This window comes from Ammospiza caudacuta, chromosome 9 (genome assembly GCF_027887145.1).
Source record: "Ammospiza caudacuta isolate bAmmCau1 chromosome 9, bAmmCau1.pri, whole genome shotgun sequence".
Classification (NCBI taxonomy): Eukaryota; Metazoa; Chordata; class Aves; order Passeriformes; family Passerellidae; genus Ammospiza; species Ammospiza caudacuta.
In genome coordinates this window covers 32,170,989-32,233,684 of record NC_080601.1, presented here as the reverse complement: position 1 = coordinate 32,233,684, position 62,696 = coordinate 32,170,989, and the positions used below count along the sequence as shown (strand labels likewise).

General features: G+C 41.2%; 1 protein-coding gene across 1 annotated transcript; it reads left to right on the top strand.

Moving 5' to 3' along the window:
• The first annotated feature begins 9,968 nt into the window (after nucleotides 1-9,968).
• HSPA12A (heat shock protein family A (Hsp70) member 12A) lies at nucleotides 9,969-59,789 on the top strand. The gene is made up of 13 exons (XM_058810259.1): nucleotides 9,969-10,019; nucleotides 21,919-22,072; nucleotides 23,843-23,928; nucleotides 25,797-25,924; nucleotides 32,153-32,339; nucleotides 33,164-33,268; nucleotides 35,108-35,224; nucleotides 50,177-50,348; nucleotides 53,363-53,449; nucleotides 54,001-54,105; nucleotides 54,599-54,857; nucleotides 56,482-56,585; nucleotides 57,826-59,789. The coding sequence occupies exons 2-13, from the start codon at nucleotides 22,057-22,059 to the stop codon at nucleotides 58,458-58,460; spliced, it is 2,001 nt and encodes a 666-aa protein (XP_058666242.1). The 5' UTR covers nucleotides 9,969-10,019; nucleotides 21,919-22,056; the 3' UTR covers nucleotides 58,461-59,789.
• Nucleotides 59,790-62,696: the final 2,907 nt, after the last annotated feature.

The following is a 62,696-nucleotide window of genomic DNA, read 5'->3' as shown; positions in this document are numbered from 1 at the left end:
ATTGAAAGGAATAATGATTGGAATGACTCATCTGAAATTGTATTTTTTCCTATAAACTTTACCACATTGATGGGAAATTATGGTATGTATCCACATAAAACCTGTTCATGCATAACACACAAGATTTCATCTGTAAGTACAACTGCTTCCCTTCTTTGTCTGTGATAGCTGTTTGTATCCAGCCATTCAAGGTCCTTAAAATTGCAAATGTCTGCAGGAAGTCACAGATTTAAGAGTTCTACCTCAAGGCAAACTTAATTTTCTTTCCAGCAAAAATCCTTGTAATTGCTAACAGACTTTAAAATCTTGCAAATGCATGAGTACACAGAAATATCTATTACAGGGAAAGACACTGGTGCCAGTAAAGTTGTCAAAGGACCTGGAAATGGAGATGACTTTACAGGTGGCTTGGAAAGCAATTTTACAATTATCTCCTGTGATTTTCACAAAGGATTAGGTGCCTCTGTGGGTTTGAAAACCAAGACAGGAACCTAGCTGTATCCAAGGACTCCAAATGCCCTTTCTGATGTTCAGCAGCTGCAGCTCAGAGGAAGCAGCAGTAAGTTTGGCTCTTTGAAAACCCAAAAGTAACCATTCAGAATTAGTGAGCACTTCTGAACTATTGTTGCCCCAGCCTTAAGTATTGAGGGATACAGAACCCTCACAGCTCCCATGCAGTGCTATTGAAAATGAGTTATAGATTCCTGGGAAAAACTGACTTTATAAGCCCTTGTTTAAGTCACCTCAAGTGCAAAATTGAGATGATGAGAGTTAAATGTATTGCTCTTGTATGGATTAGATATCCAGTATTGAATAGTTCCAAGAAGGAAGGGTAGCTATGAAGAGTTGTTTATGGCCACATTCAGATTGCTTACATGTCCACTGTCTGCATGATCTGTTTATAACTGGGAACACACTTTTAAATTAGCATCATTCCAGGCCCATTTATCTGCAGAAAGGGCCCCTCAGATCTTGCATCAGTGAACAGGAAAATGTATTTGATACAAGCACCCTATTTTTCCCTGTAGCCATATACATTATTTCATGTCTTATTAACATAATCTGTCTACAGTAGGTTGATAGGCCTTGACAGATAGCACCTCGGGTGAGAAAAAGGATGACAGAGAAAATTTACTTTTACAAAGTCAGTCCTTCTGAATCTGTTTTTAGGCAGCTTGACACCAAAGGCTATAAACATAGTCTGGAATCTGAAACCTTTTCTGCAATGACCTTGTTTTCAAAAATACTATTCTTATCTCCTCATGCTTATTCTTCTCCAGGCCATGACTCCTCGCTGTAAATTCCTCACCATGTGCTCCTCCTGTTTCTTCAGCAGTACTTTCATAGTTATTTTTTTGTTTACTACCCATTTTTGTTTAAGTCATGCAATCTGAAGGCCTACTTTTATGCTAGCCACAGAATTATGTCAGTGAACCACTTGATGTGATTTAAACTTGTCATCTCTGGCTGTTTCTTTTCCATTTCTTTGGAAAAGGCTATTCCAGGAGGAGGACTGCTTCTGCATTGAGCACTGCACTAAATTATAATTTAATGGCAGTAGTTTTGTACATTTCAATTTAAAATTGCCCATTCTTTATATCAATAAAAGAAGGTCACTACTTTCTAAATAACAGAGCAGTCATATGCAAGCTTAAGGCAAAAGATTGAAAATACAACTCAGCCAAAAATACAGTCCTTTGGAAGAGAGATGTCAAATAGATTTGAAGAGTATTTTTACACATATTTCACTATTTATAAACACTGTCAAGCATTTCTTTTTATAAGAAATATTATGCTGCCATTCTAAACAAACCAAATGCAGTTCCTGTGGTGATGGCTTTTTTGTTGTGCCTGCACCCTGCCCATATGACAGATGCTTTTTGCAGAACTGATTTAAAGAAGCTTTTATTTACATTTACCTTCATTGCCCTGCATTTCAGAGCCAGGAGAACTTGGATGGACAATGCAAGGTGTGAATGCATTGATCTCAGTGCATTTCCTCTGTCTGGGCTTCCAAACATCCTTCCTGAGATCTGCTGGTGCTGCAGGATTATGAAAGCAACCCAGTCTCCTTTCCAGCACGTGTCATTTGTCCCTGTGTTTTAAAATCCAAATTTCTAATATGTAATAGCCTTCTTAAAAAGCCTGAATCCAAATTCTGTGACAGCCATTGTGGGAGGTACACCCAGCTCCTGTGTAACAGCACCACCAAGGCAGCTATCATCTAACCTGATTTAAAATTATTGACATAAAAAAAACTAAAAAAAAAAAAAATCCCTGGGAGATTTTCCATTGATTTAAAAACACTTTGGATGCAGAGGAAGAAGCTGTAACCAAGGTTTGCCCTCACGTCTCAAGTACTGCAGTATTCCTGTGCTCAGCGAAAATCCTGGCTTTATAAGGCACACATGCATACACAGAGCAGTAAAATAATAATCTATGTCTTTTTCTAAATTATAATCTTCACCAAGAAATAAAAACCAGATCTTTTATTGCAGCTAATGGGGTTAATGTTATGGGATTCTTCTTTCATTAATGAAAAAGCAAATTAGTATGATTTCATTATGTTTCTTCAAGGAATTAAAGCATCATTTTTCTGGTAGTTAAGTTTAAGAAAGTGACAACATTTAAACGAGTATTAGTTTTTCTCCTGAACAAATTCTTGGTTTATTGAATTACCAGACCTGAGTAGTTTAGTAATAGTTTAGGCTAAACACTTAGAGGAATGTCAACAACATTATTTTCTGCTGGAAAAGAAGACTAAAATAGCAAATCATTATTGAAAATACCTCAAGGAAATCCAACAGGTTTAATAGGAGGAAGGATGTTTCTTGCATTGGGTGTGCCAATTTAAAGATTTTGGTGCAGTTTGTTGTAATTAAATGGGAATGAAAAAATAAATAACTTCTCCAACTCCCAGCTTTATGCTTCACCAAAGCAAGATTTGAATCATGGTTTCTGATTACAAGGCCATTTTAAGGCAGTAGACCTCTGCTATCTTTTTTCTTTTTTTTTTAATTACTGAATTCTGAAGTCAGAGACAAATTGTACTCTCATTTACATTTGTGTAAATACAGGAAATTGCTTATTTTTGCTTCCATTTTTTATATAGCTGTTGTAATTAATTCAGCATTCATTTATAGAAGCTAGATGTACTGGATATTTCAGTGATGCTAATCTTGTAAGATGAACTGCTTTTCCTAAAAATAATCATGTCTTTGTTAGATGACTGTTGGATTGTTACTTATTATATAATTTGACTTTTTACTTACTTGCTACTACTCATGGCATTCCCTCATCTTTGCAGGAATAACACAGCTTATTGATTCATAGCCTTTATTTTAGCACACTAGACTCCGTGCTTAGAAATTGTAAAAAAACTGGTACTGATGTCTTTCCCCAGGGAGATTTTAAAGGAAGTGATAGAATGGTATAATTTTATGGGATTTCCTTGCCTTTAGTGATTAGGGAGGAAAGAAATTATCATAGGTCTGTGCAACCTGTGGTGAGATAAATTAGACATTGAGTGGAAAACCTCCCTGGGTTCATTTGGGATATTTGGGATATATTCCATTTATATGTGAATGCCCTCATTACAGATTCCAGAAATAGAACTATGTGGCATGAAAAGAGATTGAGCAGAGAGGAGCAGCACATTAAGACTTTGAGAAAATGTTGGTGATGCTCAGGACACCATTCATTTTAATCAAGAGTAAATAAATGACTCACAGTGGTGACTGCCTGATGATTTAGCCTTTTAATTTTTACAAATGTGATAGTTACCAGAATTTTCTCAAATGTTTTCTAAGAACATACTTCAACCAGTAGATTCATGCTAAAATATCTACTATGTCTAGAAGCATTTCTATTTTTCTTTCCTGTGTGTGATTTACTGAGCTATTTCTGTCCAGGACTGAATAAATAGTACCATTTGATGTTCTAAATTTATTTTTCTGCCAAATATTTTTTTAAAATAAGTTATGCTCTGAAAATATTCAACATCACTTATATCTGCTGATTTATATTTCATGAGCATTCCTAAGACATAGTTTGTAAAACATCTATTACAAGAGCTTAGCCTTTTATTTTTGATAATATTCTTAGAAGTAAAATTCAAAATATAAAATAGTCATATAGATGATGTTCATATATATGATATGTTAAAGGTTGTAAAACCTATCAAAATATATTTTTAAGGATAAAAAACCTAAATATTTACCAGGCACTTCTTAAGAGTCATTTTTCATTTCCCTGGAAAATCTAAAATGTCCCTGCTGCATTTAGATGTCAGATGGAAGCAGGAGGTCAATGGAATTCCTTAGATTTACTCCAGCAAGTAATCAGTTTGTCCAGCCTTAGGTGGAGCCACAGATGCCTCTGTATACTGCAAGTAGCTTCTGCTGTTATTTCTCATTTACTCCATGACTTTGCTCACCTCCATTTCTGCAGTTGGCCTTTAAAGTCCTTTCATTCCTCTGTGTGTGTATCTCAGTGGGATCTCTTCCAACCTCTAGACAGAGGTGAGGTGGATTAAATATGATGTGCATCCCAGTTCCCACTTTTCCACTTTATTCTGTTCCAATCTGGAGGATCTGGGTGACATTTTTATCAGGTTTGGATATTCTCCACACAGTTTCTCAAACACCTGAGGGAAAAATCCCCAAAACCATGAAGCTGATATGTCCCTACATAAAACCTAAATGTCTGTTTATGAGCAATCAGTCTGTGGAGATTACATATAATTCTAGATTCAGATTTTCCCCTTGGATTCAATTTGTTTTGGGTATCATATCAATCATGTGTTGCTTGTCTTTCAGCAAGCTGCCTTTTCTTTCAGCAGCTTCAGGAAGCAGTTAGGAAGGAGCCTGGTAGCTCTCCTATGCTCTGTGTATTTCTGTGATGACATTTTTATCTGTCACAGGTGCACAGTGAGAGAATGGATTCCCATGTCCCTTGATGAGTCTGATGATTTTCTGAGCCCCTTCCCCTTTACATTGGCAAATTTTATATTCTTGAGCTGCTGCAGGATATTTTAAGGGACAGAACTCTTAACTCAGAAAGAGTTATTTCAGAATATATCTGTTAATTCAGAATATATCTGTTATTTCAGAAATAGCCCTGCAATTTTCTAATGCTGTAAAATTCAGTGAAACGGTCTGCACAGCAAAGGTGTGAACAATACCTAAACCTGTCTCCTGAGGGGTACAACTGTCTCTGGGACAGAGAAATAAGACATAAAGTAGGCAGATGATTTTGCAGAATTTTCTGTAGTTCCTTGGTTTTAGAGGTGGCTGAGCCATCTGCCACTTTTATTGACTTTAGTGGAAGCCAACATGCTCATCACTTACTTGAGCAGTGCACATGTTCAAAAGAGCCATGTCACAAAACTAAATTAATTGTTTGATGCATTTAGAGCTTTGCTTCTTTTAGAGTGATGAGAAATGAGTCGTGAAGCAAGCCAATATGGATGCACAATCTGGCTGATATTTTAAAAATGCCTTGACAGAACAGCAGTTTTTACTGTATATGGTTGGGTGCTTGTTTGGAGAGTAATGATGGGGTTGTTATATAATAAATCTGTTTCTGCTGGGATTTTGTTTGTTTGTTTGAGGTTTGTGTGGGTTTGGTGGTTGGTGTTTTTTGTTTTTTTTTGTTTTTTTTTTTTTTAATTTGGCTTTAATACATCCAAGATAGAGGAAGAGCAATGAATTTAAGGAAAAAATGGTGTTCAGGACATACAGCATGAGTGGAGATTTTTGGGACTGAACTTACCTTTTAGTTCTGTGCACACAGCACCTAGCACAGACCACACAGACCACTGGGTCCATGAGCAGACTATAGAACATTTATATTTTGGAGTGCTGCTCACACCCAGACAGTGTGAGAACTGTCACACTTGAAAGTACTCTTGAGATAATTAAGTGAGCCAGAGATCTGTGAGCACAACACACTTCAGTGTCTCCAGGCCAGCAGTTTTCCTGGAAAACCATCCTGCTGAGAAATGCAGGAGAACTCTTTGCAGGCAGTGATAGACTTCCAACAGATGTTGGGACATTGGAAATGAGAAATGTATAAAAGACAGGTGAAAATTATGCAACCTGCTCCTTTTGAAGAAACCCTTCATGTTCCTCAGTGCACAATAAGCTTCTTTATTGAAAGGCTGTGACAGTGATGAAGAGCTTTTCGTTCTTTTCATCTTTATAGAGATTTCTTGAGTATTAAAATAAAAGGCTGGTTTTAGGGAGGGGGAAGATAAAATTGCATCTAGGGAAACAGATTGCCAGTTGGCTCTGTAATAAAAATAATTTCTAAGTTTTTATTCCAGGAATAAGCAGAACTGGAGAGGTTAAAGTGCTGTAAAGGTGAAAAACTGAACAGCTGGAATGAAGGAGGAGACTGCAGTAACAGTTACACAGGTGACAAATAAAAACCAGGTATTGTATGTTTAGTGATGCTCCAGAAACTACATAAGAGGAAATTTTGAAGTCAGAAACCATTACTCTAGGAATTTTAATTGAGCAGATGAACACAGTGCTTGATGAGGTGTTCCTGATGTAGTTTATTTAAAAACTCAACTCTCCCTGGTGCCAGGACTGAGCTGGGTGTTGGGCTTCAGTGGCTCACTGGTTTCTGTGCCTGTGATAATGTCTGGACATCTTGTTGCCAGGTGCATTGAAAACTATGTTCAAATAACTCTATTTCTTTCAGATCTCTGTGCCTGGTGTTTCCAGCTCACTGATTCTCAGTGCTACCCCACCAGTGCCTCTCTGGTACTCAGGAGTGAGAAGCACATAGCTCTTTTCACTCACCAGACACAGTTTTGTGGAGCTCTTACCCCGTGTGGGAATGGCTCTGAGAGGACACTGTGCTGACCTCCAATTCCCTCATGAAATTTTTACTGATGCTAATGGACAACATGCATGTGGTAGCTCTGCTAAAATCAGGGCTAGGTTAAGAAGCTGTTTGTCTTGTCCTGTCAGTTTATGCCAGTGTATCTGAGCCCTTTGTGTGGTGAATGGAATGGATTGAGGCTGCAGCTTTCTGGGGATCACCCAGGCTGCAGACAAAGAGTGCAGTGTATTAAATCACTGCTTGATTGCTCCTCAGAGGTGTTCATTCCCAAGCAGATACAAGGGGGAATTACCAGCAGGCACTGCCCCAAGCTCCTGCGGAAATCTTGCTTTTCTCCATGGTCAGAGTGGCACCATAACAACTGAGCTGGTGCTTGAGTTGAACACTGATGGTGCCTTGGCTGTCTGACACAAAACCACTTTGATGTTTCAGGGTCAAAAAAAGGTTCTTCCTTTCTGCTGCTCCTCCTCTGCAGTGCACTAAGCCAGCTGATGTCAGCTTCCTGAGAAGGAAAGGAACTCTTTCCAGACCCACACAAAACCTGACTCTTGTGCAAGGGACAGGCTAAGGTGTCTGTAAGAGCAGGTGTTCAGAGCATGTACATGACTACTCGTGGCTCCTTTTCAAAGTTTGACCATCCATTTTACATTTTGATCACTATATTTTGACTCATTTTCTGTGGTGCTTATAAGATAACCTTTAAAACCACAGATTCCGAACAACCTTGCAAAAGAACCATAAGAATGACAAACTTCCTATGGAGTAAATAATAAAAATGAAGCCCCAGGGCAGACTCACTTGAGACAGTGACCTTTTCAAAAAGTGTTTTTCTTTCACATGAAATGTACTTTTTCTTTCATTTCCAGGAGAGAGAGATGACAAGAGAAAAAACTCCAGTATTTTATTGTTCTATAATTTATTTTTCTATGATTTTTTGCCTTTATAAAACAAAATTAAAGAGGCTTTAGTTCTTAATTTAATATTTCAGATTGAGAATCTAATTTTACTTCAAATGCCTTTTTTTTTTTAACGTGGTTCCTCTCATTAGGTCTTAAAAGGACATACTAAGCTCTCTGGAAAAGGGTCTAATTTCTGAAACTAGCAGTCAGTCACATGCCTTCAAATATTCTCCTTCTGCATTATTCAGAACACCTACAGCTGAGTGTGTAACTTAGGCAACCTGGCTTGATATTGAATAATGTAGTCACTGCCGTGGCACTCAGATGTCTGTACCCAGTAAATGCTATTTTTGTGTGTTGTCTTGTTGCTTGAGGGATCACAAAAAACTAGCCTGAGTACTACATTTTATTTCCCAGAAAGTATATGATTTGGGTGTGTATTTACAAGCTTCTTGGTTGCTTCTTTTCTTTTCCTCTGCCTTTGTTAATTACCTCAATACATGTTTAAAGCCTCCCATTAATTGCTATTGAAGTGCATTTAATCTGAAGCAAAAGTTTCTGCTATTTAAGTCTCTTGTCAGGAAACCAAGTATTAGAGTTGTTTGGTTTCTTATTTCCGAGGCTGTTTAATGACAGCATAAATATTCAGCCTGACTCTGAATAGGTAATTAAAGCTGACTCTTGGCCAGATGTTCCCCTTTGTTGCCTGGCTTTGTGGAGCTGAGGGAAGAGCAGGAAGCTGCAATTCCAGCGCCCCTGTCCCACTGCACGCTGTCCTTGCCTTTGGAAATTGTGGGAGTTACTGAGTGTCCCCAAGGACAGAAGGTTTCTCCCATAAGAGCAGAGGAATGAGCTGCTGTCCCAGCATTTAGAAAATCACGTTTGTGCAGCTGATTTTGGGAGGCGGGAGAAATGAGTTCTGCATTTTCCCTGGATGAGACAATGGGATTTCAGGATGAAACAGTCTTTTAAGTGTGTGCAGGGTGGGTGAAGGCTTTTGAGATGATTCAGGTGTGCAGATGTGAAGATATTTACAGCTTTAAATTCTGTGCCACACCTTCAGTCCTCAGGGGCAATAAAGCTCACAGAGAGCAGAGCAAATGCCATTAGAGCAAGAAACCAGGGAGCAAATAAAGGGAGGTGCTGAGAGGCACCTGCAGTGCTGGGGCTTTGCTTCGAAATCCCATGGTCCTCAAGGGCTTCACAGAGATCCCACCTTGTGTGAGCAACAGCTTTGGTGAGGGGACTTGGGAGAATTTTGGGTGGATTTTACACTGTCCTGGCTATCAGTGACCTCCTGAGCCCAGGAGACCTCCCCGAGGCCGTGCTTGCAGTGAATGCCCTTATTTATTTCACGTGAAATACTAGCACTGATTTCAAAAGGCGAATGGCTGCTGAGACTGGAAAGTAAAGGAGAATTACACCAAGAAGCACGGGTGACAAGAGGAAAAAACCTTTTCTGGCTTGAGGATTGCTCGTGGGAGGTTACCAGCCTTATTTTTGTTCTCTTGTGTTTGTAATGGTTTGTTACTTAGTTTGGATAACTCTTAAACTTCATCCTGGATCGAGTGACAGTAGGGGTGTCTCTCTCCCAGGTCCTGGAGACAAGTACCTAAAAATCACTGGAAACAAGAAGTTCTTGGCCTGACAGCACTGCAGAACCATGTGGGAGAGCTCACTCTGAAGACAAATATAAAGAATTCCCATGCCGTATAAGCCACCCCGTAATACATGATATCAGGGGACCCGTCCGTGATTTATGCCTGTCCGGGTTAGCTGCACCCACACCCCTGACGATCGGGGGAACAGCTGGGGTAACCTCCGCAGCCTCCTCGCGCTGCATCCCTGCAGGACCCCATCACCCATTCCCGGCACCGAGCCGGGCTGCCACCCCCGGCCACAGACAAGGGTCTCTTTCTGCGGCTGTCACCGCGGACGGCTTTCCGCTTCGGTGGCCGTGAAATCCGCATCTGGGGCCGGCCGGCCCTCACAGGCGGCCCCCCCGCCGGTGCCGTCCTTGTGCGGCTGCGGAGCGGGCGGGGAGGGGCGGCGCAGCCCCGCAGCCGGCGCGGGAAGCCGTCAGCGCCGGCCCGGCCGCGCAGCCGCTCCCCCTCGGCTCCGCACCGGCCGCAGGAAGGCGCAGCGGGGCGGAGACTACACGAGCAGCGGAGCCTCCCCCGGGGTGGGCAGCGCAGCTCCGCCGCCGGCCCGTGCCCCGGCGAGCGCGGCGGGAGCGGGCCATGTCGGAGGCGGAGAGCGGTGCCGCAGGTGAGGGGGCCCCGCCGCAATGCAGGAGCGCTGCCGGCTTCCCCCCGGCTCATGGGGGGAAGCGGTGTGGAGGAGAAGGGAGCCCCGTCCGGAGCAGGAGAGGCGGGAGGCGGCAGACAATGTCCCGGCTGTGGCCGTGCGGGCGGGGCAGGGCAGGGCCGGGCCGGCGGTGCCCGGCTCGGGGGATGCCCCGCGGGCAGGGCCGGCTGAGGGAGGCGGCGGCTCGGTGCGGAACCCCCGCCCGGAGCCGGGCAGCGCCGCCGCTCCTCCACGTGCGGTGCCCGGGGAGCCGGTGCCGCACCGCGGGGGGACCCAGGTGACAAAACAATGCGGCGGCACGGCCGGGCGAGGCGAGGCGAGGCGGGGCGGGCGCCCTGGCCGGCGCCGGGCGCTGCGGCGGGCGCGGCATCCCCGCCGGACGGGCCTTTGTGGCTCCGCAACCCCGCGGGTCGGGGTCTCTCCCTTTCCCGGCAGCGGCCAGAGGGAGGAGGGCTCGGACTGGAGCTCGGGGGCTGCTGCTGACATAGAGGCAGCCCCCCTGTATAGCGAGAAGCCTGATGCACTGGGAAAGAAAGACCTGGCAGCCGGGTGGGAGAGCCGGCGCTGTCTGGCTGAGCGCCTGAGCATCCTGGCGCAGCCCCGGGGACCAGGCGAGGTGTAGGGGTGGGGAAACCCCCACCGGTGCCGTTTTACCACGTTAAGGGGCTACATGTCTCTGATTCTGCAGACTTGACTCGAGCTGAGCTGAATCTTGTTTTGCCTGGAACAAGGATGGGTTTGATCCGTTTGGGGTTGCCCTGCCCGATAGGAGCAACACAGCCTTTGCAGGACGGGGTGGGCTCTCCTTGTGTGGGAACGGAGCTGGGGGAGGGAAGAGGGTTCCTAGGATACAGATGATATGGGTGAATAACCCTAAGGGAAATGCAGACTCAGCCTGATTTCATTCCATCTTTCCATGCCTTCTTCCTCACTGTAATCTGCAGACTTGAGGAAACTGCAGTGCTGAGCCAACGGCGCTGGCAGAAATGTATGGGGAAACTTAAAATTTAAGTTTGATTATAGTAGGATTTGGGGAGCGTTTAGAATGACATAGCTTAATTTCAGTGTAAGCGGAATAATAGAGTCATAAAGTGTCCATTAAAAAACCCCAAACTAAACCAGGAAACACTACTTAGAAACTAGTCGAATCCTCAAGATGCTCCACTGGGTTCTTCTGCCTCCCAACATCTAAATGTTCTCTCAATGCTTCCTAAATGAAATCTCTGTAACCTGTAACAATTTTCTAGCATGCAGCTGACAAAGGGAAGAATAGACTGACAGGTTCATTTGTCTTTCAGATGACAGGGTATCACGTTTTGTTTTCTGCCAGGTTGCAAGGTTGGTGCAATGCAATACTGAAATGAAGTAACTTGTGACATAGGGAGAATCTGTGCAGGAGGGATTTGGTAAGAAGACAGAAGACCAGGTAGTAAAGCAATGATTTGTGATGCCAGAAATCTTTATGTTCTTTCCATGCACTGGAATGCAGAGGCTGTCAGGGGGAAAAAAGGCTTGAGGGATAAAGTGTGATTTAGTGTGTGTTGTATTGACAGTATTGAAGCTGCTGCCACTTCTTGCAGCACAGTACAACACGTAAAGGAAATGTCTGTATGTAAAATAGCTGAGTGCTGTATGCAGTGCCTGCCCATCATCTTTATAGCTCCACTTAGCACAGCACTGCGGTATCTGCAGCTCTCTTAGTGAAACTGTTCATACCCAGGAGCTACTGCATGTAAAGCTTCTAATTATACTGATTTTTGGCATTTTTCAAGCCTTTGGCTGGTAATTGGGTAATGCTGGTTGAGCTGACAAGTTTTCCTTCATGACAGGCACCCTGTAAGCTTTCAGTCTGAGTGTTTGGTTCACTCCCATGGGGACAGCACTTGGTGCTCAACAGATCTGCCCTGCTCTGTCCCTACAAAGTCTCCCCAAAGCTTCAATCAGCTGTAGAGAAACCCCAAGAGGTCTGATCTGTCCAGAGGCATTTTCAGCCGGTGCATTTCTGGGTAAAGGGGCTTTATCCTGGTCCATGGGGAGTGACCAGGGTTTCTGACAAATGCCACTGTCACCAGGAGCTGGAAGAGGATGCTGCAGCCTTGGATGTCAGCTCAAGTTAGAGCAGCCTCTGGGAGGGCAGGTCTGTGCAGCAAGGCCAGAATGCTGTCTCTGCTATAAAAGACCTGATTCCTTCATGAACATGTCAGGGTCTAGGCCATGTTTTGTTTTCTAACTGTGTCACTGCTGCTTTGGGTTATATGGGACTTGACTTGTGCTTTTTTTCTGCCAATGCTTCTTTTGTTGGTTGAGTTGATGTGACCTGCCATGGACAACTTTTCCCACTTTCATGGCAATGCTGTTGAAATTTTTTAGGCCCCTTCTGGACATCATATCTGCTGTTGCAATTAAGTCTGGATTTCTTTTCTTTTTTCCTTTTAAAGTTACAGATCTGGTCAAATAGTTTACAATTTCCAGTTACTTATTCTTCTAAGCTGTTCCAGGGGATTAATTAATTTTTTCTCCCTTCTATTATGATTTCACCTGTTCTCTCTATAAATTCACAAAGCAACCATCCCTTTCTTAAAAAAAAAATCTCAAGAATGTACTTTTAACTTTAAAACAATAATATTTAAAGATCCCATTGTGTCAGTTTTCTGTACCTGAATTGGTTCTGCCTTTTGATGATGTGTCAGATGGGATTTCACAAGTATTTGACTTCAAAGAGCACACCAGTTATGGTTTTAGAAACTTCTCCCTGTGGCTCTTTTAGTCTGTAGGTATTGTGAAGAAGCAAATTACCTTTTTAAATTTAAAAAAAAACTGTGCTGGCTCCCAGTAAATGATAATGGAAAACGTGAAGGGAATAAAAACAATGCACGCCAACAATGCAGCTTTCAATTAGGAGGATGAGAACAGTCATGACCTTAATTTGGTTTGAAGCAGCATGACCTTTTTGGGGAGTTTGCATCTGTTCCTTTTTTTTGTGTTGTTGTTGTTTTCCTTAGGTGAACTAGCTGTTGATATTTTCTTTATGCAGCTTTAGTGAAATCATTGTCCATCCATAGATGATTTCTTACACAATTACTCAGCTCTTGTGTGGCACTTGTCACGTTTCTATTAAACAAGCTGGCTGGTTGAAGAGGAGGATGGGTGAAGCTCCAGGCTGGTTCGGGTTGGTGTTTCTGCAGTGTGAGAGAGGTGCCAGGAGGGCTTGGAGCCTGTTTCAGGGATGAGCTCTGAGCTCCATGGGCAGTGGCAGTAAATGGTACACTTGCTTCTCAGATGTTCCACTGCAGAGTGTGCAGCTGTTTGGTGCTGTAAGGTCACAGATGTTGGTGTTGCACTGAGGGGATGCTGCTGCCAAGGCTGAGCCTCGGTGATCTGAAATGCCCGTGACAGATCCACAGGCTTCCTCTCCCTCGCTGTGACAAGTGTCCTGGCTCCTGGGTCACTACATCCAGTCTGCCTTTTCTCAGTGACCAGGCACATTTTTGATATTTATTGATATATATTCCTTAGCTCTCATTATTCAAAATGTGTCAGCTCTGGCCCGTGTGCTGTGCTGTTAAGAATCATAGTGATATGCATTTAAAATAAAATCAAGTTTAAAATTTTGCTAGAACTGCTATTAAAACAGCGACTTTGCAGTGTTTTAAAATTAGCATGGCAGTGGTGATCTGTGTCAGTAATCAGTATTAAAACAGGAAATTCCTTCAAAGGCTGTCTCAGAGGAATTTGAGAAACGTTGTCATGTAAATGAAGAGGGAAATGCAGTCATTTCTAAGAAGTAAGCAAATAAATAAACAAAACTCCTCAGAATATGGTGGCCAGAAAGCCTAGAGTGCTTTGTTCTTCACCCAGGAGCGCACGAGGGTGTGTCAAGGACAGCAGAGGGGCTTTGGGAGCTGGGCTGGTGCTCCCCTGCCCTGGCTCACTGCTCTGCCCTCCCCTGTGAGTCACTGGGTGCTCCCTGGCCCAGAGCTGCAGCTCTGGTGTTACAGATTTGCAGGCTCTGAGCGCATGGATCAGTTCCAAGGGTACCTACATCTGCAGGAATGGGAGACCTGGAGAGGATTTTGCTTTTAGCTTTTAACCCAACACTCTCAGGCTGTGCTCTGCAGATGTAGTTTCTGAGGAATATTGAGAGAGATTTCTAGTAATCATTACCAGTTGGAGTCCAGAAAAGTGTGGATGTGAATGTAGTTCAATTATAGCAATTCCATGTCATCTGAAGGAGTTAATCCCCATTCTCTCTCTGAAGAAAATCAGTTCCTATTGCAGGAGCCTGCCCAACCTGCACTAGTTTCCTTGGGCAAGGAAGCAGAGATAAATTATTCTCCTTTTGCTACTTCCTTCACCCAGAGGCAATGATCTGGGAACGCAACTTCAGTTTGTCCATTTCTGGATACATCCCTGCTTCTCAGTGCTATTCAGGACCAATCTCTAGGGTTGAAGCAGTTTCTCTCAAAGGGTGTTACAGTCCTGAGTACTCTGTGTCCACCTGTCCCTGTGAGGTTCTGTGCATTTGTATCCATGCTTTCTTTTTTCTCCTGTTCCCTGTGAGGCTGGAAGAGTGACTATTTGAGTGTCTCTTTCCTCATTACAGGGATTGGGATATTTTTCTCTCTCAAGAGATAAAAACACCATTAAAATAACATGCCTAATTCTCAGTGCTATTCAGGACCAATCTCTAGGGTTGAAGCAGTTTCTCTCAAAGGGTTTTACAGTCCTGAGTGCTCTGTGTCCACCTGTCCCTGTGAGGTTCCGTGCATTTGTATCCATGCTTTCTTTTTTTTCCTGTCCCTGAGAGGTTGGAAGAGTGAATATTTGAGTGTCTCTTTCCTCATTACAGGGATTGGGATATTTTTCTCTCTCAAGAGATAATAACACCATTAAAATAACAGTTTCTCAGTGCATCCTTGCCCCTCCTTTTGTCATTGTTTGGGAAATGTGACCATGTGGTCAGTTTTACCATCATTTGAGGACTCTTGATGCCTTCTCCATGATTAAAGATGAGAATACCTGTGATTAGACTGGGCTGACTGGCAGCTAGTCCCATTCCCTGATGCCAAACAGATCCAACAAATTTACCATCTATTTCTCAAGTTTCCATGGATACCTGAGCAGAGCACTGACAGTAATCAGAATGGCAGGGCATGCCACTTCCAGCAGTGCTGGTACTGTGCAAGTGCTGCATTCAAAAATCACCTTTTGTAGGAGCTCTCTTGCTTACTCAGCTACTCTCCTGTTACGATTTTAGCCACAGGAACTCCTTTGAAGGTGGTGCCAGGGGCTTGTCACCGTGACAGTGTAAATTTGCAGTGGTTTTCTGGTTGGTCACTTTGGTCTGTGCATGCACTGTCATGGCACTTGAGCATAACCCTGATGGGTGTTAGCATAAAAACCTCTGGAAGTGGATTTTGGTTGGTGACTCCGTGATTTTGTGATCTACTCTGCAAATACTCATCAGGTAATTTCTTCTTTTCTCATAAGTTATTTTTTCTTTAAGCTTTTCTTTAAGCCTGGTAACTGTTTTCGAGACCATCAAATAAAAAGAAAGAATATCTGGTTTTTGATACAGCAATGAAATATTGCTCAGGAGATAAATCAATAGCCATAGAATATGGTTTCATAGATGACTTTGCTAATGACTTTTCAAATGTGATACCTATATTTGACATTTTGTCATAGTTACTGTTCCTTTATTTTTCCATCTTTGAACAAAACTGGGTTTAATAGCCTTGAAGAATATGAAGGGATTTATATACAGCATCACTCATGCTGACTACTGTAAGTAATGGCTATTCTAGTTTGACTTTTCTTTTTACCCTGCCCCCTGCTTATCCTTTTTTTTTCCCTGTGAATTGATGAGAGTGGTTGGTTTTCTCTTGTCAAGGCTGTGTAAATGTGTGAATCATGTTAAGCCTTCCAGAAGATTGTCAAAATGAAGACAAACATATTCAAATTTTTTTCCCAATTCATGTTTTAAGAAAAAGGTGTCACTACATTCATCCAGCTTGATGCACTGCAAGATGCTGTTCCTGAATCTAGGAACGCTTGAAAACTAAATAACCTTTTTGCCTTCTAAGTGAACAAATTCCCCCCCAAATGTTCTTATTCCTGTGTGCTGGATGCACAGTCTGAAAAGCTGAACAGTGATTCTTTGAATACCTTGATTGAGAAATGTAGGATTGCATTCTTTTCAGGATACAATTGTATCTTGACATGGTTCTTAAATAGAAACTTGTAGTAAAACATGTTTATAACTGTAATATTTTGATCTTGTTTTTTAAAAAGAAAAAGCAGTGAACCAGTCCAGTTGAGCTGGGAAATGGTGATGTTCTCAAAGAGAGTGATTAACATCACAAATGTTCTGTTTTATGAGCATGGTCCTGGGAATTAGAGCATAATCTCAGTAGTGCCATTCCTGACAACCTTGCAGTGAGCCAAGTGGAGGAGGTGGATGAGGGCAGACATGATGATGGAGGAGAAGCAGCAGGAAACCTTTTCCAGGAAGGTTTCTTTTCACCTGAGTTCTGTACATCTTGGGGTTTGTTTTCTGTTCCTTACCTGTTCCTGGAAGCAGCGAGGGAGGAGGTGAGAGGTACAGGAAGGCAGTGCTTGCAGATAGTGCAAGAACTGTGAAGGAAGCAAGTTCAAAGAAGAGCTTGTTGAAGGGAGAGAAGTTTAGTTAGTGTGCACTGAAGGTGTCTCTTACAGAACCGTGTCAGGAAATATTTAGGGAAATCACAGAGAATTGTCTTTTACCACTCTGAGCTGCCAGATCTGTTGTTAACCCACCTTTATCACAACATAACACCTGCTGCCTTTTGCTGGAGGTAAACCAGGATCAGAGTTGTGTCTCCTGGCAGTAGTGCATGGCTGTGGCAGAGCTGGGATGTGGGGAGAGGGATCCCTGCAGGGCACTGCTGGTGAGTTCCCCAGGCTCTGGGGTGTGAGCAGGTTTTGAGCACACTGCAATCCCATCAGGGTGTGGGAAAGGAAATGGGAGGGAAAAGGGAGCTGGCTGATCACAGAAGCTGGAAATCTGTCAGGGCATTCAGGGTGGAGCTGGATTTGGGACCTTGCAGTGTAGAGGGTGGAAGGGTTTGAGTTGAAGGCAGCTTAAGGACACCCTTAGCTGTTGGTGAGGAGCTGCTGGGGCATCACACACCCAGTGAGTGTGATTGCTCAGCTTTAGCCCATCTTACCAAGCATTAGAGAGATCAGATGAATTGTAAGTAAAGTATTTTAGCCTATGTCCTGTCAGATACAGGAGGAGTGAACACAACCCATGTGGCATTTTCAGGAGGTTACTGCGAGTTCTTGCGTGTTTCTTTCACCTCAAATTAAGTTCACAGAAAAGTGATGGCGTCTTTTGGCCTCCCATTGCTGCTGAGGCTCAGGAAAATGAATATTGTCCACAAAGTGAGTGATGGGATGAAACTGGGGTTGGTTTTTGATACTCTTAACAATAATGGTAAAATCTTAAAATTACCTTAGAAAGAGTTCATAGGGTAGTCAAAATGTAATCCCTCTAGTCAAAGCGTGATCATGATGGGAGACAATATAGAAGCAATAAATGGAAAAGGTCAAAGTTGTAATGACAAACATGTCTTATTTTTAGAATTCTGTGCAAAGTATTGGGAGATTTTTTATTTATTTTTTTTGTTACTTAGGAAATCCTTGTGCTCTAATTGGTATCAGTGCAATGAATTCCATTTCTTTGGGGGACCAGATATTATGAAAGGGTATCAGGAAACTTGGATTTGTATCAGAGATTAGTTATGGCTGTATTCTTGGAAGAGAAGTGTATTGCAGTCTTCAGCAAACCAGCTGGATGCCTGCTGGCATTTTAAAACAAAGGACTTTAATTGATGGTCATAACAGTGGTTCCATTGGTTTCAGTAGGAACAGAAGGTTCTTACTTCTGCTATGAAATATGGGATCTTTTTATTATGCATAAGAATATTTTAAGATTTTTTTTTGCTTCTCTCCATCTCTTTTTTTATTGTTCTGTAATTATTTTAAAAGGCCATCTTTGTATTTACAGTAAAATGGTCTAGGTTGTCACATTGCATTTGGAAGCTCTGACATTTTGTTCCTAATGCAAAGGAAAATCTCAGCAATAGGAAAAGCTGAATAAGGTTTTCTTCATCAGTGCAGCAGTTGCCAGCTAATAGCAATATGGTAAACGCTTCTTTTCTTGTGCAAATATCATTAGGAAGGTTTGCTTGGGTCAAAATTATTTTGATGCTCAAATCTTTTGAATGAAACATAATGGGTTTATTCCATTCTTTTGTTGCCTGATGGCTAATCTATACCCGTGTTTGGTTCAATACATCCTTGTTTCCTTTTTATTTCCCTTCTTTTTTTCCTAAATTTTAAATCCAGATGTAGTGCCTGAATGGGAAATAAAGAATTTGGCTAAAATTTTGGTATTACCCACAACCTGATTGAGAGCAGAGCAGTGTGTATACACACAGCAGCATTCACCTTTACCACATGCTGGAGGCTGGAAATTCCAGACAAAGGGCCATGAGATACTTGCAATGTTTGATTTGTGACACGTTCAATGTGTTCATGGTGAGTTCAGTTAACATGGATTTATTGGAGCCACAAAGATCAGCTGCAGTAGTGACATTTTTAGTAGGTCTAATGCATCCAACTTCCCCTGTGCACCTGGATCAGCCGCCTACAAATATCTGAGTGCTGGGATGATTTGGCATTTGGAGCAGTGGATGTGCATTACACAAATCAAAAAGAGTTATCGCAGCTTTCCTTTTGAGCCAGGGTGGTGTCCTGCACCACTCTCAGCTGGGAGTTTGGAAAAGGCTGTGCTGGGACTCACTGATGTCTTTATAGTGAAAGCACTTACTAAAATACTTGAACTCTGATCTGAAATGGGGAATGGTATTGATCCTGTTGTTGATTCAGAAAGTTGTGGGAAGAGTTTGTGTTGGGTTTGTGGTCACTCTGTCAGGACAGCAATACAAATTTACTTATGATTGGGATATAACTCAGACAGGTGTTCAGGCATGTTCTTACAGATGCTCCTTTGCTTATTCTTTGGTTTGTGAAACAACTGTAGGAGAGAGATCCATGGGAAGCCTCCAAGCAGGGAAAGGAAAAGCTCCTACTTCTAAGGACAATTCCCTCAAGAGAGCCAGGGTGCACAAAGGAAGCACCAGAGGGTGGGTGGCAGCTGTAGGTCTGAGAAGATTTGCAAAGTGCAACTTCTCTGGTGAAGCCTTTGCTTTTGTAGCCATCACTCCAAAGTAATGCAGAATGTACCTGAAATGATTTCTGATGGCGGACTTGGGGCTTGAATCCTTATTTCTTCATTTTTAAAAAGTTGTTTCTTTTCCATACACAGAACTGGTGGCATGAGGCACATTCAGAAATGTCTGCCCTTCCCTGGTGTGACAGTATTTCTGGCATTATGCTGCACAGCCCCACACCCTGATTCCCGGGTTCCTGATTTACTTGTCCTGTTAAATTCTCCCTGGTGACAAAGCCCGCTCTACTTTATCCATTATTTATGGCACCTGGGTTAGACAGAATCCACAGCTCTGCATCTCCTTCACTGGGGAAACGAACAAGGTCCATAATAGGTGAAGCAGAAAATTTTACTGATGCCTTATGTAGCTGAATTATATACAGATGAACAGAAAAGAGAAGATTTTGTGTGGCTGCTGAATTATTTTTTGTTTTTGAGTACCACCTTAGTGGCTTGTGACTGGGAAGTCCAGCACTCAGCCTTCTTTAGCTGCTGGCTTGAAGCTGATTATCTGGGACTCTATTGGTCCATGTCTGGCTTTTTCTAGCAGTTCCCTAAAGTTGATTTATCCAGTCCTGAGTAGGAATGTGTGGCAGGGGCTCTCAAAAATTCAGAATAGACTGATGGCCTTCCAGCTGCCATTAACTGATCTTTCTAATTAAATAATGAGCTTGGTCCTGCTCTTCAGATCTGTCAGAAAAATCAGATTCACCTGAACACTCAATCAGTGAAATATCCACACTGCATCAGCAAAGTTTTTATAAATGTTCTGGACTTTGCTTTTAGTCTGCATTCTTTGACACTTAAAGGTTAATCCTTGGTTGCATTTTGTCAAAATCTACAATGTTGCTGATCGTTTACTGAAGAACAGAAAGAGCTAAACAGATTAGGCATTGCAGGAAACCACAGAAAATAAACTCTTGCATCTGTTTAGATGAAAAGAAGGATTAATTTAAATTAAGTCTGCTAAACCAGCAATTGGAGCTAATGTGATAATGGACATGATTTCATTAATAATACAATATCTTCTGATCTCATAATTTTGCTAATTCTGTAATGGTTTGGGAGCCTTCTCTGTTTTCCCTTCAACTTCTGATCACCTTAAAAATGCACAAGGTGTTCTTTGCCAATTACTTAGGTTAGGACTTAAGTCAGAAATCCTAATGTGTTCAGATTTAGTCTATACATATTTATTGAAATTATCCGAACCATATTCCAGGTTAATATTCCGCTCAGAAGTAAATACAAGAATTTTTATTCAAGACGTTTGCATCATATTTAGAAAAAGATTATTTTAAATACTGTTTCATTTGAGGACTTATTTAATTTGGATTCTAAATCAGCTTCCTCAGTTTAATTTGGTTTGTAAATTGGCAAGAATTTAAGTGTTTATTTAGTGCATACTGTTTAGCTGTGTTTTTGTCCTAGCATGTAGTTTGACAGAGATAAAGATCCTTAGTAAACATGGAGATAAAGCTGGAACTTGAGCTATGTAGAACATTATTTGATTATGTTTTTTTGTTGCAGAAACCATAATAAGACATTCTAAGTCATTCTAATTCTAGAACTGTTCCAAATACCCTGATCCTATCCAGGACAGTCTAAGCATCATTTTTCAGTTTCATGGTTGCAAATCAGGTTCCTTGGAACCCTTTCCCCATTCTCTGGCTTGGAACAGATGCTTTTGTTTCTGTCAGATCAACCAATCACACAGTGCTTTAGAGATAAAGGATTTTTAAATATCCTGGAATATCCATGCATTTACTGTTCTTCAGAACACAGCTGTAAAAATTGTTACACATGCACATTTTTTTCACCATGGAAACACTAACTCAACAAAATACAAAAGCTCCCACATAGACAAATATATTTTAACACCTTGCAGTTCAGATGGGGTAGATAGTATAATGTTACAAATATCCTAATTTCATTTGCTTTTAGCAGTTATTTCACTAACTGCTGAGAAGTTTTGGCATTAGATCCAGGATGCATTATAGAATTATTTTATTTAGCTGGGTATTTACAGGAGGAGCCATGAAGGCAGTGCTGGATGGTGATGGGTTTGGAAGGGTCTTTTTTTTTTAATTAACTAGAATTAATTCTTGGTAGGACACCACCCAAGTTAGTGGTTTCATTGGATGGATGTCAGTATTGCTCTGGATATTTATTCACTGCTCTTTGAGATACTAAAATGTGTATCCTGTCACAGAGAATTTTCTGAGTTGCACACAGAGATAAAAATAACTTTTCAAGGCTGATAGCTGAAGACAGGTTGGAAAATGCACCTTAGAAACACAGAGTAGTTTGGGGGGTTGGAAAGGACCTTGAAGATCATCTTGTTTCAACACCCTGCCATGGGCAGGGACACTTTCCACTGGACCAGGTTGCTCCAAGCCCTGTCCAGCCTGGCTTTGAGCCCTTGCACAGCTTCTCTGGACAACCTATGCCAGTGCATCTCCAGTGTCACAGTAAAGAATTTCACCCTGATGTCTAATGGAAATTTACACTTTTTCATTTTAAAGCCCTTTCCCTTTGTCCTGTCGTTACCTGCCCTTGTAAAATGTCCCTTTGTGACTTTTGTAGGCCCCCTTTAGGTACTGGAAGGTGCTCTGAGGTCTCCCTGGAGCCTTCTCTCCCCGCCTGTCTCCACAGCAGAGGTGCTCCAGCCCTGTCATCATCTCTGTGGCCTCCTCTGGAGCTGCCCCAGCTCATCTGTGAAACATGAGTGCTGAAACAGGTAACCAAAAACTGGCAAAGTCAAACACTGAAAACACATGGTTTGATGTTTACATTTTGTGCTCCAAATCAGCATCCTAAGTGTGGGTAAAGTGCAGGTTTCCAAAGATGTTGAGTCAGTGTTGCAATGTCCTGGTCTGCTCAGGAAGTGTAGGGCAGGTCCAGCCAGGAATTACAGCAGGATGCAAGGAATGTATTTTGTTAGTTATTTAATTTTTTTTTTCTGTGTTGAGATATTGTTTTTCAATTCTAAAATAAATACCATGTTGCTGGTGCAAAAATTAAGAGGTAAAAATGGCACAAAGGAGGCTGATAACAGCATCTGTTCCAAAGACGTCTTAATGAACAGAGCAGATTCTGTGCTTGTCACACTTGGCCTGTGACTTTTTGTACTTCACTGCAAGAGGAGTAACTTAATATATTCCTGGAGAATTTGTGTAGAAAATGCAAATACTGTGCTTCTGCAAATGCTTCTAAAAATCAGGCTGAACATGCATGTTATATCTTCAAGAAATATATGAAATTTCAAGAGCAAAATTAAGATTTGGAGAAAGATTTTTTTTTTTTTTTCTTTCCCCCTGCAGGCGAATTCTCTCATACTTGCCCACTGCAGGGTTTTTAAATCTTCCCTGGGAAACAAGACATATTTGATTGCCATTTTTCCCTATGTAATTCTGAGGTCTTGGAGAGCCAGTGTCATCTTGGACTGATGCTCTGAATTGTCAGTCATGTCTAGGAATTACATGCTATGAATAAACATGTGATGCATCTAAGTAGGTGATAAAAATACATTGAAATGTATTACCTATTATTTAATTATTATTAATAATGTTCAGAGGCCTATTGCATCATTCTGCTTTACATCTAATTACAGCTTGTATTCTGTGGAAGAGAATTCAGTAAGCACTCAGGGCTTAAATTTTAGAGCAGAGGGGTATGAGCATGGACAGGCTGTGTGGTACCTTTGGTACGTTCTATTTTGATAAACTATTGCATTCTTCAGATTATATATAAATCCATCTAAGCTTAATTTGTTTTAAGCCATTTCATTTTCTGTCATCATCAATGTAAATGAAAGAATGAAAAATAAAATAAGTGCAGTACAGTATTTGTTACTCATTTGGTCTGTGCCTTTAAATGAAGTTTTAGTATTGTATGCTGGGTAGAAATATTTCTTTGATGACTTGTTAATAATGCTTTCCTTTTTCCCAGCTGGATTCTGTCCTGCAGTAGTATTAACAGCTGCAGGATGTTCCAGTGCACAGTGTAGTGAAGGATGAAAACAGAGACAGTATTGGGAAAGTTTCAGAATAAAGGCTCAGGATGGACAAATTGCAGCTTACTCTTCCTACTTTCTCCAGTTGCTCTCAGCTCCTCTTTTTCTTGTAAATGGGTCTGTCTTTTTGGATCTCACAGCTTGTGTTTAGTTTCTGCATTCATGCATTTAAATCCTGGGCAGTGTGTGGTGCTCAAGCTGCTTGTACCAACTATGATTTTTGAATATGTTTAGGAAGACTTTTAACATTGTACATGACAATGTAATAAAAGGATGGTAATAGTCATGAAGGTCAGACAGACATTTTAAAACCAAAACAACAGTTGTGTCTTAGCATGTTTTAAAGGCAGAACATGTTTTAGATGGCAGCTGTGGAATTTGCTTTGTGTTTTAGCAGATTCTTTACAACTGGAAAACAGTTTAGCAGTGTGCAAAGTAACTGTTGTATTTACTCATTCTGCTTGCTGACACTGATGGGTGTTTGCTTCCTTTTAGATGCAGTTTCCACATCTGCTTACTCATCACCAGCCAAAAGCTTGGGAGACCCTGGAATAACTCCACTGTCTCCATCACACATTGTGGTAAGAAATGCACTTTGAATTATACTGCATGCTTACATCACCTTCTCCTGCCTAATTTCTTTAGAGTTGTGATTTGCCCCATACTGATCCCCTTTATGTTATCCATAGTAGTGAGTGAGATTTTGGGCACGCTGGAGATGCTGACAGAGCTCTGATTCATTTCATTGGGCTCCTGGTTTTGCTGTTTTTCATTTGCTAAACTCATAGACTTGCTCCTGCATATTTTTATATCAAACATAGGGGCTTCTTGATCCTCAGGGTTCCCAAGGTCTTTCCCTGTCTTTATCACTGATTTGTTTAGGCAGCCCCTGAAAAGTCTTCTTCCTTTCAGAAAAAAAAAATGGAGGATATACATGGTACTCAACAGTAAAACACAAATTCTCAGAGAAAAGAATCTGCCCAAAGAGAGAGAGAGGTAGAAGCCCAAAATAGAAGTAACTGGTTTTATTTCTTAAGGAAAATAGCCCCTTCTGTAAGCTTTTAGAACCAAGAGCATGTCCCATAGGTAGTGTGTTTTAATCTCTTGTACATCATGCTAATTTTGTTGCTAAACTCCTATTAAAACTAACTCCCACCCTTTTTTAAGATCACTTGTATGGCTTGTAACACAGTACATGCACAGTGTGCTTTATGTTAGTGCAAGGAATTGTGTTCAGAACACATTTGTATCCTTGTCAGCCTATGGTGGAACACTGCCTTAGCTTTCTGATCCAAGTTCAGAATTGTGCACAAATCCATCTTCAGGATTTCCAGTGCTCTCTCCCATAGTTTTTGGCTCTTATTCCCTTCTTTCTCTATATACTCTTGAAATTCCTCTTTTACTTCTGTCACAATGATGAATTACATCATATTTCAGTTCAATTTGCTCATTAAACTCTTTGAGGAAGACATTGCCTTAGTTGAAAAACTTTCATTAGGAGAATCCAAACAAGTCTTTTATGATTGGAGCCAAAACTTGTTGCTCTTGTTTCTCCATTTCAAGTAGCAGGTGTATGGGGAGATCTTGGAAAATGTAGGGATACAACAGGAATGTGCAGGAAGGGAGAGGTGTGGAATTAACAGAGATCTGTGGTGGAGCACTGCCCATAGAGTGAGGCCATGAGACAGCTGCTCTGTGAGAGGTATCATCACCTGCTTCCAAGTGTTTCTGAGTGTAGGCTGAGCAGTCCTGGTTGATTTAGGGCAACAAGGCTGGTGAAGGGTCTGGAGCATATTGCCCTTGACTGTGCTTTTCAGGGATTGCAGGATTACAAGTGAAAGGCAGGAGAAGGATTCAAATTCATCATGAGCAGCTGATCAACTTCCCTCATTCCAGCACAGGCAGGAGGAGTGCAGCATGTAGTGCTGGCTAAATGAGTGTTATATAAATTCTTCTTTGTAACATGGGCTGTAAACCTTATTGCTGTGTTTTGGGTGGGTTTGTCTCTGTTATTTTTGAATGGTAATTGTATTTCATTTTCATACTTATGGTATAGTTAACTCCTAAAACCACCAAGTAGGTCCCGAATATATCACATTGATGGACAAACTCTTCAGTTGATCCGTTTAAGAAAAAACCAACCAAACCAGCCCCAAACCCCTAAGTTTTAATAATACAGCATAAGAGGTATTCCAGAAATTAGTATGAAGGAAGCTTTGAATAGAAAATGATGTATAAAAGGCTCTAGCATATATGTTGAGTCATGCACTGAATTTCCAATTCCATTGGAATGTGCAGTCTTCTGATATCAACTTTGGTCACAAGGGCAAATTTAGGGAAGTCCCCATGTTCACTGAAGAGATATGCAGGTCTTGCAGAGCAGAACTTGTGGCAGGTTACAAAGATTCTGATCAGTGACTGTGTGTGTTTTGCTTCTGCTGTTTAACAGAAGGACTCTGATGCAGAGGATGCTGTAGAACAGTTATTTCTTGTTGTTGTGGCTATTGATTTTGGCACAACTTCCAGTGGCTACGCCTACAGCTTCACCAAGGAGCCAGAATGTATTCATGTAATGAGGTAAGGGCTGCAATGCAGCATTTGCTTTGTGACTCTGAGAACATGGGTTGCCTGCAGTAGCCATAGATATTTTCTGCAGGAGCCTGAAGTGTCTGGATTTGCCTGGCATTATCACAGTGTGCAGATTTCTCATGGTTATGACTTTTTGTTGCATCTTATTGTATTCTGATTTGCTTTAGCAGTCCATGGGAGCACATCCCTTTTCTTACTTTGCTGAGGTTACGAGATGACAGAATAGAAGGAGGAATCTGAGTATTCAGAATTGTTCAGGGAGCAGAGTTAATAAGTCAGGATGCCCTTATCTCAGACACTGATTTTCTGAAGTCATGACATCCTGGAGCTGCCCATCCCCTGGAATCACACTGTGCATAGTTGGGTGTACAACACTTGGTTACTTGCACTGGGAGATCGTTTGGCTGATGTAAACTTTGTGGTATTAAATCTGAATTAAATCTATGACAATGATCCATTGATATTGGGAAATAAGCAATCAAAAGTCATGAATGTGAAAATGAAGGTTTGATGTGAAATCTGTCTGTGTTATATGTATGTAAAGGACAGACATAGATGCTGTGATGTAGGGAGATTTTATTTTTTATTTCTTTATTAAATCAGCACAATATAACTCTATGCAATCACAAATGCAAAAACTGTTATGGCAGCTACCTGAGAAGTTTGCCCTGCAAACCATTGCTATAATATTTTATAGTATTTTTAAAAGTTATAAATAACTTAAAACATATTTAATTCTTATCATAGTATATTTAAAATTACTAATGAGAGTAATATGTAGATAATTTTAAGCATTAAAAATTCTATATGGAAAGCTCAACCATAGCTGTTCTTGTAAATGATGCTGCTGTTGCAGAAGTAGGTACTGTGAGAACAAAAGGTCAAAAAGCCCAATTTGCTGCAGTCCAGTGTGATATACTGCATTTTTCTAAGCAGAGGTGGTGGCTGAATGCAGCTCCCTAAATCTCAGCAGACACTACTGATTGTGCAGTCAGCCTGCATAGTTGGTTTGTGTATAGCTGCACACTAATGCAGCTGAGGGATTTAAAATATTGTCTAAAGGAAAGTAAATTTAGAAATGGTACTCTGCCATCCAGTTGCAAAGATATCTGCCTTTTGCAGGATGGACAAGTAATGCTTTCCAGGTCTTTTCTGCATTTCAGCCATCTCTTGTTCTCTGAGCAGCACAGGAAGGTGCACAAGGCTGAAGTCAAAGGACACGCCCTGAGTTGCTGCCTCAGACAGATCTCAGGGTGGGCAGGCTGGAACTCATGTTTATCAATTCCTGTTCTCTTTGGCAGCAATTAATTAATTATTAAAGTCCTTAAAGAAGTTTGATGGAATGAGAGAAAACATCTCTGAAGCTGTGTCTGAGCAAGCCTAAATTGCCTTAGAACAACTCTGTGTTGCTCCTGTAAATGCTGGAGGTTTTACTGTGTGGAATCACTGGTGTTTCTGGGGAAGTCCTTGAGGTGCCTTGGGCTCAAGTTTTACCTTAGGACCTGGTTTTGCTGCTGGATTCACAATGTGGATTAGATTCTCCTTCCCTGGGGAAATCCCTTCTCCTTACCAGGCTTCCTGCTGTCAGCCACTGGGACATTGAAATCCAGGTGATGAGATTATATTCCAAATCTCAGCTGACATTTTGCTACTTGTGGTTCAAAACATGACATTTTCCTCCTTATGCAGTAATGGCAGCATGACTGTGATTTCAGAGCTGTGTAGCTGTGATATGAGATACTGAAGTTGAAAGAAATGAAATAAATTACTTCATGTGTTTCCAACCAGAGGGGAGGAACTTTTTTGGGGGGGAGGGGGGGGTGTATTCATATTTCCAACAGGCATTTCAATCAATGGCAAATATTTTAATACCAAGAATTATCTTAATTTTTTAAATAGATATTTCTCTCTGGAAAGGATTTTGACAAGATATAATTGAAACAGACTTACTAAATAATATATGTAATATTTTTATATATATTTATATATCAATACTCATGAAATAATGAAATTCAATCATGAATTCAACCATTCAAAAGAATGATATATTCATTAAGGTAAGTCTTCAGTAGTTCAGAAGGTATTAAGGGCTGTATATAATGAGGCTTGCACGTAGGATAACTTACAAATATTTCAGCAGAGTAAATGTAGCTTCAGCCAGCACTCGAGAATGTTTACATTAAAATAAAGCACACCAGTGATGCATGGACCTCTCTACTTCCTAACATTTTTTCCACCTTCCCTCCTTAGTGTTGATTCTTTCCAGATACTTAGGTTTCTGACTGCCTTTTAACAAAGCTGCTTTTCTCTAAAAGGGTAAGATGGGTTTATTTAGAAGTTCCTACTTTGGAAAAGAGTGAACACACAGGGCTTTAGCTCCAGGTTTGAGTGTAGTGCCAGCAGTGCCATGATTCTTGTTATGTAATTAGGATGCAAACAAAGTCACATTTTTGACTGTGTGTTTATTTGCTGTGATACCCAGTGCTAAAAAAAAAAAAGATTTTATAAGCACTGAGTGAACAAAGTTCTTTCAGCATATATTTATCTTTAAATGTATGAGTGGCCTCACTCATCTCAGCGTGTTTGGAGTTGGGTGTGGGTTTGTAAATGTTCAGTGAATGACTTCACTTTGATTGCAAAACATTGGTTACTGTTTTATCAGTTTTAGGTAGTACTGACAACTCTTGATAGTTGCCCCCAGCTTCTGTTACAGGTAGCTGTGGTTCAGGTTCTTTTTGCAGAGGGAGTGTGTTACAGTGAGTGCTCTTTGCAGCATAACTTGAGACTGGAGGAAAGGCATCTGAGCTGCCTGGCCATGAGCTCAGCACTTCAGTGAGCAGGGCAGTGCCAGAGCCACACAGAAAATTTGCTGCTGTACAATGAGTTAATAGCATCTCATTTGGAGGGAATATATGAGATATTACACAGTTGTGAAAAACTCCTCTTGGGTTATATGCACTTACGTGAAGTTACAGATGTTTTGGCTACTGGCTAGGTAGCTGAATGGGAGTGTTTCACAAATGGAAATTAATGAAGAAATGCATGTGGCTATGAAACAAATGGCAGTCTGTCTTTGGAAGGAGGAGAATGTGGTCTCTTTTCAGTGCAACTTCAGGTTTTTCTCCTTTCCCTCTCTTCCCTGTTTGACTGTAATTATTGGGAGGCACACACCTGCCTTTTTCTGCATACACTGTGCTGGTGGCATTCAGCTGCATTTTGATGATCCCAGTGTTTCATTTCCTTGCCTGTGGTGCTGCAGCTCTGGATCAAATTCCCATTACTCTGCACAAGTCCCTCTCTGGTCTGTCTTAGCCAGATTGAAGTGGAAGTAAAGGCATTTCTCTAACCTTTGTATAACCTCATCCTTCTTTCCTCACTGACTCTCTTGTCTCTATTTTCACTTTAGTATACAGTTAGATGCTCTGTGGCTATAAACACGTCTATGTTGTTTATATTTCTGTTCAGATACTTTATATCATCCTAGGAACTCATATGTCTGCATTTGGAAGAAATCTACCTTGGTTCTATTTGAATAGTTTTTTTAACTGTGATTCTGCACTGCAAAAATATCCCCCACATGTATTTATAGCAGTTCTGGCTTGTGTAGGTTTATGCCTTTGATAGGCATTTCCTTTTTATTTTTCCTGATTTTTACCATTATTTTGCCTGTATTGGAACCATGAAAGGAAACTGCAAATGAAAGCATTGCAGTCCTAGTCCTACTAACTAAAATCCTCCTGTAGCTGGAGGGAGGCCAGGGCTCCACCTGGGAAGAGTGTTGCAGCCAGGAATTACCATTCCCATGCTTTTGCATCTGCTTCTCTCTAGAAAAACATCACACAGGAGTATTTCTAAATCTCTGATTGCAGATGGTAGAGTCCTGCTTCCCCTTGTCTTTCCTTGCTGTCCTTTCTGTGACTGAACAATAATACAAGCTGGGGACTTTGGAAGGTGCTGAGCAATTACTGTGTCCAGTTTCCATCAGAAACTCATCAGGAAGCAAACATCCAATTCTCCAGGTGGCTTTGAAAATTTCATCCCGCGGCGTTGAACGTAAATTTGTCTTCATTTAAACTACACCTTAAGCGTGCTTACTCCAGAAAGAGAAAATGTGCCTGGCCATAATGAAAAACAAAGAAGCATTGTTATTAGCCACAGCCTATTTATGGCACTTCCCACCAGTGACTCAGAATGAATCATTAATGATTCCAAGCAAAAACGATATCAGTCTGTCTCCTCTCTGCTTGCAGCGGGTGTGTGGGATTTAACAATCTGCTGGAATAGCAGTTTTCTGTTCATGAGCTGTGAGATCCCAGCTTCTTCACATTGGAACCATATGTTTGCTGTAACACCTACTCAAAGGTTTTGGAGTTGACCAAGTGCATTTCTAGCAGCAGGTTGGAAGCAATGACCTGGAGCAGAGCCCTTGCCAGCTGATCATGGCTCAGGGGCTGAGCAGCGGAACTGGGCAGATTTAGGGAAGTTTTTTCAAGTGAGTGAATGTGGAAATCATTCCACTCCTCATCATGCTGTTTCTGCTTTCAGGGCAGTGGAATTGTCCTCTGCACTGAGGGGAGTTCAGATGTGTAATTCTCTGCTGCTTGAGCTAAAAAGGGAGATTTTGGTCTGTTTGATCCAGTTGAATGATGTGAAGGGGTCCCAGCCCTTCAGAAATCGCATTCCTTGTTACTTTGCCAAGTACCAACCCCTTAAATTGCAGTTTGCCATGTCAGTTTTCTGCCTTGGTCTGGAGATCAATCAATGTTCAATGGATTCAACTGTTTTTGAGAGTGAAATGGAAATTATTTTTTCTACATACTCTTCCTATGTCACATAAACAGCTACCACAGAGCAAGGCAGACTTTTTGTGCTTCAGAATGAGGGCTTTGGCAGGAGTATGTTCTGAAAGTACGTTTTGCTATCTTTAGAAAAAGCAATTGACGTGTAGTTTAATAATGAATGCAGTTTGCCTGTGTGATCTTAACTTGGCTCCTGTTTGAGCTGTGTTATGATTATGTCTGAGAGCATAAACAGATTTTCCACTGATGCCTTTTTAAGAAAATGTTTTCTGGTAAATGTTTGTTTCTCATACAGAAAGTACTTGTATATGGTGGGGGGAGGAACAGTAATGTGAGTTTCTTCCATTCTGCCTTTTTTTGAGATGGAGAAGGAATGCTCACAGCTGTTTCTACAACTTTCTACTGTCTGACCTTTTTGTCCTGCCGTGCCCCCCTTCAGTTCCTGCTGCTGGGTGTTCCCATATTCAGTGTTCCTATTTATTTCCTTATTTATTTCCTGATCCGTTCAGTGAAAGCAGCTTTGGGTTTACCTTTGCCTTAATACTTTCATGGGTATCCCCTAAAAATACCATCACAATCTTGATGAGATAGGATAGTTTTATTCACCAGTAGTGACAGAAATATTTTGGTGCCTTTAGCATTCTTGGAGGTTGGGGAAAGCTGCCTCATTTTTGATTTTTTGAAACTTGTACAGCATTTTGGGTATTTGAAACACAAAATCCATCAACTTCACATGAGTAGAAAGTGCAGTGCAGAGAGCTCAGCATCTGCAGGCATGGATGCCTTCCGAGTTTCAGGTGTCTAGGAAATGAAGCACATGATCAGATGTTGGTTGAACTGGCTTGTCTTGTTTTAGGGAATGTTCTGGGACAGAAATGGGGATTTACTCAACCTCCCTGTGGTGATGTTAGATGACTTAAGCAGGTCCCTAATTCAAAATGGCAGAAGTATCCCTTGCAAGTAACCATTCGTGAAGTCTGAATTACAATTGGAAAGGCCATTTTTGGGTTTTTATTAGTTGTGTTCTTGGACAATTACTGATTTTTTTTTTTTCTCTACAGTATTTATTACACGTGTTGGCTTAGGTAGAAATTACAATTACAAAACTGTTTCCTTAATTGTGTATGGCTTACTTCAGGAAACCTGTGTTCTTATCTGAGTCTGATGTATCCTTAAGAATTATACATAACCACAAAAATGTGTTGAATTACCTGAAATGAAAATTGCACTCCTTTTTTCTTAGGTGAAAATAAACCTATTTGATTTTTGTATTATAAAGTTTGAAATTACTATCTTTGGAGGGAAAAGCAATCTGTGCAATTTGCCACCTCATGGCTTTTTCTCATGATACACTTGTTTTTTCCTGCTGCTCTAACCTTGAGCATCACTCACTGGAGCTGTTTCATTTTTTGGCCAGACGATGGGAAGGTGGAGATCCAGGTGTTTCCAACCAGAAGACCCCAACCACAATCCTCCTCACACCAGAGAGAAAATTCCATAGCTTTGGCTATGCAGCAAGAGACTTCTACCATGACTTGGATCCCACTGAATCAAAGCACTGGTTGTATTTTGAGAAGTTTAAGATGAAGCTGCATACCACTGGTGTAAGTAACACCCAAACTGTGTTTGCTACTCAAGTTGTTTTCCTCTGAACATTACTAAATTTTTGTGAACTGGAAGTGAAGCACCTCTACATTTGCAGAGTAAATTAAACTCTTCATTTAGCATTATGATTCCTTTTGTCTCTCACTGCATTTGGCAGCTGTATATTGTCAGCCTTTCTTGTAGATCTTAAAAGTTCAGAATCTGCTTTGCTTAGATCTTCATGTCCTGTCTGCATGAGGTTGGTTTGTTCAATAAATCTGGTCAGCAGGAATGGGATATAAGAGCCAGACTGAGCTCTAGAGCAGCCAAGCAAATTCACCCAGAATTCATTGCCAGAACTGCAAGAGCCAGTAGGGCTGTTAATTTGACATTATTCCTACTGATTGTGTTTTTGTCTTTAATCCATTTTAGAGCTTTGAGAATTGGCCAGTACTTTCTGTTTTGAGGTGTTTTCTGGTTTCATCTGTTGGTGGGAAACCAAGAATCTAGACTTTTAACTTGGATTAAGCATCTTGAATGTGCAACTTTATTGCAGTTATTTACAGATGTATCTATTGCATTTGTTTAATATTTAGTCCACATTTCTTTCTCTGCCTACAGTTATCTGTAGGCATGGTAAGTGTTTAAAAACAAAGTCTAAAATAAGCAGCAAAGTGTCATGATCCAGGAAATTCAAGTGATGAGTTAAATCCTCTTCAGAATGGTTTTGTCACTTTTTCCTAATCAGGTGAATAATGAAGAGTTCACTGTCCTCAAGCACTGGGAATTAATTTGATGTTTGCCTTTTTCTTTTAATAACTTCCAGTTATTTTCTTTCATGTAGAATCTTACCATGGAGACAGACCTGACAGCAGCAAATGGCAAAAAAGTCAAAGCACTTGAGATATTTGCTTATGCTCTGCAGTTCTTTAAGGAGCAGGCACTAAAGGTGGGGTAATGCTTCCTTATCAAGATTTTCTGTATTTATAACTAGTATAAATATGATCTTAATACTTTTGGCCTTGCCAAGCTTTGACCTAAGTTGTATTTGATGTAAACAAAGCAAGGCAGGTGTAGAAACTCTGGGCAGGCTGTGGACTCTGGAGAGCTCACAATAGCCTGAAGTAATTTCCCCTTGCACAGGTCAAGCTTGATTCACTAATAGCATCCCTGTGATGCAGAGTTCTGAATAGCTTTTTACTGGCTTAGCTATTTTCTACTGTATTTTTAATGGGGAAAAAAAAAGGTACATTTGACAAGAAAATTTAAAAGCTTATTATTCTCCATTTCTGATTTAAAATGTTGCAGTGCTCATTTGTTGCAGTCTTCTTGGATCACAAGATTGTTTTTCTTATTCTCCAGTGGAATACATGTCCCCAGTAAACAGGTTTTGAGATGTTAAATCTCATGTAAATAGTCAATTGTGAGTTAAGTAAACATTGCCTTCCAACGTGCCACTATAATGTCAATGTGAGCAGAGCAATTCCTGGGTCAAATCAGAGTATTCATCCAAGCAAGTGTTGTTTAAAATACCCTTGTGGTAAAGAGCTAACCTACTTTTTTGAATGGGTTTAATTTATTTTCTCTGAGATCCCAGTCTGTTCCTTATGGCTGCAGAGAAACAATCCTGCCACTCCAATGCCTCATCTTGTCAGGGACATTTTTAACTGTACTTTTTTGGGTTGGTTGTGGAGTCACAGACTTGGACCTGTGTGTAGACTGGGGACATTTTTAGCAAATATGAATGTTGGATAAAATCCCATATATTTGCTGTTCTGCCTGCTCAGGGCTACATCCTTTTCCTGGTGTTAATAACTAAATCCCTGGCATTTGTGAGTGAATCCTGGAACTAATTAGACATGCCATGTAAGTGAGCTGTTACTTTGCACTGTGCTGTGTCTGTCTGTGGTGCCCTGTGCAGTATAAAGGTGCTCCTTTTCCAGCATGGATTTTTGAACTGCAGCATAGCTAAACAAACACAACACCTTGGCTCAGCACATGCAGAAACATTTTTTTTTCACATTCTAAAGGCCTGTTGTCCACCTCTCTGAACCTTTCTCTGTTTGGATGGAGATTTAGATAGGACATATGGTAATGACATTTTACTTGGAACCTTGCCCAAAACATGTCAGTATATCACCTAATTTGCAAATGCAGTACAGACTTCCCTCTTTTTTTAGGGGAGAAAAGAAGGACAATAAAAGTACTAAACTAGTCTTGAATGTTTGCTTAAAGCAAAATTTTGAAGGACCAATCAGTCATTTTTTAGAGGGGTTAACTGTAACTTCCCCTTGTTAACTGCATTAATAAAAGTTTGATTTAAAGGTAAGTGGTGTATAAAGAAGTCATTGAAAAATTCAGATTGTAAAATATAAATGTTCATCAGTGATGCCCCAAATATTTTTCTGTGTATTAATCAAGACATATGTGTGAATTCTTCAAGCTAACAGCAAATCCCAAACCATAGCTAAGGATGTACATAAATGTGCTGTAATATTCTGTAAATTGCTGCTTTTGCAAAAGCCAACTTTTCTGCTTTATTTTGAGCACTGAACTTTTCTGTAGGCCTCCTTGAGAAAGCTTCAACCTTAATCCCACCTTTTGGCACAGTAAAGCATTCTTGGCAGGTTTGAAGTAATTCTGATTTGTAGCATGGATGTAACAGGAAAAAAATTGAAAAGAGGGTTACTGTTATCAGAGCCAGCAGAAAAGAATGTTTTCCTGTAGACACCCATCATTTTACATTCACCTCTATTTTCTTTTCTTTTTTGTTCTTTCCCTTTTTTAGGAGCTCAGTGACCAAGGAGGCTCGGACTTTGAAAACACTGAAGTAAGATGGGTGATTACAGTGCCTGCTATTTGGAAGCAGCCAGCAAAGCAGTTTATGAGACAAGCTGCCTACAAGGTAATGTTACGGCTGAATGTAGAAATGCCCCTCTAAAGGCCTAGTTTATAAGCTAAATGATAAAATGTATTTGGGGCAATTTAGTATAAATACAGTCTAGAAACGTTGAAAGAGGAATTAGCTCTACCAAGCAGTAGTTCTAGGTTGTATGTATTCACCTCTTAAATGTCTTTTTCTTACTATTACTTTTATATATTTGTGTCCCTCACTGCGGACTCTGATATTTTAGTCATCTTGGACAATGTATTCCTGCTGAGTTCAGTGCACATGGAACAGATGCAGTTTTGAGACCCTAGGGAAAGTTGAGTTTAAAATATTGGACACAGTTTTGTTTTGTTACTTTCTTTAGGTCATCACAGACTTTAAAGTTAAAAAAAAAAGAGGAAGGAAAAAGGAGGGAAAGAAAAGAGCCTCCTTGGTGGGACTTTTTTCCAGTTCCCATTTTCCCACAGTAGGAATGAAAGGACTGTGAACTGGATATAAAATAATCTGGATATAAAATTAAATTCAAATGTTATTTTCACCAGCAAGAGTTTTATCTGCATTTAATTCTTTCCTCCCAGCTGCCTCTCAGATATTTGCACTTCCCATATGCATGTCCTTTATTTCAAATTCGGTTTGTGTCTCTAATACATGAGACGTACACATTCTTCTATTCATTGGGATAGTCATTTTTAGTTTGGATTTTTTTTTTATTTTTGATTTTTGGTCAGAGACTTGCATAACCCATTGGCAGCAGCTATGCAATGCAGTTTGTAAAATATCTTCTAGCAGATGAGTAATTTGCAGAGTGCTCCTGGGAAGCACCCAGATTTTTCTAACTCTGTTTCTGACTATCTCTAATGTTGAGCAACGTTTTTCTTAACAGTCTGTATTGTGGGATTGCTAATACTAGTGCCAGAAGCAAAACACTCTTAAAGTTCTGATGGAAGGACACGGTTGTAGGTAAATCTGAAACACTAGAGACCCATTCATTCTCTCTGTATATTGTTGTCTGCCTGCTGTCTGTGTGCATGTGTGCTCGTGAAGTGGGAGCTGTGGAAGGAGCAGGGCAGGGTGCAGGTAGATCTCTTGGCATTTCTCATTTGTGGCACAATGGAATGTTGTTAATTAGTGTCTCTGTCTGTGGTTGTGTCTGTGGTTGTGTTCTTCTATGGGCAAGCTTGACAAATGGCAAGGGCTGACAAGGCTTTTAACTCGGGGTGTGTGATCCACTGCAGGAAAACTGGAGTTTAGGGAAAGAATTCATGTTAACTTGACACATGGCTGGATTTTTTCAAAGCAGTGGGGATGAAGAAACAGATGCAGAAAACAGAATTCTGAATTGCAGTTCAGTCTTCCAGATTCCTGTTGCTGCATCCAGGTGTTCCTCATGGATGGACAGAAGTTGCAGCTCTTGTTAGCTATTGGAAGATGGAAGCATCTTGAAAATGAGGGGCATCACGTAGAGAAAAGTCTGGAAAGGCAGTGGTAGCAGGAGACACACTGAGGTACAGCCACCAGTCTGAGCTGAGAGTTAACTTGCAGAAAATATTAATGAGCTGTGGAAATCTGCTGAGCAATCTGTGTCAGCTGAGGTAGCTCCAAGAGAAGTGAAGTACTGAAACAGCTTCAGTCACTGGCTCACAGTGTAAAGCCCAGCCTTCCTGGAATGGTTAAGGAGTTCTCTAGGCAAAGCTAATGGAATTCATAAAGTGTTGGAAATCTGCTTCTGTGCTCAACACCCATCAGCTTGTGACCAAACTATGATCTCAGTGCACCTCTGATGTCCCCTCATCTCTGCTTTGCCTTAAACAAAACATTGCTAACCTGGATCCTCTCATCTGCCCAAGAGCTCCTGCATTGTCCCCTTCCAGCTGCTGTGCTGCTTCCTCACTGGATGAGTAATCTGCTTGTTCCCTTCAGCTCACAGCTCTTCCTCTCTCTTTCCATCCAGCCTATCAAAATCCTACTAACTCTGTCTGCATGACAGCTTTTGCTGCCTTTGCACACTGCTGAGCTTTGTCATCCAGGCTGTCAGTGATTTTGCATCTTGGTTATTGCAACATCATTTCCTTGGCTTCAGCAGCTGTAGTCTGGCCTGGTTTGGATCTCTTCAGAGTACTGCCCCAAAAGAGTTTTGTAGCCTTGCATTTGACAGGGAATCAGCCCACATTTGACTCCATCTGTGTCATCTCAGGCATAAGCTGCATGAACATCTCTATTGCTTACTTACTTTTCTCTTCTGAAACTCTTTTTAAGATGCTGGGTTTTTTCATGCCTACGAAAACTTGGTTGTGATTAACCCACTTACAAAAGAAAACTACTCATTGCTTCTTGCTGTTGCTCTGCCTGCCCTATCTGTATCCATCTTTTGTGCTTTTTGTATCCTTAACAATTTTTATAGCTGAGTTACTACCTCTTTGAAGCAGGTATTTGTTCTCTCTGGGGCCTTCTGAGGGACTCAGTCTGGCAGGCTGTACAGAGTTGCATGTCTTTACAAATTATTTTGCTGAATCAAAATTACTTTATTCCTGAATGGCAGTTCACAGATGCTTTTTCCTGTGCCTCATGTTTCATTCTCATGTGTCCAGAGATGGCTCTGAGGCTCTGGGACACTTGCTGAGGTCTGGTCAGAACTGGAGAGAGCTCTGTGACAAGAGCAGAGTGTTAACTCTCTAGGACTCACTTAGCTTTAAGGTTTTTTTCCCAGAACATGTCTGCTGGGATTAGTGAGCATTGCACACTAATTCACTACATCTTTAGTAATGACTTTCAGGGTTTATAGTCATATTTGCTATTCTCCCCACTGGTTAAATATAAGACATCATAAATAGCATCAGCTTTTCTTGTTTCTGTGTCTGTTGTTCTGCTTCACATTCTTTGGGCACAGGAAGTGCATAGCTGGAATCTGCAGGCTGGACATGCTAATAGGAACAAAGTCTTAAGGGAAAATGTGGAGTGTGACAGGAGGATGTGAATGCAGAAGCTGTGAGATAAGAAAGTAAAACATGGCATAACAAATGCACTAAGGGAGAAGGGCAAAAGAAAGGGAAGGCTGGTGCATTTTCATAAGCTTGCCCAAAATACTGTCTGGGCTTTCAAACATCATTCAGGTGGTCTAGTCTGAGATAATAGTGAGGGTTCTTTCCTTTTTAATATGAACTCTTGAGTTTTGAAGTTGAGTTCTAGAACTCTGAGGTAGATTTATTTTTCAATTACAAATAGCAAATAAAATAATTTGCATGGTAAGTTCATATAAACAAAAGAGAGGCAGTCTATGTTATAGGATTAAAGCATGTGACCCTAAAATTCCAGAGGCTTTATTTAACCAGCTCCTATGCTGAACATTTATTATTGTTTTCACATCAGTTTTGTCATGGAATGTGCACAATGAGAATTATTTAACACATTGTGTTCTGGGGTCAGTGACATTACATTGATCAATATTGCTTTACTCTGGAGAAACCTTCTGAGAAAAATGAACAAACTTGGCAAGAGAATAATGTGACAGCACAAGAAATTCCTTACTAATAAAAACATGACATGAAGTATATTTGATTTTTAAAAGGTGGCTTGGGAGGCTTAATCAGATTGAAATTTGTGAAGCTACTCTTATTCCCTCATAAGTCTGTTCTGTACATAAAATACATGCAGCTAAAATTTATTTGTGTAGGGGTCAGGCTTCTGCTACAAGCTGCCTAAGAAGGTGTAAGCAGCACTGGGAAGCTGCTTATTTTTCTGAAACAATACTTGTTAGTGAGGCAGAAGTGTGTTAACACAAGAACGATTGTGGGGGTCTGTTAAGTCTCTGATTTCACTTTTGTGATGTTAAGATATTTTTAATTATGAGGATTAAATTGTTTATTGGGTGATATTGGGGAAAATTCTGCATCTTATAGCCGTGCTTAATCAGGAAATGATAACTAACTGAGGGCTGAAGATTACAGAGTGGAAAAATGTGTATTCATTGATCTCTGCTCACATATTTGAGTTCCTCAGCCAGGAAGGCAGAGGCATCTGCTAATCCAATTTTGTACATTTCTGTTTGTCCACTTTTGGGGCACAAGTTAGAGCATTTGGAGTTTTTTCTTTTGCTAAACAAGTAAAACAAGAGTTTTCATAGCATTCTCTGTAAGAGTCAGTCTGTGCTTGTCTCTTACAAAGTTTTGAAACACATTTCTCAGATTCTTAAAAATTGACTGAAAGCAACAGAAACAGCCAAAAAATAGAATCTTCATTCTGCCTGGTAGAAAGGCTGTGCTAGGTGGCATTTACCAGCCCAAAAAGAAAATGATGGTCTGAAAGGCTGCAAACTACAATCATTAGGGAGTGATAGAAACCCACAAATGTAACTCAGTGTGGACAGAGTCTGAAACTAATGGGTTGGATTATAATAAATTCATAGAGAGGGTCAATAGATTGGTCTGAAAGACATCTTAGATGCCAATATTCAGTTACAAAGAAAAGAAATATGAGCTGAAATTGGAACTGTAGTGAAAAATATTAAGGCAAAATGAGAATGCCCAAGGTAGAGAACAAAATCCATTTTACAGAAAATAGCAAGCAGCATTTTTCTCAGTGCAGGTCCTTGTCAGTAAGGGCCACTTGTGTCTTTTCAGTAAAATCAGCCTGAGCCATCAGGAGCCACAATGAGGATGGTTCTACATAAAGGGAAGGAGAGAGCCTGAGACTTTAGGAAGACTTGAATAGGGAGAGTCAGGCTTTGCTGTTGTGGTAACTGGTGCATGCCCTGGGTACAAAAAGCATTTCTAGAGTTTTATAACATTAAAAATTGAAAAGCTTATGAGAATTTAATGGCTTCATTTTTCTAATGCACGCTACTCATCAAACTTGCAAGTAATGTTCTCCTGCACCTTGGGGGATATAATGTAATGCAGCAAAAAATTCTTGGTAATGCCTCTTGGAGCTAAGCTTTCAGTTACTGCCCAAATGTGATCTGTGACAAGAGTCCCTTGGGAAGGAGCTGCAGCAGCATCACCCTGGAGAAATATGGACCAAATGCCACTGTGGTCCCAGTCAACTTATCAAAAACCATGACTTCTACTTGTTATCATTCAGCAATATGTAACCCAGCTTTAGTAATGCTAATTTGGATTTATTTGTAGTCCCAATACCTGAGAAACTTTTTGAGGGCACAACAAAACAAGCAATTTGTGCGAAGAAAAATGTTGGTGAATTCAGTCTCTTGTGGTTGTTACTTACCTAAAAAATGATCCAAGATTCCTCTCCTTGGAAAATTGTGCCTGGGATTGCTTCTGAGACCAAAATGTGATACACTGAATCCAATGTCCTAAGTAAGGTTTGCGGCAATTACTGATGTTCTGTCGTGTCTCATAAATACAAGAAATCCTTTTCTCTCTCATGATGCAGAACTCTTCTGCCTGGCCTGTTTGTAGCAAGAAGTTATCTTTCTTATGAGCAGTTAATAAAAGATTTTTGTCAAATAGGCACAGGTAAACTCCAGAACCTTCTCCGTGAATTGTAAATGAAAGTGCTGCTTCATGATTGGTAGCCAGTGGTCATAATTCAGATATTTCCTGCCTTATGGTGCATCTTTCTTCTTAAAAGAAAAAAAAAATGGTTTTATAAATTAAAAAGGGGATATTGTAATACAAAATCCAAAAGACCTGGTACGTATATATTTTACTAATAGAGTCAAACAGTCTCTACAGTTCCAAAGAATCCCAGGCTCAGATTGAAAATAAAAGAATAGATAATGAAAGTAATGTATAAAATGCAAAGTATAGAAATGCTCAGGTAAAGCAATTTGTACTCTTAGCTGGGTAATAGCAACACCAGAAGAATAAATTGAGGCAGTCTGGCTGTGCTTAGCAAAGGCATTTATCTCAATCAGACAGCCTAGCTGTGTGTAACAAACTGCTTCATCTAATCAGTGGCCACACAAATGCAGCAGTTCTGGCTACAGCCAGTGCAGCTCCACACATTCATTATTTTAAGTGTTCTGAAAATAAAAGTCACACTTCATTATGGTTCCAGGTGCCCCATTTGTTCTCTTGCTTTTCACAATGAGATAATGCCATAGTTTCTAGGCAGCCATTAAGGGGGAGAATTGTTCCATGTTATTTCTTACCACAGGAATAGCTTTACTGACAGGTTAGCAAACAGAAGTGAAATATCAAATGGGTTCTGCTTTGGCCCAAAGTGACTTGCTAAGTGACATGATCAGGTATGTGCATGCACAGACAGCCAGGGTGATTATTCAGAGCCTGAGCACCCCTCATTCCAGCAATCTTCAGCAACAGCTCCACTGAAAAACTTAGTATTGATTTGGGTACTCAGAAGTTGATGCTTTTTCATTAGTGGGTTGTTTCACAAAATTTGTTCTTAGTGATTTACAAAATGTTATATAGGAAGCCTGTGGCAGAGCTGAATGCAAAAGCTGGGTTTCAAGTCCATGTCTGCTATTTGTATCCTCATGTTTTTAAGAATAAAGTCCATTTTTACCTCTACAACTAATGAATTAGAGAATTAGGAACCGAATTTCCTTCTCTGGCAAGACACTGGACTGAGGCAGGTAATTTTTTTGAGTGCAGATTGTGTTAGTGTTGTAAACTGAGCTTGAGCACCCCTGATGCATTGAACCAACTGCTTTCCTTATGTTGCATCACTTTTTCATGTGGCTCATGGCTGATGTTTAGGATTACAGGACTGCTTGAGGCTGTTGTGCTCTATATATTTTTAGCTTTAAAAATAAAAGAAATATGCTGTGATAAATGTTTCCTTTTGATTCCAAGACACTTGAACAAAAGTTCTAATTACTTTTCATACAGAAACCTGTGAGGACCTGAATATCTGCAGCAGTGAGTCTGGTCCTGCTGCCAGCCTGTCAGACACCATGGGCTCCCTCTCACTGATACACACAAGGGTTTGACACCAGAGTCACAAAGACAAGGAGAGAAAAAGTGTGAAGGTTGTTAGCCTTTGGGAAGGATTCCTTCCTGCAGTTCTGGCCTTTCCTAGTGTAGGATACCTGAAACATTTTAGTCATGGAAGCATTAAGTGGAAGTGTTGGTTGGAGATCATCTAGCCTGGCCTTTCAGGTGAAGCAGGGTTATTGCTCCCCTGGGTCAGCAGTGGCTTTATTGAGTCAAGCTTTAAAGCTCTCCAAGGACAGCCTTGGATGAACAGCTATTTATGTGCTGCATCACCATCTTAGTAAAAAAGGGGTTTCAGCACGCAGTTTGGAGCCCACAAGCTGCAGTATGTGGCTTTTGTCCCTCCTTGTTTCTCCTGGCAAGACTGAGAAAAATTGTGACCTGCCCTTCAGAGAGCTGCAGGCAGCTGTTAACTGCTCCTTGGCCTACAAGAGTTTCTTTCACCATAAAACTAGTTTTAACTCTAAGTAAAATGTTAACCTAGACCTCTTGGTCCTTCAGCATGGTCATGCACAACTATAAAGGGAGAGTAGTGTTACTATAAATTGGAATTAATTTCTGTGCTGTCCAGTGATGGTCACCAAACCAGCTGTACAGGTGCCACTGTGAGGTACCTTATTGCCATCTATCCTGATTGGCTGCAGATGGGAGGATTTCACCCAAAAACCCTTCACAAGAGCTCACAGCTTGAGTTCCCTGCTTGAGTGGGAGCAGCAGTGGGTTTGGCCCAGGTGGAAACTGTGGGGAGGTTGTGAATTTTCTGTGGGTTAAGTTCCTTTATACAGGCTTCTGGTATGGTCAAGCCCTGGGAATTCAGAAAGCACTGCCAAGCCTACACCCTGGTATTTTAAAAGCAGAGAAATAGTGTATAAATACATGGTGGCAGTATTTGCTTACTCATGGAAGAAGGGAAAAATATCTGAAGCCCCAAAAGAGCCTTCTCAGGATAAACCCAAAATCCAAAGGAAGGTTTAAAGGCTAATTTTTACTTTGGATTTCGTCCTTTTATGTCTTTCATGTTATTTCGTCACTTATATTTGTGTGGAGTGAGTAAACGAAAACTATTACAGGAGTCTCTTAGATTCCAGTTTGTGCCCCTCCATTAGTGGCTTTTTCATCTTCTATAGCTTGTGTTCCTCTTGTCTGCAAAATGAAGTTACTACTGTTCTACCACAGCCTGAGATGGCCTTTACGCTTTCTCAAGCAGTTTTCTCACAGAGGGATGAGTATCTTTGTCCTGTCCCTGAGCTGTTCAGATGGGGAAGCTGACACTGAAAGAATTCTGCAGCTGTGACAATTATCCACAATGTTCTCACTTGTGAAATGCAAAGTATCAGTGACACCTGATCAGGCTAGGACGAAGGGCAGCCTGTGCCACAAGCCTGACTTTAGTTCAGCCAGCAGTAACAGTGTGAAAATGTATGCATTCATGTATATCTGTTAGGTATGTGCATGTTTGTGTAGTGAATGTTAAGAGAAAGCAAAATGCTCTTGTTTCTGTGAAGCAAAAAATGCCTCTGACACTGTAGATGTCAGATCTTTGCAGGATCAACTGCCACCCAAACATTGTGTTGATTGGATTTTTAAAAAAAAGTCAATATTCAGTTTTCATCTAGGCTCTCTCCAAAGTATGTAATTTTGAAAGAAGGGAAGCACCCAGCAGTTCTTCCTCCTGCCTTTGGCAAACCCAGCTCTTTGCTGTGGTCACCGAGAGGAATCTTTGAAAATCCTTTTATTTTGTGGCTGTTGAGCAATTTTAAGAATCTGTCTTTGAAGAGATAAGTGGGCAGAGCTAACTGGGCTGTCTGACCTCAGTCTATTCTATTTACCCACAATATTTCCTGTACTGCAACACTCCTTATCTCTCTGAAGTCTAAGGGCAAAGCATCAGGCTATGTGATGGTGTAGTGAGTTTCAAACATTTTTTTTTTAATTTCTCCAGGCTGAGGATGCAGTGAAAGTGCATTCACTGTGCTTTTCCTGGAGCTTTGTGGTACCCACTCACCCCACTCCCTGCTTCCCTTCCAGTGCCTCTTTGGGATAATGCTGGGAGTCTTTTCCCATGTTGCTCATCTTCTTTCCTGGCACGCTCTGCCTCCGTAATTAGATCTCAGTGGTTTATTTGTGACATCCCAGTCTGATGCCATAGGACTGGAGAAAGTGCTAGCTAGTGAAAAAGGAGGAGGATTAGAGGAGCTCACTTCCCAAGGCACTAAGTGGATGGTGTTATCATGAAGCCCTTAACACAATGAACTGATTAGTTTAAACACTGGAAGTTTCACAAGGCACTTAATTTCCAGCCACTGTTTTTGTTTTGCCTTGATTCAGCCTCACAACACTTTCTCATGCAGCCTGCACAGTGCTTAACTTGCAATCATGCCTTTCTTATTGTTACTAATTATGATAAGTATCTTGGAAAATAGGAAAATGTTGATGTTAATTCTCAGCTTCTCTCAGTTCTGGCTGAATGATGTTGTCCTCTAGAGCCTTGTTTCCTAATGAACCCCATTGTTTTAACAGAGCTGTTTCATGGGATTCAGCTTCTAAATTTTATCTCTGATGCTTACAAATGGGGCTGTAGTGGTAAAACAGGTTTAAAAGGTCTTTCCTGCCGACCAGAAGAATGGATCCTTGCACTTGTCTGGTCTGCAGCATTGCTTCAGCAGTGATTAAAGCAGTGCAGTTGGTGGAGGTGACAAAGTGGGAGAGGAGAGTGGGACCCAAGGCTGTGGAGGTGATGGGTGAAGCTGTTCCTGCAGCTTCTGCATGTGCCCCATGCCACAGCAGAAATGGAACCTGGTTGGAGAAGAGTACCATTTGCCTGTGACTCTGAATTGGAGTTCTGGGGTTGTGGAGGGAAATCCCACCTTGTTGTGGGTTCCTTTTCCCTAAGGAAAGCCTTTTAGTCTCTGTGCCTTGTTTTTCCAACTGTGTAATGAGGCTGGCTCTTTTTATCTTTTCTTTTATGTGTTTATCTGTTTATTTTATTTATGCTACATTTTTGTATCTGGAAATGCCTTATTAATTGAGAATGCAGTTCCTCCAGCCCTGCAGCAGTAGTGAATCAGGTTTTAAATGACTACAAAATATATCAAGGCAGGTAAAAAGTAGAATTCATCCAATCAGTTCTTTTAATAAATTTTATAACTCAAAAGAACAGGTGCACTCCATGTAAGGCATGTTCCTTGTGTTATAAATCAGTGGTCAGGCTATTTTTTTTCCCCCATTAAAAATATATCTGATCTATCTTTCTGAAAAACCAAAAGAAAGAACTTTACCTGTTGCTCTCAATAACTTGCAAGGATAGGAATAGGAAACAGGTACCTTGTCAAACATGGTGGGTTTCCTGACATTGTACTTCTTTTGAGGTCACTGTGGTGTAAAAAATAAAGAACACACTGGTGTTCTGTCTGGCTGTGGAGAACTGCAGCTAAATGCTGATGCTTCTAATTACAGCAGCATTCAGAGATGGGACATTTTCATCTATATATAACATTGTGATATACCTGTACATGACACACCTTGGATTGTGGAGCTGCTAGTGCTTTATACTTCCTTCTTAATAAGCAAAATTAGTGTCCTACTGGCAGTTAATTAAATTAAAAAGACTGACTACATGGAATATTCTATTATAGTGCTGTCTTTAATGTCATATATGTTACAATAGTAAAAAGAAATAAAAGGGCATTGTTTTTTTTTTCCTGTGTGTTGTGGCATGTGAGACTGGGTTTTAATAGCAGCATCTTTTAATCTGTGACAATGGTGATGCAGCATGTGGAGTGAGTGAAAACAGTTCTCTGAAGTGCTCAGGCTGCTGTAGTGAGCTGCAGTCCAGACCTCAGTATTTGCTGGTGGTGAATTACTCCAGCAGTTAGCAGCTGATGCTGTTCAGGGAATCAGGAATGTGTTGTGGTCAGCTGTGGCTCTCTCCTGGTGACACCTCTCTGGCTATAAAAACAGAGCTGGTGGCCAGGGTGAGAATTCACCTGCATCTGGATGGTGAAATTATTTATGCTCCACTACATGAGACTTTGAAGTGCTTTGAAGTTTGCTGTCCATGATGCATCTTGGCAAATGAGCAGCAGTGAATTGGCACCAGCACACAGACCTGTGCTACTGGAGGGAGTGAGGTCTGGGAGTTCTCTTGTCAAAAAATGAAATCCTAGTCCTCAGGCATATGAGCAAAGTTGAATTTTAGAGCAGTTCTTTTCATAGTGTTCTTTGCTTCTTCCAGGTGTATAAATGCAGCAATATCTTGCAAATTGATTTAAGAAATTTTTTTGTGCTCAAATAATTTTTGTAATCCCATGATGAGTTTTCCACTTTTGTGTTCTTGGGGAAACTGCTCTCTGCTTCCTTCATGTTCCATAAGTGATGACTGCTAGGGAGGGTTATGGGAGCAAGAAAATTCCTTAGCAGGCAGCAGTCAGGACACTGCTCTGTTCTAAGCTCTGCTATAACCTGTCCTGGGCAAAAGCAAATTGGTGTGTCTGTCCCACTGCCAGAATGATCTCTAAATTGTTGAATATTGAGACATTGTTTAGATCTGCCCTGCTCAGGCCTGTTAACTTGTGAATCCCTGGTGTTTATTGCAGTAGTGCTTGGGCAGCAGTGGGCAGGAACACGGAGTGAGGCAGACAGAAAGCAGAAAGTGAAAAACACAGCAAATTCCCAAATGCCTGCAATTAATAATTTTAACAAATGCATCACTGTTTCTTCATGTTGGCTGCCTGCTGTTTCCACTCCTCTTTCTCTGCATGCTCAATATTTTTCTCCCATCTGTCCCTTGGCCGTAATGATGGGACAGATGCACTGCCTAAGTCTTGCTCTCGGAGCTTGGATTAAAACAACCTCATCGCTCCATTCCTCCCCAGCAGTATTTATGTGCTCATGTTTCTTTATCATCTCCCCCTGTCCCATTTTCTCTGTGCTGTGTATAGATGTATAGATATATATGTAATATGCTCTCTTTCATGTTTTAAGTAGAAATACTGTATACACGAGGTATGAAATATTGATTGCTACATACACATATATATATATTTTTATATGTAAATATATATGTGTGTATATATTTGTGTCTACATATAAAATATGTGTTGGATGCCTTATACCTTTCACTGTAAAAGATTCTCTGTATGGTCTTTTTATGATGTGAAGCAACACTCTTCATTGTAACTGGCCCTTCAAACTCTGTAAGAAAAGCTTTTAAACTCAAAACCTCAGCAGTTTCTTCATGAGGTTCTGTTAGGATCAGCTGTGCTTTGAACTGTTAAAAACTGTCATTTCAGTTGCATGTTTTCCTCAGGAGATACTTTGGGTATGTTAAAATCATAGCTAGGGAGAAAAAAGAGCAGGAATGGCATCTGCTGTGCATGGAGGGGCTGAGCACACAGCTCGAGTCCATCCGCTGCAGGTCACTGCCTTCCTCTCCTGGCTGCAGTGTGAAAAGTTCATAGTACAGGCTGCTGGAGGAGGGGAGGAAGCAAATGTTATTGTTAATGGTTTACTCTTTGCTTTTAGCAGGACCAGCCTTGGGAGTTGTACTAAAATTCCCCCTAGAACAGATGATTTGGCAATTAATACAGTCTTCTCCCCACCACCACCTCCAGTTTGGAAATACCAGTGCATTCCATGTGTGTCCAACTCAGGTTTTGTCACCTCTGCAAATGCTTTAGGTTGTAGCCTTTGCATTTTAATATCTTTAGCAACAAACTATTTTTTCCCTAAAATACAATTTTGTCTTCAGTGCTTAGGTTAGCCTGAGACTAAGAATGTCTGTGCTGCTGACATGCCCAGTACAAGGAGCAGATTGAGCACTCTTGAGTTCATCCACATTGCTAGATAGTGAAAAAAACCCCCACTTGCTGCTCAGATTCAGAGCTCTCACACAACATGGTAATGGATTTAATACAAGTAAAAACTGAAGCAGGGTAGTCAGGAGCTATTTATTCTCCAAGCCCTTACTGGATAGAGCAGGAAGTGCTGCCCTTAGAGCTGCAGCAAGAGCCAGATTTGGCTTTTAGCAAAACTCCAAAGGCACAGACAGTTTGTGTGCAGACACCATACATTTGTGGAATTCTTGAGCAGATCAGACAAATCTGTTTGTCAGGGACCCGAGTATTGATTCATATCTGGAATGTTGCTCTTTCCAGTGCAACAAACCAAAACTTCCTGTGTGGAAAAGCCCAGCTGGAGATAAGTGATGTTGAAGTGAGCTGGCATGAACCCAGCCCTGCCTGTGCCTACGGCATCCAGATGGGTCACAGGAGGGACTGGGTTTGTCCTAAGGCACAACTTCATCCCCACTACAGCTCCAGGGCTGCTTCTGCCAGCATGCTCACATGCAAGTGATGTGATGGCAGCAGAGTCTGTGCTTAATTGATGCTCTTTTTATACATTTCAGGGTTACTCTGGCTGATGTAAATCTGTTTTCCAAAGTTTGAAAGTTTGGTTGCAAACATTCTTTTTGATACAATGTTTTTTTCAATACATGCTGCTACAGAGCTGGCAAGGTTTAAAATTGTGCAGTATTTGTTCAATATTTTCCTTCCCACACAGTTCTGCTAATTTTGGATCATGCTGTTTGGTCCAGTGGATGTAACTGAAGCAGAAAGGTTTGCCCAACAGCAATAAAGGCTGTAAAGTGACCATAATCCCAGTCATGGTGTGCTTGTAAAATAATGAGCAACCATGATTTAAGAGTTTAACTCTTAACTAATTTTAGAACTTATTTGTTGTTGTTTTGCCTTTTTTTTTACCAACAGTGAGGTAGATGCTTTCTTCAGAATCTGTTTATGTTACTTATTAGGATGGAGAGGGTAAAGTGAGTCAGTATATAAGGACAGTTTTGTGTCTCAAGTCTTATCCTGGTACTGCTTTTTAAACCAACTTTACTTTGAGTTTCTGGCTGCAGTTGCCAATGAGGCAGCAATTCCCACAGCCCACAGTGTAGCTGTATGAAAGGAGCCAAATTCCAGTCCAGGTCTGCAGACTTTCCATGTCCTTTCCAGTCCTTCTTTTGGGGATGCTCTAGAGACACCACAGTGTGTGTGTGTGTATTAGTTGAAGGCTGGAAGACTGACTGTGGAAGCAGGAAAATGTTCATTTTGTTTTATTTGTTTGCTCAGGCACTTAACTGAAAAGTAATAGCAAGTAACCCAAAAGTTGGCAGAAAGAATTGAAAGTTGTCTTATTTTGTAGGCAGAAGTACTGGGAAAAAGAAATTAAAACTGAGTTTTGTGAACTGTTCTTTGAATATTTTTCTTTAAGCCCAGTTTTGAGAGTGATGTAGTTACATAAGAACTTGTGGCTTTTTGAAAATACCTGTGTCTGAAGGCTGAAAATCCAGTAAGAAAATAGAAAGAATGGCAAACACTGATTTTATAATGTGGTATTATTTTTAGGTTTGTTCTCATTACATTTTAGGGAACCTGCCCTGTTGTATTTTGTCTCCTTGAATATACTGAGCATTTTGAAGATGGTATAAAAGCAAATGTACTTTAAAGCATTTTGGAATAGAAAATGTTGGTTGTAAGACAGAAGATGCATTACTGGCAAAGTGTATTGTATATTCCTATACAGTTAAACAGTGCAGGAACCTCATTTTGGCAAGGACTGTGAATATCTGGGACATAAAGACATACTTAAAATATTGTTGTGGCGAGGAGAGGCAAAAGGAGGCTGAAAGGAGGCTGGGGCCCCTATTAGCTGGCAGATTCCCAGGTTAATTAGAATTGAGCTCAGATTTTAGGGCAATTATTGCAGGTTTCAAACCGATTTCCTTCGTTTCTCCACCTGTCATGTACACAAGTGCTCGGTTAGCCACTTAGCATGGTAAGTGCATGCAATCCTCCCTGTTACAGCCTGTGCAGTTGTGCTGTGCAGTGTGGGCAGGACAATTCCCAGTGCAGACCTTTCCCCTGGCAGCAGCTCCTGGCTGGGGCGAGCTCTGCAGGGCGAGCCAGCGGAGCCCAGGGGCTGGGGACAGCCTTGTGCTGACAGGGGCTGCAGGGTTCCCCTCCCCACTTCTCTGATCCCTTCTCTCTCACAGGCAGGAATGGCATCTCCTGAAAACCCCGAGCAGTTGATCATTGCCCTGGAGCCCGAGGCTGCCTCTATCTACTGCCGAAAGCTGCGCCTGCACCAGATGATAGACCTGAGTAGTAGGGCACCTGTCAATGGCTACAGCCCGAGTGACACTATTGGAACTGGATTTACACAGGGTACTTGTGTTCATTCACTTTGCAGATTCTCATTGCTTTGTCCCCCAGGGCTGCTTTCTCACCTTTTCTTGTTGTTCCCTTGAAATGTTTCAGGCTGGCATTGGTTTGTTTTAAAAACTTTTTTGCTGCTTACCATAGTTAGACTTGTTTATATGTTGACCCAGCAGACGTCACAGAATGATTTGGGTTGGAAAGAAACTCAAAAATCATCTAGTTACAACTCTCTTCCACTAGACCAGGTTGCTCCAATCTGGCCTTGGATATTTCCAGGGATGGGGCAGCTGCAGCTTCTCTGGGCACCCCTCACCACCCTCACAGGGAACAATTTCTTCTTAATACACACTTGAAGTTTAGCATGCAGGTAGCTTGTCTTGTCTTTATTTGGATGTTGTGGGAGTCTTTTAGTATTTTCACAGCAGTATTTTTCTGCCTTAATTTAAGTTAGTACTTCATGTTGGATCATTTTTTTTTTATTTAATTTGTTGGAAGCAGTTATGTGTTTGATTATCTGCATTATTGAGGCAGTGCTAAATAACTGGATCTGCAATGAAACAATTAGTCTGAGGTGTTCCCAAGTATTGGAAGATGCTTTTTGATGTCATCTTTATGAAATACTATTAATGACTTTCAATACTCAGTGGAACACATGGCATTGGAATGTAGCAGTGAATTTATATGCATGTTGAAGAGCAGCTGGATAATGCACTTCTGATTTATTGAGGTGGGTTCTGTTGCTACTGTCACTGTTTGAAGGGGAGGGACAGATTGGAGCACTGTAAGTCACTTGACAGAAGATCCTTCATCAGCAGAGTTTTTTGAGCTTGGCAGCCTACTGAAACTGGAGGCAAAAAGAGGAAACAAGAAAGGAAAATGGCCTGCAGCAGTAAGATCTGATGGCTGCTTAATGTGCATATTTCCCTATATCTCTGTGAATTGTAACAGTAGCCCTCATACTGATGTTAGTGTGTCAGTCTATCCTAGAAGGAGTTTCTCAGAAGAGTCTGTGTTTTAGCACATTTGCTAGGTCAAAACTGTAGAGACAAGTGGGAGGTTAAGCTAGTAGAGCTATTCCTGCACTTACCAGAACATTTTTTTTTTTAGTTAGGCAGTGTGACTACATCATTCTCTCCAATCCATGGCTCTCCCAGCCAGCACTTGTCAGATGTGTTCAGTGTTTGGAGGCCCACGCAAAGTACAGGACACAATCTGTTTTCAGGATTCTGTCCCTTCAGGGCCCCTTGGCTTCTGTCCCCCTCATTTGTGCCCTGAAATGTTCCAGTTCCATGTGATGTTACATGAACTCACTTTCAGACAACACAGGGATTTGCTTCTGGGAAAATAATAAAGGAGTTTATCTGGTTAAGGTTTTGAAGCTGGGCAGAATCTGGCAGATCATGGATTTCTGCTAATGGGCTTTTTCTTGGGTGGGAGTACCACTCTCATTCTTGACTTTGTATGGTAAAAAGCTATTGGGGATGAGAAAGGTTTAATGTCAAAATTAATGAAAACAAAGTTTGGAGTGAATTAATTTGGGGTTGGAATTAAAATTTCATAAAGGCATGGCAAGCACCCAAGACAAGCTGAGAACAGATTAAGGAGAAAAACCCTTTAAACATAAACAGAGAAGCACTCCAAGGACCATATTATTGCTGTGAAGTCAAAACAGAAATTTTAGTGTTCATAGTAGCAAGGATAAGCTTGCTTCAGTTGTAGTTAAAGACTGGCTCTCGTGTTCACTTCTAGCCCACAGAGGGGAATGAAAGGATTGCCATTGATTTCTGTGAGCTTGACAGGCCCTCACTTGGACCTAGTTCTTGTTCTGCCATGGAATTCTTCATCTGAGCTCTCCCTGTACTGCCCAGTCCCTGAACTGAGGCTGGGGCAGCTTCTCTGCATCGTGGAGTCTTCTTGGGGAGGGTGCAGGAGCAAGTGGAGCTGATGCTCTATTTTCTGATGACAGGCACTACAGAAATAGGAAGCAAAGTGCATTCTGTGATTTGCATGCTGGTGTTTTCAGAAAGAATTTCTACTTATGACAGGCTGCCTCTCTTGTAGTGTTTTATGAAGTGCCTTTGAAGGTGAGTGATGATAACACAAGGAATGTAGGTTTTTTTGATCGTTCAGTTATGGAGGTTGATTTAGAGGCATAAATAGCAGAGGTTCTCACTACCCTGCTTTCTCCTGACAGACTGTTCTGCATCTTTTAAATGTCTAAGCAGCAGTTAAGTCTTGTAAGTTAATGGGTTGTTGCAATAAGTAATAAATATTATTGCAAGATTGCACTTAGTTTTTAATTGATGTATATTTTTAATACTCTGAGGGTCAGCCCTGGTGATCACTGTGTCCTTAATACTAATTCTAATTCTTACTTGTCCTTAAGATTAATTCTGACTAATCTGTGCAGCAGTGCTTCTGGCTGCTTGTTTTGGGGTAGGCTGACATCCTGAGAGGCTGGGGAGGCGTATTTGCCTGAGCACTGAAAATGAGCAGTGGCTTTTGGAAATGTGGGAATGTTCTCCCATCCCGGGTAGTGGGGGCCTTGTCTGGGCGTGGGCTGGGGCTGCCACCTGCTGGTTGTGGAGGCTGCCGTGAGCACAGCTGGCTGCTGTGAGCACAGCTGGCTGCCAGCCCCCCACCCTGCTGCCAGCACACGCTTTGCAAGCCAGTGTGTATTGAAGAAATGCAAGTCAGACCTGTTTATAGCTGTCTTATTATTAGATTGTCACTATATATAATTAGTTTGCATTATTTCTATTAGGTAATTCATATAGATTAAAAGACAAATGAGTATATGTAACAATATTAAGGAAGATCAGGGTGGCTGTAAACCATTTTTCCTTCTTTCCAGGAATGGCATTCTAATGTTCCTGGTCCCAATGCAATAATTTTTGTACATTTGTTAAGAAGGGATACGTACAGATCTGTCAGCCTGCTTGCACTTGTTTTCTGCAGTTTTTTATTTTATTTCTTCATGCTTTTTTATACTCAATAACTTTTTTTCTGTCAATCACTAGGGAAGGAGCACGTGCGTCGGAACCGGCAGAGCCGAACCTTCATGGTGGAAAATGTCATAGGAGAGATCTGGTCTGAGCTGGAGGAAGGTACTGTCCTTTTCTGAGCAAACTTTGCTCTCACTGGTTTTGTGTTACAGGCAAATATTGTGTTTCCCATAAAGGTGCTGTGCACTGCATTGTTCTCACGGTGGTTATAAAGGGGAAAAGGAAAAAATTCACAAGTTCATGTGCTGTTCTTAGTTACAAGTGCTGAATTGCAATTCTGTATGCTCTAGCATACAGAAGACTTTTTAATGTGATAGTGGAAATATTATTCCATGCAACTGGAATATTTTCCTCAGAACAGGCTTTGTAAATATGGTATAATATTTGGTAGCCCACTAGGATGTACACCAGCAGCATGAGCAGTCCCACTTTTCAGCTGTGTTACATTAACAGCTTTTGACATCTGACTTTGATGTTTGTTATCAATCATTGTGTTGTAAATACTAGCAAAGATCAGGTCTTCAGCATGGCCATTGCTGGCTGTCTGTAGGCCCTTATCTCCCTTATCTGGTGCCCTCAGGAGCTCTCACTGCAGTGAGCTGCTGTGCTCACAGTGGTGTAAATGGGCCTGGCCTGTCCCCTTGGCATTGCAGGTGATCGGTACATCGTGGTTGACAGCGGAGGAGGCACAGTGGACATGACTGTCCATCAGATCAGGCTTCCTGAAGGACATCTGAAGGAGCTCTACAAAGCAACAGGTATTCATAGAATTTACAGAATTACTAGGTTGGAAGAGACCTTAAGATTGAGTCCAACCCATGCCCTAACACCTCATGTAATGTCACTTCCACTGCTTGCTTTATGTAATTAGATGGTGTATTACATATTTATGTAATGTTTTGGCTTGTCAGTGAAGGAAATGTGTGCTTTATTGCATTTTACTGACAGTTCTTCCTGAAATGAGACCAGCACTCAAAAATGGTGTAACCCAGCTGCTGGTTGGCTGAATCACTCATTTATAGTGGTAATGTTAGAGTGGCTATGATGATACAGGAGTAACAGTGAGGCAAAGGTAAGATCTTGTTGGGTATTAGACCAACTGTTACATTCAGCAGAGATCCTCTCTTTGTGAATCTTCTCCTATGACAGTCCTGAGAGTGTTGTTCTGATGTGTGTGTGGCCAGCTCGAAATATCATAGGAATATTAAAGCATATCCCGAATATAAAAGCTGTGTTTTGTCTGTGCTACAGGTGGCCCATACGGTTCTCTGGGTGTGGACTATGAGTTTGAGAAGCTGCTGTGTAAAATCTTTGGGGAAGATTTCATTGAGCAGTTTAAGATCAAGCGCCCCGCGGCCTGGGTGGATCTGATGATCGCGTTCGAGTCCCGCAAGCGGGCGGCAGCTCCCGACAGGACCAACCCCCTGAACATCACCCTGCCCTTCTCCTTCATTGACTACTACAAGAAGTTCCGAGGGCACAGTGTAGAACATGCCTTGAGGAAAAGCAAGTGAGTAGAGAAGCACATGGATGCAGAATTAACTACTGGTAGCAAAGACAAATAATTGAAATACCCTAATTACATTAGGAGTGACAGAGAATAAGTGTAGAAGTGTAGTGCAAGGATGAGAAAATGGGGTTGCATCCGGTGCAGTTTTCAGAATGAAAAGTTCTCATCAATTTCTAGCAAAAGCTTTTCTGTACAAGACTTGCACTTTTCAGGTATTACTTTCTATGACTTGTTAGGTCACCACTGCATCACTTTCTTTGACTGTATATTGTGGGTCTCTTGCATATTAATTAGGAATGTCAGATCAAACACAGAATTTGTTGCCTAGAACCTTAATATTGAGCAGCCTGGGTCATGGAAAAAATCCAAGGTTGTGAGATGTATAAACATGTTTGTGGCTTGAGGGAAGTTATTAACAGTATCAGATCACTGGAGAAAACATACATACACTACTGCATAAAGCTCTGTAAGGGGAAGCATTCAGCTTTTGAGGTGATGGCAGGCTTTTGCTTCTTATCTTGCTTCTTTAACAAGTTTGATAATTTACTTGATACGCAGGGAGACATAATCCCCTCCAGAGATCTTAATTAATGATTTTCAGTATCAAGAAGTCACTCCAAGTGACAAGATCATGGGCTGCTGTAGAAAAGAAAGTGAGCAAAAAATAGAAGTGGGCATTTTGCATCTCTTGAAGTTACATATTACGGAAAACCTGGAGTTTAATGAGAATGAGCAAGAGAACCTGTGAATCTGGAACAGAATGCTTGGGACCTGAGAGAGGAAGATCTGGTATTTAGTACCTGTACCCTAATTTTTTAAACTAGCCAGTGTTGAATGTAGTATGCAGGCTGGATATCTTTCAGAAGTTATTGGTGAATGTACTGGAAGCTTGAGTGACTTGGAATCCAGCTAAAAGTTGCTTTATAAATGAGACTGAGGTTCTGTAATCATTAAAAATTTCTGGAAATCCTCCTCCTCACGAGGCCATCTCCTTTTTAATAGTAGTCTTAATGGTGAATCTTAGAGGAAATGATAAATGCTCCCTTTAAATTAAATGAAATCAATTGGATAAGAGGATAGAAAGAGTGTAAAGGTTAACATATAATGTGCATGAATATAAGGGAGATTACTGAGCTATACAGATGTGTATCAGTGGTAGAATAGCATAATGCCAGTGTTCACTTAATAAATGTTATGCCTCATTAAAAATGCAATTCTCTCTTCTGCCTCCTGAGGCTTCCCAAGTTGCTTGTTTTCCTTGTGTGTTTCCAGTGGCTTTGGCCTGCCACTGCTATAATCTAAATGTTGCCCTTCTGGGGATGAATCAGTGCTGTTTCAGATGAGCGAGCACTGCATTGACTGCCAGCTGTTTCAGAGAGCAGTTGAGCATTGCTAATGCTGCAGAAGGCAATCAGGCAAAGAAAACAGCAATTAGACAAGCCAAAATAATAATTCTCCCTTCAAGTTTTACATAACTGCAGTTGGTATGGGGCTAGGGTGAGGTGGAGCACTTTGTTCCAAGGAAAATGCACGCAGATTCTGTAAACTCATTGATTTGTTTAATGCTTGTTGTTTCACAGCTCAGCTGCAATGCTTTAATGTTCTTTCTCTTGTTCCTTTGCAGTGTGGACTTTGTGAAGTGGTCCTCCCAGGGAATGCTGAGGATGAGCCCAGATGCAATGAATGCTCTTTTCAAACCTACGATTGACCAGATTGTTCAGCACCTGAGTACGTATCTGTGTGGGGTTCCACTTCCTGGCTGAGCACAAACTGAAGCTTTACTCACCCATTTCTACCCAGCAACAACTCCTGGTATTCACCAGTTGTTGACAAGGAATTCAGTTCTGAAACTTGCAGTTCTCTACAGACCAGCTAGGAAAATAATAAAAGTAAGGGATGTGTCCTGAGCACATACTCCTGCCTAGCTCTAGTGCTAGTTACTGAGTGTGATTCAGTTCTGTTACTGTCTAAGTTCCAATTACTCTATGCTTCCAGGGCTGCAAGCATTCAGAGGGCTGACATCCACTGGGAAACCCAGATTCTGCCTTTCTTTTTTCTGGTTCAGGCAACAACCAAATTATGCCAGAGTTGTATCTCATTTCTGAGTATTTCAGCTATTAAGAACTCCAATTCATTCCCCCCTAGTGGAAGGTCACATTTGTTCATGACCATCACTGACATCTCTAAAGCACAAATACTAAATGATGCATCATGGTAAAAGTACTTCCAGGCATGGCTTAAGCAGCAATGAATTTATTTGTCCAGTAATGGAAAGTGACATGTGTTTATTGGGAAAGTTACTATTTAAGGTCTTCCTAGCCGAAGATGAAATTAGTATCAAGTAGAGTACAATGCTTGTGGTAAGAAAGGTGTGCTTTTACATGTTTTAAAGCACTATTTGGAAGAAATGTCCAGCTTTGCTCATCGTGTGTGAGGGATTATTAGCTAAATTTCAGAACTTAATAAGACAACAAGTATAGAGCAGCTTATATGTGAGCAGGGAGGGAGACACCTGGGACTGCAATAGTTGTGACAGATAACTCACTTGTTTGAACTAAAAGTGAGTCTACAACTGCATTGCATGTATTTCTTGAAAGTAGATGTGGGCTTAAGCTAAGAAGGAAAATCTGTAAAAATGTAAAGAGGGATTTTTTTGCAGATGGTATTTATTGTGGTTCTGCTGGGGTCAAAAATAATAAGTGAATTTGGAATGGAGTGATTTATCTGGAGTGTAATAAAGGGTTGGTTTTAAAGGCCAACTTCATAAATGTTGTTTGGTTTGAGGTGAGTGAATTCATAGTGAAATACACTAGAGATAACAGAAGTGAGACTGGTGCTGAGGGGGTGGCAGCGGGGGCACGGATGTGGCAGTTTCAGATCACGTGCATGGAACACTCAGACATTGCCATTTTCACTTGCATTGCCTTGTCAAAGTGGATTTTATTGAATGCTCTCTGTTTCTGCTCAGGTGAGGTGTTCGATAAGCCAGAGGTGACCAACGTGAAGTTCCTCTTCCTGGTGGGCGGCTTCGCCGAGTCCCCCTTGCTGCAGCAAGCCATGCAGAGCGCGTTTGGCTCCAGGTGCCGGGTGATCATTCCCCAGGATGTGGGGCTGACCATCCTCAAAGGAGCTGTTCTCTTTGGCCTCGACCCTGCGGTCATCAAGGTGCGGCGCTCCCCGCTGACCTACGGCGTGGGGGTGCTCAACCGCTTCGTGGAGGGCAAGCACCCCCCGGAGAAGCTGCTGGTCAAGGACGGCACGCGCTGGTGCACCGACGTCTTCGACAAGTTCATCTCAGCCGACCAGTCTGTAGCCCTGGGAGAGACTGTGACCCGCAGCTACACGCCTGCCAAGCCTTCCCAGTTAGTGATAGTGATCAACATCTACAGCTCGGAGCAGGACAACGTCAGCTTCATCACCGAGCCCGGCGTGAAGAAGTGCGGCACGCTGCGCTTGGATCTCACGGGGACTGACGCCTCCGTGCCCAACCGGCGCGAGATCAAAACGCTGATGCAGTTTGGGGACACTGAAATCAAAGCCATGGCTGTTGATGTTGCCACCTCTAAAAGTGTCAAAGTTGGTATTGATTTCTTAAATTACTGATGGCCCTTTCCCCCGCCACAGCCTGTTTGTGAGACTGATCTTCCACTGTTCCGTTTTCTGACTTCTGTCTGTCATGTCATCACCGTGAATTTCAGCAGGCTACATGAGAACAGCTAAGGTGGGGTGTGTTGTGTTTGTGTCCTTTGGTGACCAAGGACTGCATTTTGAAAGACCCTTAAAAAGTTCTAGGAGCAAAAGTTCCAGAGGTAGTAAAAGTTACCGAGTTACTCACGCATGCTTAAAGATCTACCTTTACAAAATAAACACTGATTATTGTTGGGTCCTGAAGGTTAGTTAAAAAAATACCAAGTTGTAATCTCTTTGCCTTGTTCTTCTTCCTCTTCCTCCTGAGAAAAACTCACTAACCCACGTGGCTGTTGTAGGGGGTGTATCTGTGTGGGATATCTGTTTAAACAGCACCATCCTCTGGCAATGGGAACAAATTAGTAGTTTTATTGTATTCTTTGGATTTTGCCCAGTGCTTTCAGAATTTAAAGTGCTGAAAGTTAATGACTCAAAGAAATAGGATCTCAATTGCTTAAATTCTGTGTAAAGAAAATACCCAGAAATTCTTAAAATTATATTTAGGAAATACATATGTGTTTTGGGGGCCTAATATTGATTGTTCCACATTGAAAACAAGGCCTTTGTTGTCAGAGCTCTCAGAACAAGCTGTCAAATTAATTAGCTAGTATTACCCTCATTATACTTTGGAAAATAATATTAAGAACAAACCTATTTCTCTTTGGGGTCTTCTGAGCTTATTTTTATTAGTCTTCATCTGAAACCACAGAATCACAGAGTAGTTAAGCTTGAGGGGGACATCCATTGACTGTCTGATAAAACCTCTCTTTCTAAGCAGTATCAGTCGGAAGAAGTTTCTTTTTCCAATTTTCTGGTCTCCAAAATTAAGATCCCTAAACTCCAGGTAACTTATTTGACAACCCTCACTGCAAAGGTTTTCTTTCTTACGCTTAAAAGGAATTTATTGCGTTTAAATTTGTGCGTGTTGCCTCTTTCTTGCTCCTTCACTGGAGACCTCTGAGAAGTCTGTCTCCATCCTCTTTCCTGTCTGCTCTCAGGCATTCCTAGCATCCCCTGAGCCTCCTTGAGTCCAGCAGCCCCAGCTCTCACAGCCTCTCCTCACACGAAAGCTCCCCCAGTCCCTTCTCCCCTTCATGGCCCTGTGCTGCTCTCAGAGCTGTGTCTGTGTCTCTCCTGTCCTGGGAAGCCCAGAGCTGTTCCTGGCGCTCAGACATGGTCTCAGCAGGGCTGAGTCAGGGAAGGATCCCTTTCCTGACCTGCTGGCCGTGCAGTTCCCAGTGCTGGCACTCTCTGTAGCAGGGGCACAGTGTTGGCTCACGCTCAGCCTGGCTCAGTGTCTGCGTGCCACGATGCCAGGGTGGGTTGTGCTGCCAGGCTGCTCCCAGACAGCTCCTCCTGCTGCATGGGCTCCTTCCTGCCCACGTTCAGGACTCTGCACTTGCCTTTGCTGAGCCTCATGAGCTTCCTGTCTGCATTTGTCAACATCCCTCTGACCCATCTGCTTTATCAAGCACTTCCCCAGGTGATTGTATTTCTTTTCCTTTTTCATTCCTGTGTTAAGATTTGGAAGCACAGCTAGATGGTGGCTGTCCAGAAACATTTAAACAATTCTCAAGAGACAAAACATTCAGATCTAAAATACCGTAATACATTTTTTTGTAGCAGACATTTTAATTCAGTAAAATATATTGCTGGGTTGAGTTGAGTGGCCAATGAAGTGGAAGGCAGAAACCAATAGAATGAAAATATAAATAGCATTAAATAAAGCATTCCTTACCTGGCAGTGAGCACTTGATGCAGGAGAAATGCACTGATGGCCATGGTAGCATCTTGTTTTCCAAATAATAACTTAGTGGAAATGTTTCCTTAAACATGCTCACCTGGCAAACTTCTTTTGCAACTAGAATAGTTTTTATTTTGCAAAAAGCTACAGGAAGAAAACTTCTGAAACTTACATTCTGCATCTGCCATGAACTGACAACTTCAGATTCTAATCCTAATTCCACTCCAAATTAGCAGAGTGGTACCAACCTGTAGAATCACCCTAAAATGCTGACACTTCCCAGTGCATTTATACAGAGCTGCCTGATTACCTGCTGGAATTCATTACATTTTCAAAACATTGCAATGTTAATTATTAACCTAAACCTTCCTTTTCAAAAAGTTGAGCATGAGTTAAATCCATTACTGACACTTTTGGGAGATTAAAGCTTTAACAGTTCTTTCATTAATTTATGTTCCAATCCTGCACTTAAACTTTCTGTGTTTATCCTGGAGTTTTGCCACAGAAGAGAGCTGGACAACTGATCCACTGCATTTTGTCATTGAGTTTTCTGTGTCTCCTGCAGAATTCCCTGATTTAATGGGAAATGTGTTCTGCATTCAGCTTTAAAATAAATAAATAAAGGACTATGGAGAATGCTAGTCACAGTATCCTGCTGGATACTTTCTATAATTACAAAGTGTGCTTGCTAGCAGTCGATTTCCTGCTGCCTGCTAAATGCTTTAAAAGCTAAATACTGGGATTTTTTTTGTGTGTGCTGCTTTCCATGGTTTACAAACAAGAGAAACTTTAAGATGAGTTATGAACAATATAATTTTATGTATATACAATATTTAAATATTGTACAGACTTTTTCTTTCTACAGTGCTATTTTCTTGTATAAAAATGCACTTTGCCTCTGTTGATTTCATTCAGCTGTTAATTTTAAATAACACAGTTTCTCAATCAGCTTCTGTAATTATAGGCTTTTAAAGATGGTAAGATATGAAATGTAAAAGGCCGATCTTATAATAATAGGAAAGAAATGTTGGTGTGTCAGAGAATACAACATTCTTCCTGCAATGCAAGTCATACCAGCTAAGCACATCACATGAATGCAATAGTCTGTTGCTGGGGTTTTCATTTCTTTGTTTCAGATGGTGACCATTCCATCTCCAGCAATTCTTCATAATAATGGATGAATCCTCCTGTAAAACCAAAAATCAGATTGTAAAATCTGGGTATACAGCTTCTTCACTAGGTTTTGGGGTTTTAATAAGGGTATTCTCTAGTTTAAAAAACAACAACAACAACAAATGAAAAACTACCTCCCAAAGCCAGGCAACACACTTGTATTGTAGCTGCAGGTAAGGCACAGTCTCTGTCTACCACTTCCACCTGCCAAAATCCAAAATTATTACAGAAAAATAGGCTTTGCTGTCTTTGCATGCTATGTTAAGCTGAATCTGTCCAGTTCTGCACAGATTTGTTTTCAGTGGCCTTAACACAGGATTTGGTTTCATAAATGGCTGTCACCCCTGTCCCCCCTGTGAAGAGGAGGTGATCTGCAGGATCAGGTGGCCCATGGGCTTTGTGCTGTTCCCAGCCTGTCTGCAGGGAAGGCTACAGGTGGATTCTGCAGCTCTTCTGAAGCACAGCTCCCTTCCCAGCAGATTCTCTGCCCTTTCTGGTTCACCTTTTGTAAGATCCCATCTGGATCCAAGCAGGGGCTCGTTGCTGAAATCCCTGTAAAACGTGGTTTGCATATTTTTGCACTTCCTCCTTCAGTCTGGTGAGAACACTATCAAGCTTATGTTTGCAGAGCACTGAACTACTGAACGAACTCCCAGCTGTCCTTGTTGCCCTCTTTCAGAATGGAAAATTAGCTTGTCTCTCTAAGGAATTAGAATTGTTAAGTAGAATATTATGCTGTGGTCTGTAGACAATAACCCAATTAAACAACTTTACATTTTAAGAGGCATGTGGATGCCCATTTCGATAAAGGATGTTAGGTTGTAAAATTTATATGAAATTTACTAGGAAATGAGGCATTTTTAGAATTGTAGTTGTGACATTTTTGCAGGACCTTCCCCTGCAAAGCATTTTTTTGGTAGGGGTTTCAGATGACATTGTGCAATTTAGTGTTGGAAAGACAACAAGGCCAGCTATCCATAGGGAAAGCAGAAGGTCTTGGCAGGAGTTTTGCTCTAAGCAATTTGCAAGTTTGGGTCCAAGTTACTGAACTCTAGGCTGAAGTTTAGCAGCTAATTGTGATGGAATGGTTAATTGTGCTAGAATATGATAAATGTGCAGTGGTGGTTAGGACAGTTTTCAGTGGTATGAGTATACCAGTATTCATATACAGGAGTTTTAATGCATTATTATGAGAAGGCTAATTATATATTGCAGAGATTTAATAGCCAAGATAA

Coding starts and splice junctions, on each gene's coding strand:
- HSPA12A (XM_058810259.1), top strand. Junction 32,340..33,163: donor TGAAGCTGCATACCACTGGT/GTAAGTAACACC, acceptor TCTTTCATGTAG/AATCTTACCATGGAGACAGA. Junction 53,450..54,000: donor CTGGTCTGAGCTGGAGGAAG/GTACTGTCCTTT, acceptor TTGGCATTGCAG/GTGATCGGTACATCGTGGTT.